This window comes from Scyliorhinus torazame, chromosome 18 (genome assembly GCF_047496885.1).
Source record: "Scyliorhinus torazame isolate Kashiwa2021f chromosome 18, sScyTor2.1, whole genome shotgun sequence".
Classification (NCBI taxonomy): domain Eukaryota; kingdom Metazoa; phylum Chordata; class Chondrichthyes; order Carcharhiniformes; family Scyliorhinidae; genus Scyliorhinus; species Scyliorhinus torazame.
Genome location: NC_092724.1, coordinates 90,221,628 through 90,293,716, shown reverse-complemented (window position 1 = coordinate 90,293,716; position 72,089 = coordinate 90,221,628).

The window sequence follows — 72,089 nt, the reverse complement described above, 5'->3', positions numbered from 1 at the left end:
TCCCCTCCGCCCTGATCATCATGGGCGAACCTGCCAGGAACTTAGGAGTCCCGACGGCATTGCAATCAATGGAATGTTCAAGTCGCTCCAGCACTGCATGGTGGGAATCCAAGGAAAGGTATCAATCTAGTAAACCTCCTCTGAGCTGCCTCCGATGCATTTACATTAGGCTTTTGCAGAAGCTTCCTGCCCAAGGCAAATTATTGTTTTGGAATCAAAGCATTACCTCCAAGGAAGACAATTTCTGGGTTAATCCCAGAGAACAGTCCTTTCTGGCCCCCACATTATCCGTCAACAAGAGCGGAAATTTCCAGAGGCTCAAAGACAAAAGTTTAAGGAAGATTTCTAATCTCCTTCTGAGTCGTGAGTCACACTTTAACAGACTCCGATGTGAATGAATCTTCAAGACTCATTCAATTATGTGCTCTGAGGAACGCATCATTCAAATCACAGCCAGTCAGTTGGGTGGGTGAGTCACTACAAGAATGTGTTGTTTGTCAGATGACAAGTAAAATGGTTTTGCTTTGATAGAAATGTGGGGACTATCATTCACACATCTGCTGGATATGGCATCGGGTCAGCCTTGAAGCTGAAAGAAATGGCTGTGGGAGAGCTCAGGGTTTTTGAACTCAGGCATTTTGAACCCAAATGGATCAATTCTCCTGAAGTGAATCCCTACAGTGCGGAAGGAGCCTATTCTGCCCATCGAGTCTGCACAGACCCTCTGAAAGAGAATCCCACCCACATCCTGCACAGACCTGCTGAAAGACAACCCCACCCACATCCTGCACAGACCCTCTGAAAGAGAACCTCACCCACATCCTGCACAGACCCTCTGAAAGAGAACCTCACATCCTGCACAGACCCTCTGAAAGAGAACCTCACATCCTGCACAGACCCTCTGAAAGAGAACCTCACATCCTGCACAGACCCTCTGAAAGAGAACCTCACATCCTGCACAGACCCTCTGAAAGACAACCCCACCCACATCCTGCACAGACTCTCTGAAAGAGAACCTCACATCCTGCACATGCCCTCTGAAAGACAACCCCACCCACATCCTGCACAGACCCTCTGAAAGAGAACCTCACATCCTGCACAGACCCTCTGAAAGACAACCTCACATCCTGCACAGACCCTCTGAAAGAGAACCTCACATCCTGCACAGACCCTCTGAAAGACAACCTCACATCCTGCACAGACGCTCTGAAAGAGAACCTCACATCCTGCACAGACCCTCTGAAAGAGAACCTCACCCACATCCTGCACAGACCCTCTGAAAGAGAACCCCACCCACATCCTGCACAGACCCTCTGAAAGAGAACCTCACATCCTGCACAGACCCTCTGAAAGAGAACCTCACATCCTGCACAGACCCTCTGAAAGAGAACCTCACATCCTGCACAGACCCTCTGAAAGAGAACCCCACCCACATCCTGCACAGACCCTCTGAAAGAGAACCCCACCCACATCCTGCAGAGACCCTCTGAAAGAGAACCTCACCCACATCCTGCACAGACCCTCTGAAAGAGAACCTCACATCCAGCACAGACCCTCTGAAAGAGAACCTCACATCCTGCACAGACCCTCTGAAAGACAACCCCACCCACATCCTGCACAGACCCTCTGAAAGAGAACCTCACATCCTGCACAGACCCTCTGAAAGAGAACCCCACCCACATCCTGCACAGACCCTCTGAAAGAGAACCTCACATCCTGCACAGACCCTCTGAAAGAGAACCTCACATCCTGCACAGACCCTCTGAAAGAGAACCTCACCCACATCCTGCACAGACCCTCTGAAAGAGAACCTCACATCCTGCACAGACCCTCTGAAAGAGAACCTCACATCCTGCACAGACCCTCTGAAAGAGAACCTCACATCCTGCACAGACCCTCTGAAAGAGAACCTCACATCCTGCACAGACCCTCTGAAAGAGAACCTCACCCACATCCTGCACAGACCCTCTGAAAGAGAATCCCACCCACATCCTGCACAGACCCTCAGAAAGATAACCCCACACACATCCTGCACAGACCCTCTGAAAGAGAACCTCACATCCTGCACAGACCCTCTGAAAGAGAACCTCACATCCTGCACAGACCCTCTGAAAGAGAACCTCACATCCTGCACAGACCCTCTGAAAGAGAACCTCACCCACATCCTGCAGAGACCCTCTGAAAGAGAACCTCACATCCTGCACAGACCCTCTGAAAGAGAACCCCACCCACATCCTGCACAGACCCTCTGAAAGAGAACCCCACCCACATCCTGCACAGACCCTCTGAAAGAGAACCTCACATCCTGCACAGACCCTCTGAAAGAGAACCTCACATCCTGCACAGACCCTCTGAAAGAGAACCCCACCCACATCCTGCACAGACCCTCTGAAAGAGAACCCCACCCACATCCAGCACAGACCCTCTGAAAGAGAACCTCACATCCTGCACAGACCCTCTGAAAGAGAACCTCACATCCTGCACAGACCCTCTGAAAGAGAACCTCACATCCTGCACAGACCCTCTGAAAGAGAACCTCACCCACATCCTGCAGAGACCCTCTGAAAGAGAACCTCACCCAAATCCTGCACAGACCCTCTGAAAGAGAACCCCACCCACATCCAGCACAGACCCTCTGAAAGAGAACCCCACCCACATCCTGCACAGACCCTCTGAAAGAGAACCCCACCCACATCCTGCACAGACCCTCTGAAAGAGAACCTCACCCACATCCTGCACAGACCCTCTGAAAGAGAACCTCACATCCTGCACAGACCCTCTGAAAGAGAACCTCACATCCTGCACAGACCCTCTGAAAGAGAACCCCACCCACATCCAGCACAGACCCTCTGAAAGAGAACCCCACCCACATCCTGCACAGACCCTCTGAAAGAGAACCTCACATCCTGCACAGACCCTCTGAAAGAGAACCTCACCCACATCCTGCACAGACCCTCTGAAAGAGAACCTCACATCCTGCACAGACCCTCTGAAAGAGAACCTCACATCCTGCACAGACCCTCTGAAAGAGAACCTCACATCCTGCACAGACCCTCTGAAAGAGAACCTCACATCCTGCACAGACCCTCTGAAAGAGAACCTCGCCCACATCCTGCACAGACCCTCTGAAAGAGAACCCCACCCACATCCTGCACAGACCCTCTGAAAGAGAACCTCACATCCTGCACAGACCCTCTGAAAGAGAACCTCACACACTGCACAGACCCTCTGAAAGAGAACCCCACCCACATCCTGCACAGACCCTCTGAAAGAGAACCTCACACACATCCTGCACAGACCCTCTGAAAGAGAACCTCACATCCTGCACAGACCCTCTGAAAGAGAACCCCACCCACATCCTGCACAGACCCTCTGAAAGAGAACCTCACCCACATCCTGCACAGACCCTCTGAAAGACAACCCCACCCACATCCTGCACAGACCCTCTGAAAGAGAACCTCACACACATCCTGCACAGACCCTCTGAAAGACAACCCCACCCACATCCTGCACAGACCCTCTGAAAGAGAACCTCAGCCACATCCTGCAGAGACCCTCTGAAAGAGAACCTCACCCACATCCTGCACAGACCCTCTGAAAGACAACCCCACCCACATCCTGCACAGACTCTCTGAAAGAGAACCTCACATCCTGCACAGACCCTCTGAAAGAGAACCCCACCCACATCCTGCACAGACCCTCTGAAAGAGAACCTCACATCCTGCACAGACCCTCTGAAAGAGAACCTCGCCCACATCCTGCACAGACCCTCTGAAAGAGAACCCCACCCACATCCTGCACAGACCCTCTGAAAGAGAACCCCACCCACATCCTGCACAGACCCTCTGAAAGAGAACCTCACATCCTGCACAGACCCTCTGAAAGAGAACCCCACCCACATCCTGCACAGACCCTCTGAAAGAGAACCCCACCCACATCCTGCACAGACCCTCTGAAAGAGAACCTCACATCCTGCACAGACCCTCTGAAAGAGAACCCCACCCACATCCTGCACAGACCCTCTGAAAGAGTACCTCACATCCTGCACAGACCCTCTGAAAGAGAACCTCACATCCTGCACAGACCCTCTGAAAGAGAACCCCACCCACATCCTGCACAGACCCTCTGAAAGAGAACCTCACATCCTGCACAGACCCTCTGAAAGAGAACCTCACATCCTGCACAGACCCTCTGAAAGAGAACCTCGCCCACATCCTGCACAGACCCTCTGAAAGAGAACCCCACCCACATCCTGGACAGACCCTCTGAAAGAGAACCCCACCCACATCCTGCAGAGACCCTCTGAAAGAGAACCTCACATCCTGCACAGACCCTCTGAAAGAGAACCCCACCCACATCCTGCACAGACCCTCTGAAAGAGAACCTCACATCCTGCACAGACCCTCTGAAAGAGAATCCCACCCACATCCTGCACAGACCCTCTGAAAGAGAACCTCACATCCTGCACAGACCCTCTGAAAGAGAACCTCACATCCTGCACAGACCCTCTGAAACAGAACCTCACATCCTGCACAGACCCTCTGAAAGAGAACCTCACATCCTGCACAGACCCTCTGAAAGAGGACCCCACCCACATCCTGCACAGACCCTCTGAAAGAGAACCTCACATCCTGCACAGACCCTCTGAAAGAGAACCTCACTCACATCCTGCACAGACCCTCTGAAAGAGAACCTCACATCCTGCACAGACCCTCTGAAAGAGAACCTCACTCACATCCTGCACAGACCCTCTGAAAGAGAACCTCACTCACATCCTGCACAGACCCTCTGAAAGAGAACCTCACATCCTGCACAGTCCCTCTGAAACAGAACCTCACATCCTGCACAGACCCTCTGAAAGAGAACCCCACCCACATCCTGCACAGACCCTCTGAAAGAGAACCTCACATCCTGCACAGACCCTCTGAAAGAGAACCTCACATCCTGCACAGGCCCTCTGAAAGAGAACCCCACCCACATCCTGCACAGACCCTCTGAAAGAGAACCTCACCCACATCCTGCACAGACCCTGTGAAAGAGAACCTCACCCACATCCTGCAGAGACCCTCTGAAAGAGAACCTCACCCACATCCTGCACAGACCCTCTGAAAGAGAACCCCACCCACATCCTGCACAGACCCTCTGAAAGAGAACCTCACATCCTGCACAGACCCTCTGAAAGAGAACCTCACATCCTGCACAGACCCTCTGAAAGAGAACCTCACCCACATCCTGCACAGACCCTCTGAAAGAGAACCTCACATCCTGCACAGACCCTCTGAAAGAGAACCTCACATCCTGCACAGACCCTCTGAAAGAGAACCCCACCCACATCCTGCACAGACCCTCTGAAAGAGAACCCAACCCACATCCTGCACAGACCCTCTGAAAGAGAACCTCACATCCTGCACAGACCCTCTGAAAGAGAACCTCACATCCTGCACAGACCCTCTGAAAGAGAACCTCACATCCTGCACAGACCCTCTGAAAGAGAACCCCACCCACATCCTGCACAGACCCTCTGAAAGAGAACCCCACCCACATCCTGCACAGACCCTCTGAAAGAGAACCTCACATCCTGCACAGACCCTCTGAAAGAGAACCTCACATCCTGCACAGACCCTCTGAAAGAGAACCCCACCCACATCCTGCACAGACCCTCTGAAAGAGAACCCCACCCACATCCTGCACAGACCCTCTGAAAGAGAACCTCACATCCTGCACAGACCCTCTGAAAGAGAACCTCACATCCTGCACAGACCCTCTGAAAGAGAACCTCACATCCTGCACAGACCCTCTGAAAGAGAACCCCACCCACATCCTGCACAGACCCTCTGAAAGAGAACCTCACATCCTGCACAGACCCTCTGAAAGAGACCCTCACATCCTGCACAGACCCTCTGAAAGAGAACCTCACATCCTGCACAGACCCTCTGAAAGAGAACCTCACATCCTGCACAGACCCTCTGAAAGAGAACCTCACATCCAGCACAGACCCTCTGAAAGAGAACCTCACATCCTGCACAGACCCTCTGAAAGAGAACCTCACATCCTGCACAGACCCTCTGAAAGAGAACCCCACCCACATCCTGCACAGAGCCTCTGAAAGAGATCCTCACATCCTGCACAGACCCTCTGAAAGAGAACCTCACATCCTGCACAGACCCTCTGAAACAGAACCTCACATCCTGCACAGACCCTCTGAAAGAGAACCCCACCCACATCCTGCACAGACCCTCTGAAAGAGAACCTCACATCCTGCACAGACCCTCTGAAAGAGAACCCCACCCACATCCTGCACAGACCCTCTGAAAGAGAACCTCACATCCTGCACAGAACCTCTGAAAGAGAACCCCACCCACATCCTGCACAGACCCTCTGAAAGAGAACCTCACATCCTGCACAGACCCTCTGAAAGAGAACCTCACATCCTGCACAGACCCTCTGAAAGAGAACCCCACCCACATCCTGCACAGACCCTCTGAAAGAGAACCTCACATCCTGCACAGACCCTCTGAAAGAGAACCCCACCCACATCCTGCACAGAGCCTCTGAAAGAGATCCTCACATCCTGCACAGACCCTCTGAAAGAGAACCTCACATCCTGCACAGACCCTCTGAAACAGAACCTCACATCCTGCACAGACCCTCTGAAAGAGAACCCCACCCACATCCTGCACAGACCCTCTGAAAGAGAACCTCACATCCTGCACAGACCCTCTGAAAGAGAACCTCACATCCTGCACAGACCCTCTGAAAGAGAACCCCACCCACATCCTGCAGAGACCCTCTGAAAGAGAACCTCACATCCTGCACAGACCCTCTGAAAGAGAACCCCACCTACATCCTGCACAGACCCTCTGAAAGAGAACCCCACCCACATCCTGCACAGACCCGCTGAAAGAGAACCCCACCCACATCCTGCACAGACCCTCTGAAAGAGAACCTCACATCCTGCACAGACCCTCTGAAAGAGAACCTCACATCCTGCACAGACCCCCTGAAAGAGAACCTCACATCCTGCACAGACCCTCTGAAAGAGAACCCCACCCACATCCTGCACAGACCCTCTGAAAGAGAACCTCACATCCTGCACAGACCCTGTGAAAGAGAACCTCACCCACATCCTGCACAGACCCTCTGAAAGAGAACCCCACCCACATCCTGCACAGACCCTCTGAAAGAGAACCCCACCCACATCCTGCACAGACCCTCTGAAAGAGAACCCCACCCACATCCTGCACAGACCCTCTGAAAGAGAACCTCACATCCTGCACAGACCCTCTGAAAGAGAACCTCACATCCTGCACAGACCCTCTGAAAGAGAACCTCACATCCTGCACACACCCTCTGAAAGAGAACCTCACATCCTGCACAGACCCTCTGAAAGAGAACCCCACCCACATCCTGCACAGACCCCCTGAAAGAGAACCTCACATCCTGCACAGACCCTCTGAAAGAGAACCCCACCCACATCCTGCACAGACCCTCTGAAAGAGAACCTCACATCCTGCACAGACCCTCTGAAAGAGAACCCCACCCACATCCTGCACAGACCCTCTGAAAGAGAACCTCACATCCTGCACAGACCCTCTGAAAGAGAACCCCACCCACATCCTGCACAGACCCTCTGAAAGAGAACCCCACCCACATCCTGCACAGACCCTCTGAAAGAGAACCTCACATCCTGCACAGACCCTCTGAAAGAGAACCTCACATCCTGCACAGACCCTCTGAAAGAGAACCCCACCCACATCCTGCACAGACCCTCTGAAAGAGAACCCCACCCACATCCTGCACAGACCCTCTGAAAGAGAACCTAACATCCTGCACAGACCCTCTGAAAGAGAACCTCACATCCTGCACAGACCCTCTGAAAGAGAACCCCACCCACATCCTGCACAGACCCTCTGAAAGAGAACCCCACCCACATCCTGCACAGACCCTCTGAAAGAGAACCTCACATCCTGCACAGACCCTCTGAAAGAGAACCTCACATCCTGCACAGACCCTCTGAAAGAGAACCTCACATCCTGCACAGACCCTCTGAAAGAGAACCCCACCCACATCCTGCACAGACCCTCTGAAAGAGAACCTCACATCCTGCACAGACCCTCTGAAAGAGAACCTCACATCCTGCACAGACCCTCTGAAAGAGAACCTCACATCCTGCACAGACCCTCTGAAAGAGAACCTCACATCCTGCACAGACCCTCTGAAAGAGAACCTCACATCCAGCACAGACCCTCTGAAAGAGAACCTCACATCCTGCACAGACCCTCTGAAAGAGAACCTCACATCCTGCACAGACCGTCTGAAAGAGAACCCCATCCACATTCTGCACAGACCCTCTGAAAGACAACCCCACCCACATCCTGCACAGACCCTCTGAAAGAGAACCCCACCCACATCCTGCACAGACCCTCTGAAAGAGAACCTCACATCCTGCACAGACCCTCTGAAAGAGAACCCCACCCACATCCTGCACAGACCCTCTGAAAGAGAACCTCACATCCTGCACAGACCCTCTGAAAGAGAACCTCACATCCTGCACAGACCCTCTGAAAGAGAACCCCACCCACATCCTGCACAGACCCTCTGAAAGAAACCTCACATCCTGCACAGACCCTCTGAAAGAGAACCCCACCCACATCCTGCACAGAGCCTCTGAAAGAGATCCTCACATCCTGCACAGACCCTCTGAAAGAGAACCTCACATCCTGCACAGACCCTCTGAAACAGAACCTCACATCCTGCACAGACCCTCTGAAAGAGAACCCCACCCACATCCTGCACAGACCCTCTGAAAGAGAACCTCACATCCTGCACAGACCCTCTGAAAGAGAACCTCACATCCTGCACAGACCCTCTGAAAGAGAACCCCACCCACATCCTGCAGAGACCCTCTGAAAGAGAACCTCACATCCTGCACAGACCCTCTGAAAGAGAACCCCACCTACATCCTGCACAGACCCTCTGAAAGAGAACCCCACCCACATCCTGCACAGACCCTCTGAAAGAGAACCCCACCCACATCCTGCACAGACCCTCTGAAAGAGAACCTCACATCCTGCACAGACCCTCTGAAAGAGAACCTCACATCCTGCACAGACCCCCTGAAAGAGAACCTCACATCCTGCACAGACCCTCTGAAAGAGAACCCCACCCACATCCTGCACAGACCCTCTGAAAGAGAACCTCACATCCTGCACAGACCCTGTGAAAGAGAACCTCACCCACATCCTGCACAGATCCTCTGAAAGAGAACCCCACCCACATCCTGCACAGACCCTCTGAAAGAGAACCCCACCCACATCCTGCACAGACCCTCTGAAAGAGAACCCCACCCACATCCTGCACAGACCCTCTGAAAGAGAACCTCACATCCTGCACAGACCCTCTGAAAGAGAACCTCACATCCTGCACAGACCCTCTGAAAGAGAACCTCACATCCTGCACACACCCTCTGAAAGAGAACCTCACATCCTGCACAGACCCTCTGAAAGAGAACCCCACCCACATCCTGCACAGACCCCCTGAAAGAGAACCTCACATTCTGCACAGACCCTCTGAAAGAGAACCCCACCCACATCCTGCACAGACCCTCTGAAAGAGAACCTCACATCCTGCACAGACCCTCTGAAAGAGAACCTCACCCACATCCTGCACAGACCCTCTGAAAGAGAACCTCACATCCTGCACAGACCCTCTGAAAGAGAACCCCACCCACATCCTGCACAGACCCTCTGAAAGAGAACCCCACCCACATCCTGCACAGACCCTCTGAGAGAGAACCTCACATCCTGCACAGACCCTCTGAAAGAGAACCTCACATCCTGCACAGACTCTCTGAAAGAGAACCTCACATCCTGCACAGACCCTCTGAAAGAGAACCCCATCCACATCCTGCACAGACCCTCTGAAAGAGAACCTCACATCCTGCACAGACCCTGTGAAAGAGAACCCCACCCACATCCTGCACAGACCCTCTGAAAGAGAACCCCACCCACATCCTGCACAGACCCCCTGAAAGAGAACCTCACATCCTGCACAGACCCTCTGAAAGAGAACCTCACATCCTGCACAGACCCTCTGAAAGAGAACCTCACATCCTGCACAGACCCTCTGAAAGAGAACCTCACATCCTGCACAGACCCTCTGAAAGAGAACCCCACCCACATCCTGCACAGACCCTGTGAAAGAGAAACCCACCCACACACTGCACAGACCCTCTGAAAGAGAACCTCACCCACATCCTACACAGACCCTCTGAAAGAAAACCTCACATCCTGCACAGACCCTCTGAAAGAGAACCCCACTCACATCCTGCACAGACCCTCTGAAAGAGAACCTCACATCCTGCACAGACCCTCTGAAAGAGAACCTCACATCCTGCACAGACCCTCTGAAAGAGAACCTCACATCCTGCACAGACCCTCTGAAAGAGAACCTCACATCCTGCACAGACCCTCAGAAAGAGAACCTCACCCACATCCTGCACAGACCCTCTGAAAGAGAACCTCACCCACATCCTACACAGACCCTCTGAAAGAGAACCTCACATCCTGCACAGACCCTCTGAAAGAGAACCCCACTCACATCCTGCACCGACCCTCTGAAAGAGAACCTCACATCCTGCACAGACCCTCTGAAAGAGAACCTCACATCCTGCACAGACCCTCTGAAAGAGAACCTCACATCCTGCACAGACCCTCTGAAAGAGAACCCCACTCACATCCTGCACAGACCCTCTGAAAGAGAACCCCACCCACATCCTGCACAGACCCTCTGAAAGAGAACCTCACATCCTGCACAGACCCTCTGAAAGAGAACCTCACATCCTGCACAGACCCTCTGAAAGAGAACCTCACATCCTGCACAGACCCTCTGAAAGAGAACCTCACCCACATCCTGCACAGACCCTCTGAAAGAGAACCCCACCCACATCCTGCACAGACCCTCTGAAAGAGAACCCCACCCACATCCTGCACAGACCCTCTGAAAGAGAACCTCACCCACATCCTGCACAGACCCTCTGAAAGAGAACCTCACATCCTGCACAGACCCTCTGAAAGAGAACCTCACATCCTGCACAGACCCTCTGAAAGAGAACCCCACCCACATCCTGCACAGACCCTCTGAAAGAGAACCCCACCCACATCCTGCACAGACCCTCTGAAAGAGAACCTCACATCCTGCACAGACACTCTGAAAGAGAATCCCACCCACATCCTGCACAGACCCTCTGAAAGAGAACCTCACATCCTGCACAGACCCTCTGAAAGAGAACCTCACATCCTGCACAGACCCTCTGAAACAGAACCTCACATCCTGCACAGACCCTCTGAAAGAGAACCTGACATCCTGCACAGACCCTCTGAAAGAGAACCCCACCCACATCCTGCACAGACCCTCTGAAAGAGAACCTCACATCCTGCACAGACCCTCTGAAAGAGAACCTCACTCACATCCTGCACAGACCCTCTGAAAGAGAACCTCACATCCTGCACAGACCCTCTGAAAGAGAACCTCACTCACATCCTGCACAGACCCTCTGAAAGAGAACCTCACTCACATCCTGCACAGACCCTCTGAAAGAGAACCTCACATCCTGCACAGTCCCTCTGAAACAGAACCTCACATCCTGCACAGACCCTCTGAAAGAGAACCCCACCCACATCCTGCACAGACCCTCTGAAAGAGAACCTCACATCCTGCACAGACCCTCTGAAAGAGAACCCCACCCACATCCTGCACAGACCCTCTGAAAGAGAACCTCACCCACATCCTGCACAGACCCTGTGAAAGAGAACCTCACCCACATCCTGCAGAGACCCTCTGAAAGAGAACCTCACCCACATCCTGCACAGACCCTCTGAAAGAGAACCCCACCCACATCCTGCACAGACCCTCTGAAAGAGAACCTCACATCCTGCACAGACCCTCTGAAAGAGAACCTCACATCCTGCACAGACCCTCTGAAAGAGAACCTCACCCACATCCTGCACAGACCCTCTGAAAGAGAACCTCACATCCTGCACAGACCCTCTGAAAGAGAACCTCACATCCTGCACAGACCCTCTGAAAGAGAACCCCACCCACATCCTGCACAGACCCTCTGAAAGAGAACCTCACATCCTGCACAGACCCTCTGAAAGAGAACCTCACATCCTGCACAGACCCTCTGAAAGAGAACCTCACATCCTGCACAGACCCTCTGAAAGAGAACCCCACCCACATCCTGCACAGACCCTCTCAAAGAGAAGCCCACCCACATCCTGCACAGACCCTCTGAAAGAGAACCTCACATCCTGCACAGACCCTCTGAAAGAGAACCTCACATCCTGCACAGACCCTCTGAAAGAGAACCCCACCCACATCCTGCACAGACCCTCTGAAAGAGAACCTCACATCCTGCACAGACCCTCTGAAAGAGAACCTCACATCCTGCACAGACCCTCTGAAAGAGAACCCCACCCACATCCTGCACAGACCCTCTGAAAGAGAACCTCACCCACATCCTGCACAGACCCTGTGAAAGAGAACCTCACCCACATCCTGCAGAGACCCTCTGAAAGAGAACCTCACCCACATCCTGCACAGACCCTCTGAAAGAGAACCCCACCCACATCCTGCACAGACCCTCTGAAAGAGAACCTCACATCCTGCACAGACCCTCTGAAAGAGAACCTCACATCCTGCACAGACCCTCTGAAAGAGAACCTCACCCACATCCTGCACAGACCCTCTGAAAGAGAATCTCACATCCTGCACAGACCCTCTGAAAGAGAACCTCACATCCTGCACAGACCCTCTGAAAGAGAACCCCACCCACATCCTGCACAGACCCTCTGAAAGCGAACCCCACCCACATCCTGCACAGACCCTCTGAAAGAGAACCTCACATCCTGCACAGACCCTCTGAAAGAGAACCTCACATCCTGCGCAGACCCTCTGAAAGAGAACCTCACACCCTGCACAGACCCTCTGAAAGAGAACCCCACCCACATCCTGCACAGACCCTCTGAAAGAGAACCCCACCCACATCCTGCACAGACCCTCTGAAAGAGAACCTCACATCCTGCACAGACCCTCTGAAAGAGAACCTCACATCCTGCACAGACCCTCTGAAAGAGAACCCCACCCACATCCTGCACAGACCCTCTGAAAGAGAACCCCACCCACATCCTGCACAGACCCTCTGAAAGAGAACCTCACATCCTGCACAGACCCTCTGAAAGAGAACCTCACATCCTGCACAGACCCTCTGAAAGAGAACCTCACATCCTGCACAGACCCTCTGAAAGAGAACCCCACCCACATCCTGCACAGACCCTCTGAAAGAGAACCTCACATCCTGCACAGACCCTCTGAAAGAGAACCTCACATCCTGCACAGACCCTCTGAAAGAGAACCTCACATCCTGCACAGACCCTCTGAAAGAGAACGTCACATCCTGCACAGACCGTCTGAAAGAGAACCTCACATCCAGCACAGACCCTCTGAAAGAGAACCTCACATCCTGCACAGACCCTCTGAAAGAGAACCTCACATCCTGCACAGACCCTCTGAAAGAGAACCCCATCCACATTCTGCACAGACCCTCTGAAAGACAACCCCACCCACATCCTGCACAGACCCTCTGAAAGAGAACCCCACCCACATCCTGCACAGACCCTCTGAAAGAGAACCTCACATCCTGCACAGACCCTCTGAAAGAGAACCCCACCCACATCCTGCACAGACCCTCTGAAAGAGAACCTCACATCCTGCACAGACCCTCTGAAAGAGAACCTCACATCCTGCACAGACCCTCTGAAAGAGAACCCCACCCACATCCTGCACAGACCCTCTGAAAGAGAACCTCACATCCTGCACAGACCCTCTGAAAGAGAACCCCACCCACATCCTGCACAGAGCCTCTGAAAGAGATCCTCACATCCTGCACAGACCCTCTGAAAGAGAACCTCACCCACATCCTGCACAGACCCTCTGAAAGAGAACCTCACATCCTGCACAGACCCTCTGAAACAGAACCTCACATCCTGCACAGACCCTCTGAAAGAGCACCCCACCCACATCCTGCACAGACCCTCTGAAAGAGAACCTCACATCCTGCACAGACCCTCTGAAAGAGAACCTCACATCCTGCACAGACCCTCTGAAAGAGAACCCCACCCACATCCTGCAGAGACCCTCTGAAAGAGAACCTCACATCCTGCACAGACCCTCTGAAAGAGAACCCCACCCACATCCTGCACAGACCCTCTGAAAGAGAACCCCACCCACATCCTGCACAGACCCTCTGAAAGAGAACCCCACCCACATCCTGCACAGACCCTCTGAAAGAGAACCTCACATCCTGCACAGACCCTCTGAAAGAGAACCTCACATCCTGCACAGACCCCATGAAAGAGAACCTCACATCCTGCACAGACCCTCTAAAAGAGAACCCCACCCACATCCTGCACAGACCCTCTGAAAGAGAACCTCACATCGTGCACAGACCCTGTGAAAGAGAACCTCACCCACATCCTGCACAGACCCTCTGAAAGAGAACCCCACCCACATCCTGCACAGACCCTCTGAAAGAGAACCCCACCCACATCCTGCACAGACCCTCTGAAAGAGAACCCCACCCACATCCTGCACAGACCCTCTGAAAGAGAACCTCACATCCTGCACAGACCCTCTGAAAGAGAACCTCACATCCTGCACAGACCCTCTGAAAGAGAACCTCACATCCTGCACAGACCCTCTGAAAGAGAACCTCACATCCTGCACAGACCCTCTGAAAGAGAACCCCACCCACATCCTGCACAGACCCCCTGAAAGAGAACCTCACATCCTGCACAGACCCTCTGAAAGAGAACCCCACCCACATCCTGCACAGACCCTCTGAAAGAGAACCTCACATCCTGCACAGACCCTCTGAAAGAGAACCCCACCCACATCCTGCACAGACCCTTAGAAAGAGAACCTCACATCCTGCACAGACCCTCTGAAAGAGAACCCCACCCACATCCTGCACAGACCCTCTGAAAGAGAACCCCACCCACATCCTGCACAGACCCTCTGAAAGAGAACCTCACATCCTGCATAGACCCTCTGAAAGAGAACCTCACATCCTGCACAGACTCTCTGAAAGAGAACCTCACATCCTGCACAGACCCTCTGAAAGAGAACCCCATCCACATCCTGCACAGACCCTCTGAAAGAGAACCTCACATCCTGCACAGACCCTGTGAAAGAGAACCCCACCCACATCCTGCACAGACCCTCTGAAAGAGAACCCCACCCACATCCTGCACAGACCCTCTGAAAGAGAACCTCACATCCTGCACAGACCCTCTGAAAGAGAACCTCACATCCTGCACAGACCCTCTGAAAGAGAACCTCACATCCTGCACAGACCCTCTGAAAGAGAACCTCACATCCTGCACAGACCCTCTGAAAGAGAACCCCACCCACATCCTGCACAGACCCTGTGAAAGAGAAACCCACCCACACACTGCACAGACCCTCTGAAAGAGAACCTCACCCACATCCTACACAGACCCTCTGAAAGAGAACCTCACATCCTGCACAGACCCTCTGAAAGAGAACCCCACTCACATCCTGCACAGACCCTCTGAAAGAGAACCTCACATCCTGCACAGACCCTCTGAAAGAGAACCTCACATCCTGCACAGACCCTCTGAAAGAGAACCTCACATCCTGCACAGACCCTCTGAAAAGAACCTCACATCCTGCACAGACCCTCTGAAAGAGAACCTCACCCACATCCTGCACAGACCCTCTGAAAGAGAACCTCACCCACATCCTACACAGACCCTCTGAAAGAGAACCTCACATCCTGCACAGACCCTCTGAAAGAGAACCCCACTCACATCCTGCACAGACCCTCTGAAAGAGAACCTCACATCCTGCACAGACCCTCTGAAAGAGAACCTCACATCCTGCACAGACCCTCTGAAAGAGAACCTCACATCCTGCACAGACCCTCTGAAAGAGAACCCCACTCACATCCTGCACAGACCCTCTGAAAGAGAACCCCACCCACATCCTGCACAGACCCTCTGAAAGAGAACCTCACATCCTGCACAGACCCTCTGAAAGAGAACCTCACATCCTGCACAGACCCTCTGAAAGAGAACCTCACATCCTGCACAGACCCTCTGAAAGAGAACCTCACCCACATCCTGCACAGACCATCTGAAAGAGAACCCCACCCACATCCTGCACAGACCCTCTGAAAGAGAACCCCACCCACATCCTGCACAGACCCTCTGAAAGAGAACCTCACCCATATCCTGCACAGACCCTCTGAAAGAGAACCTCACATCCTGCACAGACCCTCTGAAAGAGAACCTCACATCCTGCACAGACCCTCTGAAAGAGAACCCCACCCACATCCTGCACAGACCCTCTGAAAGAGAACCCCACCCACATCCTGCACAGACCCTCTGAAAGAGAACCTCACCCACATCCTGCACAGACCCTCTGAAAGAGAACCTCACATCCTGCACAGACCCTCTGAAAGAGAACCTCACATCCTGCACAGACTCTCTGAAAGAGAACCTCACATCCTGCACAGACCCTCTGAAAGAGAACCTCACATCCTGCACAGACCCTCTGAAAGAGAACCCCACCCACATCCTGCACAGACCCTCTGAAAGAGAACCTCACATCCTGCACAGACCCTCTGAAAGAGAACCTCACATCCTGCACAGACTCTCTGAAAGAGAACCTCACATCCTGCACAGACCCTCTGAAAGAGAACCTCACATCCTGCACAGACTCTCTGAAAGAGAACCTCACATCCTGCACAGACCCTCTGAAAGAGAACCTCACATCCTGCACAGAGCCTCTGAAAGAGATCCTCACATCCTGCACAGACCCTCTGAAAGCGAACCTCACATCCTGCACAGACCCTCTGAAAGAGAACCCCACCCACATCCTGCACAGACCCTCTGAAAGAGAACCTCACATCCTGCAGAGACCCTCTGAAAGAGAACCTCACCCACATCCTGCACAGACACTCTGAAAGAGAACCTCACATCCTGCACAGAGCCTCTGAAAGAGATCCTCACATCCTGCACAGACCCTCTGAAAGAGAACCTCACCCACATCCTGCACAGACCCTCTGAAAGAGAACCTCACATCCTGCACAGACCCTCTGAAAGAGAACCCCACCCACATCCTGCACAGACCCTCTGAAAGAGAACCTCACATCCTGCACAGACCCTCTGAAAGAGAACCTCACATCCTGCACAGACTCTCTGAAAGAGAACCTCACCCACATCCTGCACAGACCCTCTGAAAGAGAACCTCACATCCTGCACAGACCCTCTGAAAGACAACCTCACATCCTGCACAGACCCTCTGAAAGAGAACCTCACCCACATCCTGCACAGACCCTCTGAAAGAGAACCTCACATCCTGCACAGACCCTCTGAAAGAGAACCCCACCCACATCCTGCACAGACTCTCTGAAAGAGAACCTCACATCCTGCACAGACCCTCTGAAAGAGAACCTCACCCACATCCTGCACAGACCCTCTGAAAGAGAACCTCACCCACATCCTGCACAGACTCTCTGAAAGAGAACCTCACATCCTGCACAGACCCTCTGAAAGAGAACCTCACCCACATCCTGCACAGACCCTCTGAAAGAGAACCTCACATCCTGCACAGACCCTCTGAAAGAGAACCCCACCCACATCCTGCACAGACCCTCTGAAAGAGAACCCCACCCACATCCTGCACAGACCCTCTGAAACAGAACCTCACATCCTGCACAGACCCTCTGAAAGAGAACCTCACCCACATCCTGCACAGACCCTCTGAAAGAGAACCCCACCCACATCCTGCACAGACCCTCTGAAAGAGAACCTCACATCCTGCACAGACCCTCTGAAAGAGAACCCCACCCACATCCTGCACAGACCCTCTGAAAGAGAACCCCACCCACATCCTGCACAGACCCTCTGAAAGAGAACCTCACCCACATCCTGCACAGACCCTCTGAAAGAGAACCTCACATCCTGCACAGACCCTCTGAAAGAGATCCTCACATCCTGCACAGACCCTCTGAAAGAGAACCTCACATCCTGCACAGACCCTCTGAAAGAGAACCTCACTCACATCCTGCACAGACCCTCTGAAAGAGAACCTCACATCCTGCACAGACCCTCTGAAAGAGAACCTCACATCCTGCACAGAGCCTCTGAAAGAGAACCCCACCCACATCCTGCACAGACCCTCTGAAAGAGAACCCCACCCACATCCTGCACAGACCCTCTGAAAGAGAACCTCACATCCTGCACAGACCCTCTGAAAGAGAACCCCACCTACATCCTGCACAGACCCTCTGAAAGAGAACCTCAGCCACATCCTGCACAGACCCTCTGAAAGAGAACCTCACCCACATCCTGCACAGACCCTCTGAAAGAGAACCTCACATCCTGCACAGAGCCTCTGAAAGAGAACCCCACCCACATCCTGCACAGACCCTCTGAAAGAGAACCTCACCCACATCCTGCACAGACCCTCTGAAAGAGAACCTCACATCCTGCATAGACCCTCTGAAAGAGAACCTCACATCCTGCACAGACCCTCTGAAAGAGAACCCCACCCACATCCTGCAGAGACCCTCTGAAAGAGAACCTCACATCCTGCACAGACCCTCTGAAAGAGAACCCCACCCACATCCTGCACAGACCCTCTGAAAGAGAACCCCACCCACATCCTGCACAGACCCTCTGAAAGAGAACCTCACCCACATCCTGCACAGACCCTCTGAAAGAGAACCTCACATCCTGCACAGACCCTCTGAAAGAGAACCTCACATCCTGCACAGACCTTCTGAAAGAGAACCTCACATCCTGCACAGACTCTCTGAAAGAGAACCTCACATCCTGCACAGACCCTCTGAAAGAGAACCTCACATCCTGCACAGAGCCTCTGAAAGAGATCCTCACATCCTGCACAGACCCTCTGAAAACGAACCTCACATCCTGCACAGACCCTCTGAAAGAGAACCCCACCCACATCCTGCACCGACCCTCTGAAAGAGAACCTCACATCCTGCAGAGACCCTCTGAAAGAGAACCTCACCCACATCCTGCACAGACCCTCTGAAAGAGAACCTCACATCCTGCACAGAGCCTCTGAAAGAGATCCTCACATCCTGCACAGACCCTCTGAAAGAGAACCTCACCCACATCCTGCACAGACCCTCTGAAAGAGAACCTCACATCCTGCACAGACCCTCTGAAAGAGAACCCCACCCACATCCTGCACAGACCCTCTGAAAGAGAACCTCACATCCTGCACAGACCCTCTGAAAGAGAACCTCACATCCTGCACAGACTCTCTGAAAGAGAACCTCACCCACATCCTGCACAGACCCTCTGAAAGAGAACCTCACATCCTGCACAGACCCTCTGAAAGACAACCTCACATCCTGCACAGACCCTCTGAAAGAGAACCTCACCCACATCCTGCACAGACCCTCTGAAAGAGAACCTCACATCCTGCACAGACCATCTGAAAGAGAACCTCACATCCTGCACAGACTCTCTGAAAGAGAACCTCACCCACATCCTGCACAGACCCTCTGAAAGAGAACCTCACATCCTGCACAGACCCTCTGAAAGAGAACCTCACATCCTGCACAGACCCTCTGAAAGAGAACCTCACATCCTGCACAGACCCTCTGAAAGAGAACCCCACCCACATCCTGCAGAGACCCTCTGAAAGAGAACCTCACATCCTGCACAGACCCTCTGAAAGAGAACCCCACTCACATCCTGCACAGACCCTCTGAAAGAGAACCCCACCCACATCCTGCACAGACCCTCTGAAAGAGAACCTCACCCACATCCTGCACAGACCCTCTGAAAGAGAACCTCACATCCTGCACAGACCCTCTGAAAGAGAACCTCACATCCTGCACAGACTCGCTGAAAGAGAACCTCACATCCTGCACAGACCCTCTGAAAGAGAACCTCACATCCTGCACAGACCCTCTGAAAGAGAACCCCACCCACATCCTGCACAGACCCTCTGAAAGAGAACCTCACATCCTGCACAGACCCTCTGAAAGAGAACCTCACATCCTGCACAGACTCTCTGAAAGAGAACCTCACATCCTGCACAGACCCTCTGAAAGAGAACCTCACATCCTGCACAGAGCCTCTGAAAGAGATCCTCACATCCTGCACAGACCCTCTGAAAGCGAACCTCACATCCTGCACAGACCCTCTGAAAGAGAACCCCACCCACATCCTGCACCGACCCTCTGAAAGAGAACCTCACATCCTGCAGAGACCCTCTGAAAGAGAACCTCACATCCTGCAGAGACCCTCTGAAAGAGAACCTCACCCACATCCTGCACAGACCCTCTGAAAGAGAACCTCACATCCTGCACAGAGCCTCTGAAAGAGATCCTCACATCCTGCACAGACCCTCTGAAAGAGAACCTCACCCACATCCTGCACAGACCCTCTGAAAGAGAACCTCACATCCTGCACAGACCCTCTGAAAGAGAACCCCACCCACATCCTGCACAGACCCTCTGAAAGAGAACCTCACATCCTGCACAGACCCTCTGAAAGAGAACCTCACATCCTGCACAGACTCTCTGAAAGAGAACCTCACATCCTGCACAGACCCTCTGAAAGACAACCTCACATCCTGCACAGACCCTCTGAAAGAGAACCTCACCCACATCCTGCACAGACCCTCTGAAAGAGAACCTCACATCCTGCACAGACCCTCTGAAAGAGAACCCCACCCACATCCTGCACAGACCCTCTGAAAGAGAACCCCACCCACATCCTGCACAGACCCTCTGAAACAGAACCTCACATCCTGCACAGACCCTCTGAAAGAGAACCTCACCCACATCCTGCACAGACCCTCTGAAAGAGAACCTCACATCCTGCACAGACCCTCTGAAAGAGAACCCCACCCACATCCTGCACAGACCCTCTGAAAGAGAACCCCACCCACATCCTGCACAGACCCTCTGAAACAGAACCTCACATCCTGCACAGACCCTTTGAAAGAGAACCTCACCCACATCCTGCACAGACCCTCTGAAAGAGAACCCCACCCACATCCTGCACAGACCCTCTGAAAGAGAACCTCACATCCTGCACAGACCCTCTGAAAGAGAACCCCACCCACATCCTGCACAGACCCTCTGAAAGAGAACCCCACCCACATCCTGCACAGACCCTCTGAAAGAGAACCTCACCCACATCCTGCACAGACCCTCTGAAAGAGAACCTCACATCCTGCACAGACCCTCTGAAAGAGATCCTCACATCCTGCACAGACCCTCTGAAAGAGAACCTCACATCCTGCACAGACCCTCTGAAAGAGAACCTCACTCACATCCTGCACCGACCCTCTGAAAGAGAACCTCACATCCTGCACAGACCCTCTGAAAGAGAACCTCACATCCTGCACAGAGCCTCTGAAAGAGAACCCCACCCACACCCTGCACAGACCCTCTGAAAGAGAACCCCACCCACATCCTGCACAGACCCTCTGAAAGAGAACCTCACATCCTGCACAGACCCTCTGAAACAGAACCCCACCTACATCCTGCACAGACCCTCTGAAAGAGAACCTCAGCCACATCCTGCACAGACCCTCTGAAAGAGAACCTCACCCACATCCTGCACAGACCCTCTGAAAGAGAACCTCACATCCTGCACAGAGCCTCTGAAAGAGAACCCCACCCACATCCTGCACAGACCCTCTGAAAGAGAACCTCACCCACATCCTGCACAGACCCTCTGAAAGAGAACCTCACATCCTGCACAGACCCTCTGAAAGAGAACCTCACATCCTGCACAGACCCTCTGAAAGAGAACCCCACCCACATCCTGCAGAGACCCTCTGAAAGAGAACCTCACATCCTGCACAGACCCTCTGAAAGAGATCCTCACATCCTGCACAGACCCTCTGAAAGAGAACCTCACATCCTGCACAGACCCTCTGAAAGAGAACCCCACCCACATCCTGCAGAGACCCTCTGAAAGAGAACCTCACATCCTGCACAGACCCTCTGAAAGAGATCCTCACATCCTGCACAGACCCTCTGAAAGAGAACCTCACATCCTGCACAGACCCTCTGAAAGAGAACCCCACCTACATCCTGCACAGACCCTCTGAAAGAGAACCTCACATCCTGCACAGACCCTCTGAAAGAGAACCTCACCCACATCCTGCACAGACCCTCTGAAAGAGAACCTCACCCACATCCTGCACAGACCCTCTGAAAGAGAACCTCACATCCTGCACAGTGCCTCTGAAAGAGAACCCCACCCACATCCTGCACAGACCCTCTGAAAGAGAACCCCACCCACATCCAGCACAGACCCTCTGAAAGAGAACCCCACCCACATCCAGCATCCTCTTTTTACACAAATTTTCAACAGATTTTCAACCCGCCACCCCTTCAGAAAAAAGAAACAAGAACATCAGAACACAACCCGCAAGAATTATGCACAGAATTTCCCCAAACTACAATAACCCCCCATAAAGCAATAAAAATGGAAATAGGGAAACACCCCACCCTAACTCAAACGCCACCCCAAAAGAACCCCCCCCCCCCCCACCCCTGGGCTGCTGCCGCTGCTGACCTCCTCCTAACGCTCCGTGAGAAAGTCTTGGAACGGTTGCCACCGCCTGAGGAACCCTTGCAAGGCAAACTTTATCCTCTCCAGCTTGATGAACCCTGCCATGTCATTAATCCAGGCTTCCACGCTAGGGGGCTTCGCATCCTTCCACAGTAACAAAATCCTCCGCCGGGCTACTAGGGACGCAAAGGCCAGAATACCAGCCTCTTTCGTCTCCTGCACTCCTGGCTCGTCCGATACCCCAAATAATGCCAATCCCCAGCTCGTCTTGATCCGGGCGTTGACCACCTTGGACATTGTGATGGTATGTATTAGGGGTAATACGGTACACCACGTGTCGACAGGCTATTGGTGGAGGGATGCCAGGTCCTGATAGGATCTGCCACCTACTGGACTCCACCCAGAAATGCCGGTATAAGAACCCAGTTTTTCCCTCCATTTCCCTCAGCAGCTGCATTCTGTAACCACGCTGCTGGGGATAAAGTTCTGCTTAATAAAGCCTTCAATTGACATTACCTCAACCTGCCTCGCGTCATATTGACGGTGCTACAATTTATTAAGCAGAATTTAAATTGAAGAAAACGACGTGGGAACATGGAGCTCCGAATCACCCCGGAGTGCCTGCGCATCGCACCCCAAGCAGCTAACTCGGCCTCTATCTTCAAACACTGGATGGCATGCTTTGAGGGCTACCTCCGAACGGCCCCCGGCACACCGACTGACGAACAAAAGATGCAGGTCCTCTATTCCAGGGTGAGTCCTGACGTCTACTCCCTTATCGAGGACGAGGACGGTTTCACCGGTGCCATCGCCGCGCTGAAGGATATCTACATCCGGCCCGCCAACCAGGTTTTTGCTCACTACCAGCTCGCCACACGACGGCAATTTCCGGGGGAATTGCTGGACGAGTTTTATAATGCCCTGCAGATCCCGGGTCGAAACTGCAACTGCCCGGCGGTAACAGCGAGTGAACACACAGAGCTCCTGGTCCGCGATGTGTATGTGGCAGGTTTGGCCTCTTCCCAGATCCGCCAGAGGCTTCTGGAGAAAGAATCTCTGGGACTTACAGAAGCTCGGGCCCTGGCGGCATCCATCAATGTGGCCTCGCGTAACGCCCGCGCCTACGCCCCCCGATCGCACTACAGCCCCTTGGGCTCCGTGGACCCCTGCTGCGGTCGACTCTCCGACACCCCCTCCACCCCCGCAAACCTGCGCGGCCAAAACACCAGACCAACCTGGGGGGCCCCGCTGCTATTTTTGCGGCCAGCCGAAACACCCTCGGCAGCAATGCCCGGCCCGCGCGGCTACCTGCAAAAGCTGCGGGAAGAAGGGCCACTACGCGACGGTGTGCAAGTCCCGCGGGGTCGCCGCTATCTCCGGGGAAGAAACGGGACCACAGACCCAGCCCCCCCAGCGATCCACGTGTGACCAACGGATGCCGCCATTTTGGACCCCGGACGCCACGAGGGAGAGATGGGCGCCACCATTTTGTCCACCCCCGACCGCGTTCAATCCTTGGCCGCCGCCATCTTGGCTGAAGGACCCCGACACAGATGGCCACATACTGCCTGATTACGATGCTCAACTTCAACAACCACGTCTGCCTTCGACGACCCTCGACCAGTCGCGACCCCGGACGCTCCAGACTGCAACCACTACAGTCCTAGTGAATGGCTACGAGACGCCGTGTCTTATCGACTCTGGGAGCACGGAGAGCTTCATTCATCCGGACACGGTAAGGCGCTGTTCCCTCGTAATTCGGCCAAGCACCCAGAAAATTTTCCTGCCGGCGGGATCCCACTCCGTTCAGATCACGGAGTTCTGCATCGCTAACCTAACGGTGCAGGGGAGGGAGTTCCGAAATTACCGGCTGTCTGTCCTCCCCCATCTCTGTGCGCCCAAACTCCTAGGGTTGGACTTCCAATGCAACCTCCAGAGTTTAACATTTAAATTTGGCGACCCTATACCCCCACTGACTGTCTGCGGCCTCGCAACCCTCAAGGTTGAACCGCCTTCGTTGTTTGCGAACCTCACCCCGGATTGCAAACCCGTCGCCACAAGGAGCAGACGGTACAGCGCCCAGGACCGAGCATTTATCCGGTCCGAAGTCCAGAGGCTGCTGAAGGAAGGCATCATCTAGGCTAGCAACAGTCCCTGGAGAGCCCAGGTGGTAGTTGTTAAGAGCGGGGAGAAACAGAGGATGGTCATCGACTATAGTCAGACCAACAGGTACACTCAGCTAGATGCGTACACTCTCCCCCGCATATCCGACATGGTCAATCGGATTGCACTGTACAAGGACTTTTCCACCGTGGACCTCAAGTCCGCCTACCACCAGCTCCCCATCCGTCCCGGTGACCGCAACTATACTGCCTTCGAAGCAGACGGGCGGTTATACCACTTTTTAAGGGTTCCATTCGGCGTCACGAACGGCGTCTCAGTCTTCCAACGAGAGATGGACCGAATGGTTGACCAGCACGGTTTACGGGCCACGTTCCCGTATCTCGACAATGTCACCATCTGCGGCCATGACCAGCAGGACCACAACGCCAATCTCCAAAAATTCCTCCAGACCGCTCACGCTCTGAACCTCACTTGCAACAAAGAAAAATGCGTGTTCCGCACCGATCGTCTATCCATCCTGGGCTACGTAGTGCGTAATGGAGTGATAGGCCCCGACCCTGAACGCATGCGCCCCGTCATGGAGTTCCCTCTCCCCCACTGTGCCAAAGCCCTGAAACGTTGCCTGGGCTTCTTTTCTTATTACGCCCCGTGGGTCCCCCAGTACGCAGACAAGGCCCATGCACTAATCCAGTCCACTACTTTTCCCCTGATGACAGAGGCATGCCAGGCCTTTAGCCGCATCAAAACGGATATCGCAAAGGCCACGATGCGCGCCATCGATGAGTCCCTCCCCTTCCAGGTCGAGAGCGACGCATAGGATGTATCTCTGGCGGCCACCCTCAACCAAGCAGGCAGACCTGTGGCCTTCTTCTCCCGAACCCTCCACGCTTCAGAAATCCGCCACTCCTTAGTGGAAAAGGAGGCACAAGCAATAGTGGAAGCTGTGCGACACTGGAGGCATTACCTGGCCGGGAGGAGATTCACTCTCCTCACTGACCAACGGTCGGTTGCCTTCATGTTCGATAATGCACAGCGGGGCAAGATCAAGAACGACAAGATCTTGCGGTGGAGGATCGAACACTCCACCTTCAATTATGAGATCTTGTATCGTCCCGGAAAGCTGAACGAGCCATCCGATGCCCTATCTCGCGGCACATGTGCCAATGTACAAGCGGACCGTCTACAAGCCCTCCACGAGGACCTCTGCCACCTGGGGGTCACTCGTTTCTGCCACTTCCTTAAGGCCCGCAACCTCCCTTACTCCGTCGAGGACGTCCGAACAGTCACCAGAAACTGCCAGATCTGCGCTGAGTGCAAACCGCACTTTTTCAGGCCAGATAGAGCGCACCTGGTTCAGGCCTCTCGACCCTTTGAACGCCTCAGTTTGGATTTCAAAGGCCCCCTCCCCTCCACCGATCGCAACGCGTACTTCCTGAACGTCGTTGACGAATACTCCCGTTTCCCTTTCGCCATCCCCTGCCCCGACATGACCGCGTCCACGGTCATTAAAGCCCTCGGTACCATTTTTACACTGTTCGGTTTCCCCGACTATATCCATAGCGACAGGGGGTCCTCCTTTATGAGTGACGAACTGCGTCAATTCCTGCTCAGCAGGGGCATAGCCTCGAGCAGGACGACCAGTTACAACCCCCGGGGGAACGGGCAGGTAGAAATGGAGAATGGAATGGTCTGGAAGGCCGTCCTGCTGGCCCTCCGGTCTAGGAGCCTCCCAATTTCCCGCTGGCAGGAAGTCCTCCCGGATGCCCTTCACTCTATCCGTTCCCTGCTGTGCACCACCACGAATCAAACGCCTCACGAGCGCCTCCTCCTCTTTCCTAGGAAGTCCTCCTCTGGAACGCCACTTCCGACCTGGCTAGCAGCTCCAGGACCCATTCTGCTCCGGAAACATGTGCTGGCGCACAAGTCAGATCCGTTGGTGGAACGGGTGCATCTCCTTCACGCCAACCCGCAATACGCCTATTTGGAGTACCCCGATGGCCGACAGGACACGGTCTCCCTGCGAGATCTGGCGCCCGCCGGAGCTACCCACACCCCCCCAACGCCAATCACCACCTCCTCACTCCCGCCGGTTCATCCCGCAGCCATCCCCTTCCTGGGGGGTTCGGTTCTCCTCCCAGACTCGCCCAGGAGTAAGGACACAGGGGACAGCGCTATGCTCCCAGAGTCAACGGGACTCGAGCCAGCGCCATCACCACCATGCTCGAGACGATCGGAAAGGACGACCAGGGCGCCCATCCGGCTCATCGAATCACTTTAACTCTCAACGTTTTCAGTTATTGTGTCTTGTTATAGTTATGGCATAATGCCGACCCTGTTTGGCCCGTTGGCCCAGTTGAAGCGATAATTTTGTGTTTTGTTCAAAGTTACGGCACAGTACCGACTCTGTAAACCCCTACCACCATGCGAACCACCATCCCGCCGTTTTTTTTTCAACAAGCGGTGAATGTGGTGGTATGTATTAGGGGTAATACGGTACACCACGTGTCGACAGGCTATTGGTGGAGGGATGCCAGGTCCTGATAGGATCTGCCACCTACTGGACTCCACCCAGAAATGCCGGTATAAGAACCCAGTTTTTCCCTCCATTTCCCTCAGCAGCTGCATTCTGTAACCACGCTGCTGGGGATAAAGTTCTGCTTAATAAAGCCTTCAATTGACATTACCTCAACCTGCCTCGCGTCATATTGACGGTGCTACAGACATAGACCTCGCAAAGCCCCACCAAAACCCATCAAGCGCTGGGCACGTCCAGAACATATGGGCGTGATTTGCTGGGCTCCCCAAGCACCTCACACATCTGTCCTCCACCCCAAAGAACCTACTCAACCTCGCCCCTGTCACATGAGCTCTGTGAACAACTTTAAACTGTATCAGGATCAGCCTGGCGCAAGAGGAGGAAGAATTAACCCTACTCAGGGCATCAGCCCACAGACCCTCATCTATCTCCTCCCCGAGCCCCTCCTCCCATTTGCCCTTTAGCTCGTCCACCGAGGTCTCCTCCTCTTCTTGCAGCTCCTGGTAAATCGCCGAGACCTTGCCTTCTCCAACCCATACCCCCGAGATCACCCTGTCCTGAATCCTGCGTGCTGGAAGCAGCGGGAATTCCCTCACCTGCTGCCTCACGATCGCTCTCACTTGCATGTACCTGAAAGCGTTTCCCGGGGGTAGCCCAAACTTCTCGTCCAGCGCCCCTAGGCTCGCAAACGTCCCATCGATGAACAGGTCCCCCATTCTTCTAATCCCTGCCCGATGGCAGCTCAGAAACCCCCCATCCATCCTTCCCGGGACGAACCGATGGTTCTCTCGAATCGGGGACCAAACCGAGGCCCCCACCTCGCCCCTATGACGCCTCCACTGCCACCAAATCTTCAGAGTTGCTGCCACCACTGGACTCATGGTGTACCTTGTCGGCGGGAGCGGCAACGGTGCCGTCACCAGCACCCTCTGACTCGTGCCCACACAGGACGCCATCTCTAGCATCTTCCACGTTGCCCCCTCCCCTTCCATTACCCACTTATGGATCATTGCCACATTAGCTGCCCAGTAGTAGCCACATAGATTCGGCAGCGCCATCTCCCCCCCCTGTCCCTGCTGCGCTCCAGGAAAACCCTTTTTACCCTCGGGCTGTTATTCGCCCACACAAATCCCATGATGCTCCTGCTTACGTGTTTAAAAAAGGCCTTGGGGATCAGAATGGGAAGGCGCTGAAATACAAAGCGAAACCTCGGAAGGACAGTCATTTTAACCGACTACACCCTACCCGCCAGTTAGGGTAGCAACGTATCCCATCTTTTAAAATCCTCCTCCATCTGCTCCACCAACCGCGTCAAATTGAGCTTGTGCAGGGCCCCCCAACTCCTAGCTACCTGGATCCCCAGGTACCGAAAGCTCCTTTCCGCCCCCTTCAGCGGAAGCTCGTCTATCCCCCTTCCCTGGTCTCCTGGGTGCACCACAAAGAGATCACTCTTCCCCATGTCAAGTCTATACGCCGAAAAGTCCCCAAACTCCCTAAGGATCCGCATGACCTCCGCCATCCCCTCCACTGGGTCTGTTACATACAATAACAGGTCATCGGCATACAGCGACACCGGTGTTCCTCCTCCCCCCCGAACCAACCCCCTACAGTTCCCGGACTCCCTCAATGCCCTGGCCAGCGGCTCAATTGCCATACTCATATGCCGCCTCCTGCGCTTTCCTCCACTGCGCCTCTGCTTTCCCAGTAGTCAGCAACAAGGGGGATAGGGGACACCCCTGCCTCGTTCCCCGGTACAGCCAAAAGTACTCCGACCTCCGCCGGTTCGTAGTCACACTCGCCACCGGGGCTTTATATAGTAGCCTAACCCAACTGATGAACCCCTCCCCGAACCCAAACCTCCGCAGCACCTCCCAAAGATACTCACACTCCACCCTATCGAAGGCCTTCTCCATAGCCGCCACTACCTCCGCTTCCCCTTCCACCGAAGGCATCATAATTACATTAAGGAGCCTCAGCATATTGGTGTTCAGCTGCCTACCCTTCACAAATCCCGTCTGGTCCTCATGAGTCACCCCCGGGACACAGTCCTCAATTCTCGTGGCCAGAACCTTCGCCAGCAACTTCGTGTCGACATTGAGGAGCGAGATCGGCCTGTACGATCCACACTGTAATGGGTCCTTGTCCCGCTTCAAGATCAAAGAGATCAGCGCCCTGGACATTGTCAGGGGCAAGGTCCCCCCCCTCCCTCGCCTCATTGAAAGTCCTCACTAGCAGCGGGCCCAGAGAACCCTTCCCTGTCTGCACGCTCCCAAGTCCCTTAACCAGCTCCTCCAGCCCAATCGGTGTCCCCAGCTCAACCACCTGCTCCTCCTCCACCCTCGGCAACCTCAGCCGCTCTAGAAATTGGCGCATCCCCCCCTCCCGCGTCGGGGGCTCCGACCTATACAGCTCCTCATAGAAATCCCTGAATGCCTCGTTTATTCCCACCGCACTCCGCATCGTGTTCCCCCTTTATCCCGAACTCCACCTATCTCCCTCACTGCCTCCCTCTTCCGAAGCTGATGTGCCAGCATCCGACTCGCCTTCTCCCCATACTCATACGCCGCCCCCTGCGCTTTCCTCCACTGCGCCTCTGCTTTCCCAGTAGTCTGCAAGTCTAATTCCGTTTGGAGGTTCCGTCGCTCCCGAAGTAGTCCCTCTTCGGGGGCCTCTGCATAGCTCCTGTCCACCCTTAATATATCCCCCACCCGTCTCTCCCTCTCTCTCCTCGCTCTTCTCCCTATGGGCCCTAATGGAGATTAGCTCTCCCCTGACCTCTGCCTTCAACGCCTCCCAGACTACCCCCACCTGCACCTCCCCATTGTCATTGGCCTCTAAGTATTTATCGATACACCCCCGAATCCATCCACACACGTCCTCATCTGCCAACAGTCCCACGTCAAGGCGCCACAGTGGGCGCTGGTCCCTCTCTTCCCCCAACTCCAGCTCCACCCAATGCGGGGCATGATCTGAGCTAACTATGGCCGAATATTCCGTACCCTCCACTCTTGGGATTAGCGCTCTACTCACGATGAAAAAATCTTTCCGAGAGTAGGCTTTATGGACGTGGGGAAAAAAGGAAAATTCCTGGCCACCGACCTGGCAAACCTCCATGGGTCCACTCCCCCCATCTGGTCCATCAACCCCCTAAGCACCTTGGCCACAGCCGGCCTCTTACCCGTCCTGGACCTAGAACGGTCCAGTGCTCGGTCCAGCACCGTGTTGAAGTCCCCCCCCCCATTATCAGGCTCTCTGCCTCCAAATCCGGAATCCGACCCAACATGCGCTTCATAAATCCGGCATCGCCCAATTTGGGGCAAATACGTTCACCAATACCACCAGCACCCTCTACAACCTACCACTCACCATCATGCACCGACCTTCATTATCCGCCACAATGTTCAGCGCCTCCAAACGACACCCCCTTCCCCACCAGAATCACCACCTCGCTATTCTTCGCATCCAACCCCGAGTGAAAGACCTGCCCTACCCACCCCTTTCTCAGCCTAACCTAATCTGCCACCTTCAAATGCGTCTCCTGGAGCATAACCACATCTGCTTTCAGTCCCTTCAGGTGCGCGAATACCCGGGCCCTCCTGACCGGCCCGTTCAGGCCCCTCACATTCCAAGTTATCAGCCGGATCAGGGGGCTTCCCGCCATTTCCCTTTTTAGGCCAGCCACCTGCCCGCGTCTCCCGCACCCTCCATTCCCCCAGGTGGCGGACCCCCGCCCCGACTCCCTCTCCTAGCTCCAGCTCCCCTTTGGCCAATGCAGCAGCAACCCAGTACCCCCCCCCGCCCCCCGCCAGATCCTCCTCCAGCCGCTTTGCTCCCCCCATGGCACTCCCATAAGTCTGCTGACCAAGGCCTCTCCCGCCACTCCATCGACCCCCTGTGTGAGAATCCCTCCATCTCCCCCTGGCAATCAGTGTGTGCTCCTCTCCAGTACCGCCCTTCCCCCCAGACCTGCCCCCTTCCTTCCCTAGCACGGGAAAAAGCCCGCACTTTCCATCCAAGCCGGCCCCGCCCCCTCTGGCGCAGCTCCCTTTTTGCGGCCTTGTCTCAACTCCCCATCCCTGGGCCTCCAAACTCCCCCCCGCGGGGCCCTGTCCTTCCAACACCGACGCCCACATCACACAGCCCCCACATCGAACCATTTCGCCCAACCCCACCCAGCACCAAAGAAAACAGAACAGAACATCCCCCAAAACATAGTAACCCCGAGGCACCCCCTCCCATCAAACCCTCAGTTCGAGTCCAACTTTTCAGTTTGGAAAAAGGTCCTACGGCGTCTCGAAGTAGTGGTGCCGATCCTGAAATGTGACCCACAATCGCGCTGGCTGCAGCATCCCGAACTTCACCCCCTTCCGATGTAGAGCCGCCTTAGCCCGGTTGAAGCCGGCTCTCTTCTTGGCCACCTCCGCGCTCCAGTCCTGGTATATTCGGATCTCTGTGTTCTCCCACCTGCTGCTCCATTCTTTTTTGGCCCATCTCAGGACACACTCCCTGTCCACAAAGCGGTGGAACCACACCACTACCACCCACGGCGGCTCGTTGGCCTTGGGCCTCCTCACCAGGACTTGATGAGCCTCGTCCAGCTCCAGGGGCCTCGAGAAAGCTCCGTGCCCATCAGCGCGTCGAGCATCGTGACCACATATGCCCCGGCATCAGACCCCTCCACTCCTTCCGGGAGACCCAGAATCCGGAGATTCTTCCTCCTCGACCGATTCTCCATGTCCTCAAATTTTTCTTGCCACTTCTTGTGCAGCGCCTCGTGCGCCTCCACCTTCACCGGCAGGCCCCAGATCTCATCCTTGTCCTCCGAGGCTTTTTGCTGCACCTCCCGGATCGCCGCACCTTGGGCCTTCTGGGTCTCCACCAACTTGTCGATCGACGCCTTCATCAGCTCCAGCAGCTCTGCCTTCAGCTCCGCAAAGGAACTCCTGCTGCTCCTGCGACCATAGCGCCCACGTTGCTTGGTCTCCACCCGCCGCCATCTTGCTTCTCCTCCCACGCACTTTTCGCTGCACTAGAATCACTTTCTTGACCACTCCACTCCTGGTCCAATCCATACAGTGCCGGGGGAACCGTACTGTCATCTTCCCACGCTGGTAACCGTCGAACATTTGCCGTTGGGGCCCCTCAAAAGAGCCCAAAAGTCCATTTCTGGCAGGAGCTGCCGAACGTGCGACTTAGCTCAGCATAGCCGCACCCGGAAGTGGCATCCTGCATCCTCAATGACTTGAGGTCTAATATTTTCAACTGCAGGAGTCGGGGTGGGGGTGGGCAGCTGAGAAGCAGGGGAAGGGATTCACATTTCTGGATGCCCCTGGAATGCAACACAATCTTCAAAGGAAGGACAGGGTGTGTTAAATATTTGCTTCCAATAAATGGCCTCATTAAGCTCCTTGAGGTGCCTGCTAATGAGCTGGTGAGGGCCATAAGGTGATTTCCAAAGCACAGATTATTAAAACCAAATAGCCTGACACACATTAAGGTATAACTATCAGGTTTATTGTGGGGAGCTACAAAGCTTTTTCAAAACCAGACAATCTTTGCCACCAGAGGTTTAACTGTGAGATCTAATGCAGTACTGTGAGGCTGGCCGCCTGGCCAAATTCTCTTAGCATTGAGGTTCTGATCTTCCAAATTCCTGCCTCCTCTCCCATGCAGGATTGTGGCAGGTCCTATCATGGCTCCCATCTGCCTTTAATGCCCCTATTCAAACAGACATCTCTGCAAATCCTTGACGACCTCAATGCCACTAGTTGGCTGCTGAGCTCATCCGCAGACCAGTTACAGCATTAACATTTGAAGATAACCATCAGGTTAGCGGTTTCCCAACCATGATTTAAGAGTTAAACCCACACAATTTCAGTCCTTACGGGCACGATCCAGCGGTCACGCTGCGCCTGAAAAGCAGCTCGCCACAGCGATCCAACCGACTCGTAACGCCTCGCAAGATCTAATGCAATCTCCCGAGACGTTGCGATGTAAATCCCACCCACTGTCAGCAGAATCACTTTTGAGCAAATCTGCACATTGAGCCAGACAGCGAACCTCACTGTAATATGCAGTTTCATGAGGTCCCCGAAGCATTGGAATCCATCCCCTTCGGCTCCGAGACCTCGGGCAAGTGCTGCTCAGTACTGGTCCCCACAAACGGGGACCAGCCGGAACAGGGTTCTCCCAGGGGATTGGAGGCCCTGCATGCCCTTTCGAAGGGTGGTACCCTGGCACTGCTGGGGCTACCCAGGCACCCTGGCTGTGCCAGCCTTGCACCTTGGGCACTGCCAACGTGCCAATCAGTTATTTTTTATGTGCTGGCGATACGGCTGGGAGTGCCGTGCGTGGGTGTTGGAGGAGAGTGCCGTAGACCCTCCCATATGCGTTGGGGTTTTGGGGGGGCGCGTCGGGGGCCACGGAGATCACAGCCACAGTTATTGTGCATACCCTCTGTGTGATGATGGTGTGTGCACAGTTAATGTGCATATCCTCTGTGTGATGATGGTGTGTTCACAGTTAATGTGTATATCCTCTGTGTGATGATGGTGTGTGCACAGTTAATGTGCATATCCTCCGTGTGATGATAGCGTGTGCTCTGTTAATGTGTATATCCTCTGTGTGATGATGGTGTGTGCACAGTTAATGTGTATATCCTCTGTGCGATGATGGTGTGTGCACAGGTAATGTGTATATCCTCTGTGTGATGATGGTGTGTTCACAGTGAATGTGTATATCCTCTGTGTGATGATGGTGTATGCACAGTTAATGTGTATATCCTCTGTGTGATGATGGTGTATGCACAGTTAATGTGTATATCGTCTGTGTGATGATGGTGTGTGCACAGTTAATGTGCATATCCTCTGTGTGATGATGGTGTGTGCACAGGTAATGTGTATATCCTCTGTGTGATGATGATGTGTTCACAGTGAATGTGTATATCCTCTGTGTGATGATGGTGTATGCACAGTTAATGTGTATATCCTGTGTGTGATGATGGTGTATGCACAGTTAATGTGTATATTCTCTGTGTGATGATGGTGTGTTCACAGTTAATGTGTATATCCTCTGTGTGATGATGGTGTGTGCACAGTTAATGTGCATATCCTCCGTGTGATGATAGCGTGTGCTCTGTTAATGTGTATATCCTCTGTGTGATGATGGTGTGTGCACAGTTAATGTGTATATCCTCTGTGCGATGATGGTGTGTGCACAGTTAATGTGTATATCCTCTGTGTGATGATGGTGTGTGCACAGTTAATGTGTATATCCTCTGTGTGATGATGGTGTGTGCACAGTTAATGTGCATATCCTCCGTGTGATGATAGCGTGTGCTCTGTTAATGTGTATATCCTCTGTGTGATGATGGTGTGTGCACAGTTAATGTGTATATCCTCTGTGCGATGATGGTGTGTGCACAGTTAATGTGTATATCCTCTGTGTGATGATGGTGTGTGCACAGTTAATGTGTATATCCTCTGTGCGATGATGGTGTGTGCACAGTTAATGTGTATATCCTCTGTGTGATGATGGTGTGTGCACAGTTAATGTGTATATCCTCTGTGCGATGATGGTGTGTGCACAGTTAATGTGTATATCCTCTGTGCGATGATGGTGTGTGCACAGTTAATGTGTATATCCTCTGTGTGATGATGGTGTGTTCACAGTTAATGTGTATATCCTCTGTGCGATGATGGTGTGTGCACAGTTAATGTGTATATCCTCTGTGTGATGATGGTGTGTGCACAGTTAATGTGTATATCCTCTGTGTGATGATGGTGTGTGCACAGTTAATGTGCATATCCTCCGTGTGATGATAGCGTGTGCTCTGTTAATGTGTATATCCTCTGTGTGATGATGGTGTGTGCACAGTTAATGTGTATATCCTCTGTGCGATGATGGTGTGTGCACAGTTAATGTGTATATCCTCTGTGTGATGATGGTGTGTGCACAGTTAATGTGTATATCCTCTGTGCGATGATGGTGTGTGCACAGTTAATGTGTATATCCTCTGTGTGATGATGGTGTGTGCACAGTTAATGTGTATATCCTCTGTGCGATGATGGTGTGTGCACAGTTAATGTGTATATCCTCTGTGCGATGATGGTGTGTGCACAGTTAATGTGTATATCCTCTGTGTGATGATGGTGTGTTCACAGTTAATGTGTATATCCTCTGTGCGATGATGGTGTGTGCACAGTTAATGTGTATATCCTCTGTGTGATGATGGTGTGTTCACAGTTAATGTGTATATCCTCTGTGTGATGATGGTGTGTGCACAGTTAATGTGTATATCCTCTGTGTGATGATGGTGTGTGCACAGGTAATGTGTATATCCTCTGTGTGATGATACCGTGTGCAATGTTAATGTGTATATCCTCTGTGATGATGGTGTGTGCACTGTTAATGTGTATAACCTCTGTGTGATGATGGTGTGTTCACAGTTAATGTGTATATCCTCTGTGCGATGATGGTGTGTGCACAGTTAATGTGTATATCCTCTGTGTGATGATGGTGTGTTCACAGTTAATGTGTATATCCTCTGTGTGATGATGGTGTGTGCACAGTTAATGTGTATATCCTCTGTGTGATGATGGTGTGTGCACAGTTAATGTGTATATCCTCTGTGCGATGATGGTGTGTGCACAGTTAATGTGTATATCCTCTGTGTGATGATGGTGTGTTCACAGTTAATGTGTATATCCTCTGTGCGATGATGGTGTGTGCACAGTTAATGTGTATATCCTCTGTGTGATGATGGTGTGTTCACAGTTAATGTGTATATCCTCTGTGTGATGATGGTGTGTGCACAGTTAATGTGTATATCCTCTGTGTGATGATGGTGTGTGCACAGGTAATGTGTATATCCTCCGTGTGATGATACCGTGTGCAATGTTAATGTGTATATCCTCTGTGATGATGGTGTGTGCACTGTTAATGTGTATAACCTCTGTGTGATGATGGTGTGTTCACAGTTAATGTGTATATCCTCTGTACGATGATGGTGTGTGCACAGTTAATGTGTATATGCTCTGTGTGATGATGGTGTGTGCACAGTTAATGTGCATATCCTCTGTGTGATGATGGTGTGTGCACTGTTAATGTGTATATCCTCTGTGTGATGATGGTGTGATCACAGTTAATGTGTATATCCTCTGTGCGATGATGGTGTGTGCACAGTTAATGTGTATATCCTCTGTGTGATGATGGTGTGTTCACAGTTAATGTGTATATTCTCTGTGTGATGATGGTGTGTGCACAGTTAATGTGCATATCCTCCGTGTGATGATAGCGTGTGCACTGTTAATGTGTATATCCACTGTGTGATGATGGTGTGTGCACTGTTAATGTGTATATCCTCTGTGTGATGATGGTGTGTTCACAGTTAATGTGTATATCCTCTGTGTGATGATGGTGTATGCACAGTTAATGTGTATATCCTCTTTGTGACAATGGTGTGTGCACAGTTAATATGTATATCCTCTGTGTGATGATGGTGCGTGCACAGTTAATGTGTATATCCTCTGTCTGATGATGGTGTGTTCACAGTTAATGTGTATATCCTCTGTGTGATGATACCGTGTGCAATGTTAATGTGTATATCCTCTGTGAGATGATGGTGTGTGCACAGTTAATGTGTATATCCTCTGTGTGATGATGGTGTGTTCACAGTTAATGTGTATATCCTCTGTGTGATGATGGTGTGTGCACTGTTAATGTGTATATTCTCTGTGTGATGATGGTGTGTGCACAGTTAATGTGTATATCCTCTGTGTGATGATGGTGTGTTCACAGTTAATGTGTATATCCTCTGTGTGATGATGGTGTGTGCACTGTTAATGTGTATATTCTCTGTGTGATGATGGTGTGTGCACAGTTAATGTGTATATCCTCTGTGTGATGATGGTGTATGCACAGTTAATGTGTATATCCTCTTTGTGATGATGGTGTGTGCACAGTTAATGTGTATATCCTCTGTGTGATGATGGTGTGTGCACAGTTAATGTGTATATCCTCTGTGTGATGATGGTGTGTGCACAGTTAATGTGTATATCCTCTCTGTGATGATGGTGTGTGCACAGTTAATGTGTATATCCTCTGTGTGATGATGGTGTGTGCACAGTTAATGTGTATATCCTCTGTGTGATGATGGTGTGTGCACAGTTAATGTGTATATCCTCTTTGTGATGATGGTGTGTTCACAGTTAATGTGTATATCCTCTGTGTGATGATGGTGTGTGCACAGTTAATGTGTATATTCTCTGTGTGATGGTGTATGCACTGTTAATGTGTATATCCTCTGTGTGATGATGGTGTGTTCACAGTTAATGTGTATATCCTCTGTGTGATGATGGTGTGTGCACAGTTAATGTGTATATCCTCTGTGTGACGATGGTGTGTGCACAGTTAATGTGTATATCCTCTTTGTGATGATGGTGTGTGCACAGGTAATGTGTATATCCTCTGTGTGATGATGGTGTGTGCACAGTTAATGTGTATATCCTCTGTGTGATGATGGTGTGTGCACAGTTAATGTGTATATCCTCTGTGTGATGATGGTGTGTGCACAGTTAATGTGTCTATCCTCTGTGTGATGATGGTGTGTGCACAGTTAATGTGTGATGATGGTGTGTTCACAGTTAATGTGTATATCCTCTGTGTGATGATAGTGTGTGCGCAGTTAATGTGCATATCCTCCGTGTGATGATAGTGTGTGCACAGTTAATGTGTATATCCTCTGTGTGATGATGGTGTGTACAGTTAATGTGTATATCCTCTGTGTGATGATGGTGTGTGCACAGTTAACGTGTATATCCTCTTTATGATGATGGTGTGTTCACAGTTAATGTGTATATCCTCTGTGTGATGATGGTGAGTGCACAGTTAATGTGTATATCCTCTGTGTGATGATGGTGTGTGCACAGTTAATGTGTATATCCTCTGTGTGATGATAGTGTGTGCGCAGTTAATGTGCATATCCTCCGTGTGATGATAGTGTGTGCACAGTTAATGTGTATATCCTCTGTGTGATGATGGTGTGTTCACAGTTAATGTGTATATCCTCTGTGTGATGATGGTGTATGCACAGTTAATGTGTATATCCTCTTTGTGACAATGGTGTGTGCACAGTTAATATGTATATCCTCTGTGTGATGATGGTGCGTGCACAGTTAATGTGTATATCCTCTGTGTGATGATGGTGTGTTCACAGTTAAAGTGTATATCCTCTGTGTGATGATACCGTGTGCAATGTTAATGTGTATATCCTCTGTGAGATGATGGTGTGTGCACAGTTAATGTGTATATCCTCTGTGTGATGATGGTGTGTTCACAGTTAATGTGTATATCCTCTGTGTGATGATGGTGTGTGCACTGTTAATGTGTATATTCTCTGTGTGATGATGGTGTGTGCACAGGTAATGTGTATATCCTCTGTGTGATGATGGTGTGTTCACAGTTAAGGTGTATATCCTCTGTGTGATGATGGTGTATGCACAGTTAATGTGTATATCCTCTGTGTGATGATGGTGTGTGCACAGTTAATGTGTATATCCTCTGTGTGATGATGGTGTGTGCACAGTTAATGTGTATATCCTCTTTGTGATGATGGTGTGTGCACAGGTAATGTGTATATCCTCTGTGTGATGATGGTGTGTGCACAGTTAATGTGTATATCCTCTTTATGATGATGGTGTGTTCACAGTTAATGTGTATATCCTCTGTGTGATGATGCTGTGTGCACAGTTAATGTGTATATCCTCTGTGTGACGATGGTGTGTGCACAGTTAATGTGTATATCCTCTGTGTGATGATGGTGTGTTCACAGTTAATGTGCATATTCTCTGTGTGATGATGGTGTGTGCACAGTTAATGTGTATATCCTCCTTGTGATGATAGCGTGTGCACTGTTAATGTGTATATCCACTGTGTGATGATGGTGTGTGCACTGTTAATGTGTATATCCTCTATTTGATGATTGTGTGTTCACAGTTAATGTGTATATCCTCTGTGTGATGATGGTGTGTGCACAGTTAATGTGTATATTCTCTGTGTGATGGTGTATGCACTGTTAATGTGTATATCCTCTGTGTGATGATGGTGTGTTCACAGTTAATGTGTATATCCTCTGTGTGATGATGGTGTATGCACAGTTAATGTGTATATCCTCTGTATGATGATGGTGTGTGCACAGTTAATGTGTATATCCTCTGTGTGATGATGGTGTGTGCACAGTTAATGTGTATATCCTCTGTGTGATGATGGTGTGTGCACAGTTAATGTGTATATCCTCTTTGTGATGATGGTGTGTGCACAGGTAATGTGTATTACCTCTGTGTGATGATGGTGTGTGCACAGTTAATGTGTATATCCTCTTTGTGATGATGGTGCGTGCACAGTTAATGTGTATATCCTCTGTGTGATGATGGTGTGTGCACAGTTAATGTGTATATCCTCTGTGTGATGATGGTGTGTGCACAGTTAATGTGTATATCCTCTGTGTGATGATGGTGTGTGCACAGTTAATGTGTCTATGCTCTGTGTGATGATGGTGTGTGCTCAGTTAATGTGTGATGATGGTGTGTTCACAGTTAATGTGTATATCCTCTTTGTGATGATGGTGTGTGCGCAGTTAATGTGCATATCCTCCGTGTGATGATAGTGTGTGCACAGTTAATGTGTATATCCTCTGTGTGATGATGGTGTGTGCACAATGTGTCTATCCTCTGTGTGATGATGGTGTGTGCACAGTTAATGTGTGATGATGGTGTGTTCACAGTTAATGTGTATATCCTCTGTGTGATGATGGTGTGTGCGCAGTTAATGTGCATATCCTCCGTGTGATGATAGTGTGTGCACAGTTAATGTGTATATCCTCTGTGTGATGATGGTGTGTGCACAGTTAATGTGTATATCCTCTGTGTAATGATGGTGTGTGCACAGTTAATGTGTATATCCTCTGAGTGATGATGGTGCATGCACAGTTAATGTGGATATCCTCTGGGTGATGATGGTGTGTGCACAGTTAATGTGCATATCCTCTTTGTGATGATGGTGTGTGCACAGGTAATGTGTATATCCTCCGTATGGTGATAGTGTGTGCGCAGTTAATGTGCATATCCTCCGTGTGATGATAGTGTGTGCACAGTTAATGTGTATATCCTCTGTGTGATGATGGTGTGTGCACAGTTAATGTGTATATCCTCTGTGTGATGATGGTGTGTGCACAGTTAATGTGTATATCCTCTGTGTGATGAAGATGTGTGCACAGTTAATGTGTGATGATGTTGTGTTCACAGTTAATGTGTATATCCTCTGTGCGATGATGGTGTGTGCACAGTTAATGTGTATATCCTCTGTGTGATGATGGTGTGTTCACAGTTAATGTGTATATCCTCTGTGTGATGATGGTGTGTGCACAGTTAATGTGTATATCCTCTGTGTGATGATGGTGTGTGCACAGGTAATGTGTATATCCTCTGTGTGATGATACCGTGTGCAATGTTAATGTGTATATCCTCTGTGATGATGGTGTGTGCACTGTTAATGTGTATAACCTCTGTGTGATGATGGTGTGTTCACAGTTAATGTGTATATCCTCTGTGCGATGATGGTGTGTGCACAGTTAATGTGTATATCCTCTGTGTGATGATGGTGTGTTCACAGTTAATGTGTATATCCTCTGTGTGATGATGGTGTGTGCACAGTTAATGTGTATATCCTCTGTGTGATGATGGTGTGTGCACAGTTAATGTGTATATCCTCTGTGCGATGATGGTGTGTGCACAGTTAATGTGTATATCCTCTGTGTGATGATGGTGTGTTCACAGTTAATGTGTATATCCTCTGTGCGATGATGGTGTGTGCACAGTTAATGTGTATATCCTCTGTGTGATGATGGTGTGTTCACAGTTAATGTGTATATCCTCTGTGTGATGATGGTGTGTGCACAGTTAATGTGTATATCCTCTGTGTGATGATGGTGTGTGCACAGGTAATGTGTATATCCTCCGTGTGATGATACCGTGTGCAATGTTAATGTGTATATCCTCTGTGATGATGGTGTGTGCACTGTTAATGTGTATAACCTCTGTGTGATGATGGTGTGTTCACAGTTAATGTGTATATCCTCTGTACGATGATGGTGTGTGCACAGTTAATGTGTATATGCTCTGTGTGATGATGGTGTGTGCACAGTTAATGTGCATATCCTCTGTGTGATGATGGTGTGTGCACTGTTAATGTGTATATCCTCTGTGTGATGATGGTGTGATCACAGTTAATGTGTATATCCTCTGTGCGATGATGGTGTGTGCACAGTTAATGTGTATATCCTCTGTGTGATGATGGTGTGTTCACAGTTAATGTGTATATTCTCTGTGTGATGATGGTGTGTGCACAGTTAATGTGCATATCCTCCGTGTGATGATAGCGTGTGCACTGTTAATGTGTATATCCACTGTGTGATGATGGTGTGTGCACTGTTAATGTGTATATCCTCTGTGTGATGATGGTGTGTTCACAGTTAATGTGTATATCCTCTGTGTGATGATGGTGTATGCACAGTTAATGTGTATATCCTCTTTGTGACAATGGTGTGTGCACAGTTAATATGTATATCCTCTGTGTGATGATGGTGCGTGCACAGTTAATGTGTATATCCTCTGTCTGATGATGGTGTGTTCACAGTTAATGTGTATATCCTCTGTGTGATGATACCGTGTGCAATGTTAATGTGTATATCCTCTGTGAGATGATGGTGTGTGCACAGTTAATGTGTATATCCTCTGTGTGATGATGGTGTGTTCACAGTTAATGTGTATATCCTCTGTGTGATGATGGTGTGTGCACTGTTAATGTGTATATTCTCTGTGTGATGATGGTGTGTGCACAGTTAATGTGTATATCCTCTGTGTGATGATGGTGTGTTCACAGTTAATGTGTATATCCTCTGTGTGATGATGGTGTGTGCACTGTTAATGTGTATATTCTCTGTGTGATGATGGTGTGTGCACAGTTAATGTGTATATCCTCTGTGTGATGATGGTGTATGCACAGTTAATGTGTATATCCTCTTTGTGATGATGGTGTGTGCACAGTTAATGTGTATATCCTCTGTGTGATGATGGTGTGTGCACAGTTAATGTGTATATCCTCTGTGTGATGATGGTGTGTGCACAGTTAATGTGTATATCCTCTCTGTGATGATGGTGTGTGCACAGTTAATGTGTATATCCTCTGTGTGATGATGGTGTGTGCACAGTTAATGTGTATATCCTCTGTGTGATGATGGTGTGTGCACAGTTAATGTGTATATCCTCTTTGTGATGATGGTGTGTTCACAGTTAATGTGTATATCCTCTGTGTGATGATGGTGTGTGCACAGTTAATGTGTATATTCTCTGTGTGATGGTGTATGCACTGTTAATGTGTATATCCTCTGTGTGATGATGGTGTGTTCACAGTTAATGTGTATATCCTCTGTGTGATGATGGTGTGTGCACAGTTAATGTGTATATCCTCTGTGTGACGATGGTGTGTGCACAGTTAATGTGTATATCCTCTTTGTGATGATGGTGTGTGCACAGGTAATGTGTATATCCTCTGTGTGATGATGGTGTGTGCACAGTTAATGTGTATATCCTCTGTGTGATGATGGTGTGTGCACAGTTAATGTGTATATCCTCTGTGTGATGATGGTGTGTGCACAGTTAATGTGTCTATCCTCTGTGTGATGATGGTGTGTGCACAGTTAATATGTGATGATGGTGTGTTCACAGTTAATGTGTATATCCTCTGTGTGATGATAGTGTGTGCGCAGTTAATGTGCATATCCTCCGTGTGATGATAGTGTGTGCACAGTTAATGTGTATATCCTCTGTGTGATGATGGTGTGTACAGTTAATGTGTATATCCTCTGTGTGATGATGGTGTGTGCACAGTTAACGTGTATATCCTCTTTATGATGATGGTGTGTTCACAGTTAATGTGTATATCCTCTGTGTGATGATGGTGAGTGCACAGTTAATGTGTATATCCTCTGTGTGATGATGGTGTGTGCACAGTTAATGTGTATATCCTCTGTGTGATGATAGTGTGTGCGCAGTTAATGTGCATATCCTCCGTGTGATGATAGTGTGTGCACAGTTAATGTGTATATCCTCTGTGTGATGATGGTGTGTTCACAGTTAATGTGTATATCCTCTGTGTGATGATGGTGTATGCACAGTTAATGTGTATATCCTCTTTGTGACAATGGTGTGTGCACAGTTAATATGTATATCCTCTGTGTGATGATGGTGCGTGCACAGTTAATGTGTATATCCTCTGTGTGATGATGGTGTGTTCACAGTTAAAGTGTATATCCTCTGTGTGATGATACCGTGTGCAATGTTAATGTGTATATCCTCTGTGAGATGATGGTGTGTGCACAGTTAATGTGTATATCCTCTGTGTGATGATGGTGTGTTCACAGTTAATGTGTATATCCTCTGTGTGATGATGGTGTGTGCACTGTTAATGTGTATATTCTCTGTGTGATGATGGTGTGTGCACAGGTAATGTGTATATCCTCTGTGTGATGATGGTGTGTTCACAGTTAAGGTGTATATCCTCTGTGTGATGATGGTGTATGCACAGTTAATGTGTATATCCTCTGTGTGATGATGGTGTGTGCACAGTTAATGTGTATATCCTCTGTGTGATGATGGTGTGTGCACAGTTAATGTGTATATCCTCTTTGTGATGATGGTGTGTGCACAGATAATGTGTATATCCTCTGTGTGATGATGGTGTGTGCACAGTTAATGTGTATATCCTCTTTATGATGATGGTGTGTTCACAGTTAATGTGTATATCCTCTGTGTGATGATGCTGTGTGCACAGTTAATGTGTATATCCTCTGTGTGACGATGGTGTGTGCACAGTTAATGTGTATATCCTCTGTGTGATGATGGTGTGTTCACAGTTAATGTGCATATTCTCTGTGTGATGATGGTGTGTGCACAGTTAATGTGTATATCCTCCTTGTGATGATAGCGTGTGCACTGTTAATGTGTATATCCACTGTGTGATGATGGTGTGTGCACTGTTAATGTGTATATCCTCTATTTGATGATTGTGTGTTCACAGTTAATGTGTATATCCTCTGTGTGATGATGGTGTGTGCACAGTTAATGTGTATATTCTCTGTGTGATGGTGTATGCACTGTTAATGTGTATATCCTCTGTGTGATGATGGTGTGTTCACAGTTAATGTGTATATCCTCTGTGTGATGATGGTGTATGCACAGTTAATGTGTATATCCTCTGTATGATGATGGTGTGTGCACAGTTAATGTGTATATCCTCTGTGTGATGATGGTGTGTGCACAGTTAATGTGTATATCCTCTGTGTGATGATGGTGTGTGCACAGTTAATGTGTATATCCTCTTTGTGATGATGGTGTGTGCACAGGTAATGTGTATTACCTCTGTGTGATGATGGTGTGTGCACAGTTAATGTGTATATCCTCTTTGTGATGATGGTGCGTGCACAGTTAATGTGTATATCCTCTGTGTGATGATGGTGTGTGCACAGTTAATGTGTATATCCTCTGTGTGATGATGGTGTGTGCACAGTTAATGTGTATATCCTCTGTGTGATGATGGTGTGTGCACAGTTAATGTGTCTATGCTCTGTGTGATGATGGTGTGTGCTCAGTTAATGTGTGATGATGGTGTGTTCACAGTTAATGTGTATATCCTCTTTGTGATGATGGTGTGTGCGCAGTTAATGTGCATATCCTCCGTGTGATGATAGTGTGTGCACAGTTAATGTGTATATCCTCTGTGTGATGATGGTGTGTGCACAATGTGTCTATCCTCTGTGTGATGATGGTGTGTGCACAGTTAATGTGTGATGATGGTGTGTTCACAGTTAATGTGTATATCCTCTGTGTGATGATGGTGTGTGCGCAGTTAATGTGCATATCCTCCGTGTGATGATAGTGTGTGCACAGTTAATGTGTATATCCTCTGTGTGATGATGGTGTGTGCACAGTTAATGTGTATATCCTCTGTGTAATGATGGTGTGTGCACAGTTAATGTGTATATCCTCTGAGTGATGATGGTGCATGCACAGTTAATGTGGATATCCTCTGGGTGATGATGGTGTGTGCACAGTTAATGTGCATATCCTCTTTGTGATGATGGTGTGTGCACAGGTAATGTGTATATCCTCCGTATGGTGATAGTGTGTGCGCAGTTAATGTGCATATCCTCCGTGTGATGATAGTGTGTGCACAGTTAATGTGTATATCCTCTGTGTGATGATGGTGTGTGCACAGTTAATGTGTATATCCTCTGTGTGATGATGGTGTGTGCACAGTTAATTTGTATATCCTCTGTGTGATGATGGTGTGTACAGTTAATGTGTATATCCTCTGTGTGATGATGGTGTGTGCACAGTTAATGTGTTTATCCTCCTGAGTGATGATGGTGCATGCACAGTTAATGTGTATATCCTCTGTGTGATGATGGTGTGTGCACAGTTAATGTGTATATCCTCTGTGTGATGAAGATGTGTGCACAGTTAATGTGTGATGATGTTGTGTTCACAGTTAATGTGTATATCCTCTGTGTGATGATGGTGTGTGCGCAGTTAATGTGCATATCCTCCGTGTGATGATAGTGTGTGTACAGTTAATGTGTATATCCTCTGTGTGATGATGGTGTGTGCACAGTTAATGAATATTCCTGGAATTGTGCATGCACATTAGTATCCCAGATCCTTAGCCGGCTAACCTAGGTTAGAGATGTTCCAATTGAAAATAAATGCTTTAACCAATGACTTAAGCAAGCTGAGAGTGCAATTACAATTCAATTTGTTATCTGATAGAGCAATTTTAATACATTTGAGATATGTTGAAGGCACATAATAAAGTTAATAATAGAAGTTTTATCATTGGATTTTCATGCTTAATTCATCTAAGATTGCCACCATTGATGCAAAATATTAATTTGAGAATTGATTTATTTTTGCTTTTCAACTGTCAGATTGAAGATGCACATGACATAAAATTACATCAACATCTCAAATTATATAATTTACAATTGTAGTCTAATTATTCTAATATCTTTACAATTAAGTTGTGTTTAATTATAATTGAACACGGTACCACCTAATTAATGTGTAATGAAGATGGAATGTTGGCAGTTATTAAAGAGTGGCATGCAACAAATTCACCCAATTACTTTCTGAATCATTGGTGTAATAACACAATCAGAGACATGTACTTGGTTTATATTTGCACTACTGTTAGCTGCACAGAGAGATCCTTCAGTATGTACACTAACTTTGGGCACGCACTACTGGGTTCAGAACCTGAGCCACTTACATAAATGGATCTTATACCTCATTAAATCTGAAGGGAACCTTTACTGACCAACATCTCATTACAAGGGTGGTACGGCGGCACAGTGGTTAACTGTGCACACACTATCATCACACGGAGGATGTACACATTAACGGTGCACACACCATTATCACACAGAGGATATACACATTAACTGCCTCACAGCACTACGGACCTGGGTTCAATTCAACATCTGTGTGGAGTTTGCACGTTCTCCCTGTGCCTACGTAGGTTTCCTCCGGGTGCTCCGATTTTCTCCCACAGTCCAAAGAAGTGCAGGTTAGGTGGATTGGACATGCTAAATTGTGCCTCAGTGTCCAGGTTAGGTGGGGTTGTGGGAATGAGGATGGGGTGGGGTGTGGGACTAGATAGGGTGCTCTTTTAGACAATCGGTGCAGACTCGATGGGCCAAATGGCCTCCTTCTGCACTGTGGGAATTCTATAGTTCCATGGTTCTATATGATACTTTGACCCAGGGGCTGGAAAAATAAGGCCCTTTGTTTTGGGTATTGGGTGGGTAATTGTTAAACTTTCAGCCTGGGCTGTAACCGAGCGGAATGGATTGCCTGCCCATTGTAGAAACCGTGGAGGTTTTTTTTTAACCATTCTTTTTGACAAAGTTTTAAAGTTACAAGCCCATAACCTTGCACTTTGCCTCACATGCATTTGTCTCTAGGACCACATGATTACATCACAGAGGAGGCCATTCATCCCATGCTGGCTCCCCGCGGAGCAATCCAGCCTGTGCCATTGGCCCCACTCTATTTCTTTGGCCTGCAAGTTTATTTCACTCAAGTCCCTGTGTGGAGTCTGCACGTTCTCCCTGTGTGTGCATGCGTTTCCTCCGGGTGCTCCGGTTTCCTCCCACAGTCCAACGACGTGCATGTTAGGTGGGTTGGCCATGATAAATTGCCCTTAGTGACCAAAAAGGTTAGATAGGGTTATTGGGTTGCAGGAATAGGGTGGAAGTGAGGGCTTAGGTGGGTCAGTGCAGAATCAATGGGCCGAATGGCCTTCTTCTGCACTGTATGTTCTATGTTCTATGTACATACCAAACTTCCTTTTGAAATCAATGATCACCTCCACTTCCACAACTTTCAGGGGCAGTGAGTTCCAGATCATAAACACTTGCTGCATAAAAATGTTCTTCCTCAAACCGCACCCGCCGAACCCCACTACCCCCATCCCACCGCTGCCTGAATCTCTTGCTCAAATCCTTAAATTTGTGCTCCCAAGTCCTTGTCCCATGGCATCTTCCCATTTTTTATTATCCGGCAGGTGGTAAGTGCCATGTGAACCAAATCGCCAAAAGGGAAACGTGATAAGCAATCACAACTCTTTTCTATTTGTATTTTACCCATGAGAAAATACATGCACTGAAGTCAGGAGTCACAAATTTCAGTTACACTTTTGGATGTTTTGAATATTAAATTAAAATACATATTAACACAAGTAAAGAACATTTAAACACACAAGATTACATTTATAGAGTTAAAATTAATCATACAAAACATTCCTCCCGAATATTCTTACTTGGTCAGACTCATAAATAAACCCTTGTTTAGGCAAGAGTCCTTATAGATGCTTCATCTATAAAAAATTCATTAATATTGCCACAAGACACAACCCACTGTTGCCATAGTATTTCACAGGGTTTCTCTCTCACGCTCGGCTGCGAAAATTCAAAACTTTACCACCAAAACCCTGTTTTCTCAAACAACCAGACACTTCCCTGCAGTGGCTGAAGGTTGTTCACTTCACTTCTTCCCAGTTATGGCCTAGTGCAGAGCACTTTGCTCAGGAAACCTTACATGGCCACCCACCAACATAGCTCTGAACCACCCTTTTCATGTATTTTTTCCCTTTCATTTCTTCCCATAGTCCTTATCCTTCATTGAAATTGACCTTTCCCAGGATATATAAATCTTTCATGGCCACCATTTATGAGTAAAATAACATTTAACAACAATGCCTGATTTACTTATGAACTTTTCTAAGTTGTGAACTCCTTACCTTCCATTGAAATTTAACAGTTAAAGACTTCCGGGTGCGGCTATGCAGAGCTAGGTCGCATATTCGGTAGCTCCCGCTTGGAACGGACTTTTGGTCTCTTTTACAGGGCCCCCACGGCATTTGTTTGACATTTCCCGGTGTGGGAAGAAGACGGCAGCATTCCCCTGACAGTGTCCCCCAGGAATGTTATGTCTTTTGGCTACCAGACCCGGCAGAAACAGTAAAAGATTTGGCTGCAACAGGATAAACAGGGCCTCTTCCAGCATGCAGGCGGGGGAAGGGCAAGCTTAAAGCTGCAATCTGACTTGACTCTGCCAAAGGTGAATTCTAGCAGCAGAGGGAACAACTGTGAAAAGATCTACCAAGGCCATTGAAGAAGCAGGGACGAGGCTTCCAGTGGCGGCCATGGAGGAGTAGGTCGCGCATTCGGCAGCTCCCGTCTGGAACAGACTCCCAGAACTTTTTCAGGAGTTTCCATAGACTTTTTGGGGCAGACTGGTGAAGCGAACACTGCCAAAAGGATTCCCTCTCGACTTCCGGTTGCGGCTATGCGGAGCTAAGCTGCACGATTCGGCAGCTCCCGCTACCACGGACTTTCGGGCTCGTTAGAAAAGCCCCAACGGAACTTTTTAAAAAAAATTTTATTTGACGCAGCCCGTGGGGAAGGGAAGAGAGAGGTCCCCCTCCAACTTCTATGAAACGGACCAGAAGTGCAACGGCCAAAGGAGCGGCACTGGAGCAACGGGAGAAGCGAGGGGAAGAAAACAAAATGGCGACGGCCAGGGACAAAGGGGAGCTGCAGGAGTTCATTAAGCGCTGCTTCGAGGAGCAGCGTGAGGAGATGCGCAAGGAGATGTTGGCGCCTATGCTTTCGGCAATTGAAGGACTCGGGATCACCCAGAAGGCCCACGAAGCTAAGATCCAGGAGGTACAGAAAAGAGTCAGTCAGAACGAGGACGAGCTCGTGGGCCTGGCGGTGAGAGTGGAGCAGAACGAGGCGCTACACAAGAGGTGGGCGGGAAGACTCGAAGACCTGGAGAACAGGTCGAGGAGAAAGAATCTGCGAATCCTGGGTCGCCCTGAGGGAGTGGAGGGGGCTGATGCCGGGGCATACGCGAGCACGATGCTCGAGGCGATGATGGGCACGAAGGCCCCTTCGAGGCCGCGGGAGTTGGACGGGGCACATCGGGTGCTGGCGAAGAAGCCACAGGCAAATGAGCCGCCAAGAGCGATGGTGGTCAGGTTCCACCGGTTCACGGACAGAGAGTGGGTCCTGAGATGGGTCAAGAAGAAGCGGAGCAGTAAGTGGGACAATGCAGAGATCTGAATATACCCGGACTGGAGCACGGAGGTTGCGAAGCGGAGAGTGGGTTTCAACCGGGCCAAAGCGCCGTTGTACCGGAAAGAAGTGAAATTCGGAATGGTGCAGCCAGCGCGACTGTGGGTCACATACAAGGGCCAACACTATTACTTCAAAACGCCTGAAGAGGCGTGGACCTTTGTACAAGCCGAAAAGTTGGACTCTAACTGAGGGTTTGTGAGGGTGGGGGGGATGTTTTGGGGTTTGATGTGTGATGGTTGTTGTATATCGGGGGCCAATCACGCGCAGGAAATGTTACATGGGCTGGGGGAGAGAGACAAAGCTGCGACAGGAGCTGCGCTAGAGGGGGCGGAGCGGGCTTTGGAAAGGCGGGAAGGGGAACGAAGGAATGCATATGGATTGGGGGACTCCCACGCGGGGAGGTCAATGGGATGGCGGGGGAAGCCGGGGTCAGCAGGCGTCAGCTGACTTACGGGAGTGACATGGGGGGAGCAAAAAATCTAGATAGGGGTCTAGCGGGAGGGAGGGGAGGGGGGGAAGGGGGGGGGAAGGGTTGCTGCTGCACTGGCCGAAAGGGAATGGGACACAGAAGAGGTGGCCGGGACGGGGGTCCCCCCTCTGGGGGACTGGAGGGTGAGGGAGGCGTGGACACGGGACTGGCCCAGAAAAGGAGATGGCTAGTCGGCGGGGCATGGGGGGGGGGGGTGAGAGCGCCTCCAATCCGGCTGATAACGTGGAATGTGAGGGGCCTGAATGGGCCGGTGAAGAGGGCTCGAGTGTTCGCGCACTTAAAGGGACTGAAGGCGGACGTGGCCATGCTCCAAGAGACACACCTGAAGGTGGCGGACCAGGTCAGGCTATGAAAGGGATGGGTAGTGTCATGATATTCAAACACACACATCATGATGTACACACCAACAGGCAAATCAGAGCACACAACACCACAACCAATCACAGACAAGAACACCAACCACATAAAAAGCACGAGCACGACACCTGGTGGTCAGTAGGTCTGGGGACAAAGAAACAAGAAAGAGCTGTTAAAACATCACAAGCAGGGAACCCCCACGTGCAGAGTGCAAAGACAAAACTGTACATAGTAAGTTTAAATAAAATAGCGTTGTACCATATACAACCGTGTTGGCTCATCTGTGTGTCAGAACACCCAACACCACAGGTAGGACAGGTATTCCACTCAGGACTGGACGCGAAGAATAGAGGGGTGGCAATATTGGTGGGAAAGCGGGTGTCATTTGAGGCCAAGACTATTGTAGCGGACAATGGAGGGCGATATGTAATGGTGAGCGGTAGGCTGCAAGGGACGTGGGTGGTGTTGGTAAATGTATACGCCCCGAACTGGGATGATGCAGGATTCATGAAGCGCATGTTGGGGCACATTCCGGACCTGGAGATAGGAGGCCTGATAATGGGAGGGGACTTCAATACAGTGTTGGATCCAGCACTGGACCGCTCCAAATCAAGGACTGGAAAGAGGCCGGCGGCGGCCAAGGTGCTTAGGGGTTTATGGATCAGATGGGGGGAGTGGACCCATGGCGGTTAGCAAGGCCGCAGGCCAGGGAAATTTCTTTCTTCTCCCATGTACACAAAGCCTACTCCCGGATAGATTTCTTTGCTCTGGGTAGGGCGCTCATCCCGAGGGTGGAGGGGACGGAGTATTCGGCTATAGCCGTTTCGGACCATGCCCTGCACTGGGTGGAACTGGAGCTGGGAGAGGAGAGGGACCAACGCCCGTTGTGGCGGCTGGATGTGGGACTGCTGGCGGACGAGGTGGTGTGTGGGAAGGTGAGGGGGTGTATCGAAAGGTACTTGGAGGCCAACGACAACGGGGAGGTGCGGGTGGGGGTGGTATGGGAGGCGTTGAAGGTGGTGATCAGGGGAGAGCTAATTTCCATTAGGGCTCATAGGGAGAAGACAGAGGGTATGGAAAGGGAGAGGTTAATGGGGGCGATTTTGAGAGTGGACAGGAGATACGCAGAGGCCCCGGAGGAAAGATTACTTGGGGAAAGACGACGGCTCCAGACGGAGTTTGACCTGTTGACCACAGGGAAGGCGGAGGCACAGTGGAGGAAAGCGCAGGGGGCGACCTACGAGTATGGGGAAAAGGCTAGTCAGATGCTGGCACACCAGCTCCGTAAGAGGATGGCAGCGAGGGAAATAGGGGGAGTCAAAGATGGAAGGGGAGCCACGGTTCGGAGTGCGACGAAAATAAACGAGGTATTCAAGGCCTTTTATGAAGAGCTGTACAGATCCCAGCCCCCAGCGGGGGAAGAGGGGATGAGACGATTCCTAGATCAGCTGAGATTCCCGAGGGTGGAGGAGCAAGAAGTTTGGGGGCACCAATTGGGTTGGAGGAGCTGAGCAAGGGTTTGGGGAGCATGCAGGCGGGGAAGGCCCCGGGACCAGACGGATTCCCGGTGGAGTTCGACAGGAAGTACGCAGACCTGTTGGCCCCGCTACTGGTGAGGACCTTTAATGAGGCAAGAGAGGATGGGACCCGACCGCCGACAATGTCGGAAGCGACAATTTCTTTGATCCTAAAGCGGGACAAGGACCCACTGCAATGTGGATCGTACAGGCCGATCTCGCTCCTCAATGTGGATGCAAAGTTGCTGGCAAAAGTGCTGGCCACGAGGATTGAGGACTGTGTCCCGGGGTAATCCACGAGGACCAGACGGGATTTGTAAAGGGCAGGCAACTAAACACCAATGTGCGGCGGCTCTTAAACGTGATAATGATGCCATTGGAGGAGGGAGAGGCGGAGATAGTGGCAGCTATGGACGCGGAGAAGGCCTTTGACTGAGTAGAGTGGGAGTACCTCTGGGAGGTGCTGCGTAGGTTTGGGTTCAGGGTAGGGTTTATCAATTGGGTTAAGCTCCTTTACAGAGCCCTGATGGCGAGTGTAGTGACGTACCGGCGGAGGTCGGAGTACTTTCGACTGTACCGAGGGACGAGGCAGGGGTGCCCCCTGTCCCCCCTGTTGTTTGCATTGGCGATCGAACCATTGGCCATGTCATTGAGGGAGGCTAATAAATGGAGGGGGGTGGTCCGAGGGGGAGAAGAGCATCGGGTGTCGCTATATGCGGATGACCTGTTGCTGTACGTGGCGGATCCAATGGAGGGGATGGTGGAGGTCATGCAGACTCTAAGGGAGTTTGGGGAGTTTTCGGGCTATAAGCTCAATGTAGGGAAGAGTGAGCTCTTTGTATTACAGGCGGGGGACCAAGAAAGAGGGATAGGGGACCTACCGCTGAGGAGGGCGGAGGGGGGCTTTCGATATCTGGGGATCCAGATAGCCAGGAGTTGGGGGACCCTACATAAACTGAATCTGACGAGGTTGGTGGAGCAAATGGAGGAGGATTTCAAAAGATGGGACATGTTACCGCTCTCGCTGACGGGTAGAGTGCAGTCGGTCAAAATGGTGGTCTTTTCGAGGTTTCTGTTTGTGTTTCAGTGCCTTCTCATCGTGATCACTAAGGCCTTTTTTAAGAGAGTAGGCAGGAGTATTATCGGGTTTGTGTGGGCGAATAAGACCCCGAGAGTAAGGAGAGGGTTCCTGGAACGCAGTAGGGACCGAGGAGGGTTGGCGCTGCCAAACCTGGGGAGCTACTACTGGGCAGCAAATGTGGCTATTATCCGCAAGTGGGTTATGGAGGAAGAGGGGGCGGCATGCAAGAGGATGAAGATGGCGTCCTGTAAAGGAACGAGCCTGGGGGCGTTGGTGACGGCACCGCTGCCGCTCTCGCCGACAAAGTATACCACGAGCCCGGTGGTGGCGGCAACGCTAAGGATCTGGGGCCAGTGGAGACGGCACCGGGGTGCAATGGGAGCATCGGTGTGGTCCCCGATCAGGGGTAACCACCGGTTTGTCCCGGGGAAGATGGACGGGGGGTTCCAGAGCTGGCATCGGGCGGGGATTGGAAGAATGGGAGACATGTTCATCGACGGGACGTTTGCGAGCCTAGGGGCACTGGAGGAGAAGTTCGAGTTACCCCCGGGAAATGCCTTTAGATATATGCAGGTGAGGGCTTTTGTGAGGCGACAGGTGAGGGAATTCCCGTTGCTCCCGGCACAAGAAGTTCAAGATAGGGTGATCTCGGGTGTATGGGTCGGGGAGGGCAAGGTGTCGGAAATACACCAGGAGTTGAAAGAAGAGGGGGAAGCGCTAGCAGAAGAGTTGAAGGGTAAATGGGAGGAGGAGCTGGGGGAGGAGATCGAGGAAGGTCTGTGGGCTGATGCCCTAGGTAGGGTTAATTCCTCCTCGTGTGCCAGGCTCAGCCTGATACAATTTAAGGTGGTCCACAGAGCGCACTTGACGGGGGCGAGGTTGAGTAGGTTCTTTGGGGTAGAGGACAGATGTGGAAAGTGCTCAGGGAGCCCGGCGAACCATGTCCATATGTTTTGGTCATGCCCGGCACTGGAGGGGTTCTGGAGAGGAGTGGCGGGAGCAATATCTCAGGTGGTGAAAGTCCGGGAGTGGGGGCTGGCAATATTTGGAGTAGTGGACGAACCGGGAGTGCAGGAGGCGAAAGAGGCCGGCATTCTGGCCTTTGCGTCCCTAGTAGCCCGGCGAAGGATCTTGCTAATGTGGAAGGAGGCGAAGCCCCCGAGCCTGGCGGCCTGGATAAATGATATGGCTGGGTTCATAACGTTGGAGAGGATTAAGTTCGCCTTGAGAGGGTCTGCGCAGGGGTTCTACAGGTGGTGGCAACCGTTCCTAGAATATCTCGCGGAGCGTTAGAGGAAGGTCGGTCAGCAGCAGCAACCTTGGGGGGAGGGGGGGGCGCATGGAGGGGACGTCCTGGGAGGGGGGGGGGAGGGGGGGAAAGGGGGGACTGCCTGGGAGGGTGGATGAGCAAGAGATAACATGAAGGGTTGGGGAAACTGGCACGTACGGGTGAGGGCCAGTGTACAAAGCTGTGTAAATATATCATTTTGCCATGTATATATCTTGCTCTGCGCGATTTCTCATTTTTGTTTGTTATGAGGGGGGGGTTATTGTTTGTAAGGGAGAAAAATTGTGTTAAAAAACTTTAATAAATATATTTTTTAAAAAAAAAGAAATTTAACAGCTTAAAAAAAAGGCAAAATCGAACCCAGGTCCCATTCACCATCAGGCAGCAGTGTTAACCATTGTGCCACTTTGTCATCTTGCTGCTAGGTGGATCTGCGGAAGGTGGTGCGGAAACCATAAGCGGAAAAAAACTGCTTGTCTTCTCTTCCTCCCCAATTTACCTGTCAGTGATGCACCCCTCTGTGACATTCGGACTGACAACCACATAGTCCTTGTTGAGACGAAGACCCATCTTCATATTGTGAATACCCTGCATCGTGCTGTATGCCACTATCACCATGATGGAGTAGATTTCGAACAGATGTAGCAGCTCCAAACTGAGCATGGAGGCGATGTGGGCCATAATTGGAGCAGGATTGTAGTCAACCACAATTTGTAGCCTTATGACCCTGAATACATCCCTCTCTACCATTGTCATCAAGCCAGGGGATCAATCCTGGTTCAATGAAGAGTGCATGAGGGCATAACAGGAGCAGCATCAGGCATACTGAAAAATGAGGTGCCAACCTGATGAAGCTACAACACAGGACTACTTGCGTGTCAAAAAGCATAAGCAGCAAGTCATAGATGGAGCTACGGGATTCCAACCAACACATCATATCTAAGCTCTGACGTCCTGCCACATCCAGTTGTGAATGGTGGTAGACAATTAAACAACTCACTGGAGGAGGAGGCTCCACAAATATCCCAGCATCATAGATCCCAGTCTTCAGCCAATTCATTCCACATGACATCAAGGAACAACTGAAGGCACTAGATACTGCAAAGGCTATGGGCTCTGACAATATTCTGGAATTAGTACTGAAGACTTGTGCTCCAGAACATGCCGTGCCCCTAGCCAAGCTGTTCCAGTACAGCTACCACACTGGCATCTACTCGGCAATGTGAAAATTGCTCAGGTGTGTCCTGTACACAAAAAGCAGAACAAATCCAACCCAGCTAATTGCCGCCCGATCAGTCTACTCTCAATCATCAGTAAAGTAATGGAAGGAATCTAGCAGCACTTACACAGCAATAACCTGCTCGCAGACGCTCAGTTTGGGTTTCACCATGGTCACTCAGTTCCTGACCTCACTGTGGCCTTAGTTCAAACATGGGCGAAAGAGCGCAACTGAAGAGGTGAGGTGAGAGTGACTGTCCTTGACATCAAGGCAGCATTTGACCAAGTGTGGCATCAAGGATCCCTAGCTAAACTGGAGTCAATGGGAATCAGGGGGGAAACTTTCTGCTGGTTGGAGTCATACCTGGCACAAAGGGGTGTGCTTGTTGGAGATCAATCAACTCTAGTCCCTGGATGTCACTGCAGGAATTCCTTGTCTTGTATGCTCTAGGTGTAGCATAAGTGGCTTTCTTGTGGTGCACTTGACAAGGAAGGTTCAAATGTAGAGATAACTTTAAAACGTTTATTAAACTATTTACACTTCTATTACTCGGGTTCGACACTACTGCTAATCCTACTATAGCTCCCCAGACTGACTAACCAGCTGCTGCAATCCACGTGGTGGGTGTAATATTGAATCAACCCTGTGACTGTACTCACTGACTGTCTCCACTGGAAAGAGGCAGATCATGTGTGTGGTGTCCTTTATATATGGGTTGGTGTAATGCCACCCTGTGGTCATGTCACCTCTGTGTGTATCATGAATGTCCATTGGTCGTGTCCTATCTAACTGATCTATTGGTTGAGTGTGTGTGTGTGTGTGATGTTTCTGGTGCTCCCTCTAGTGTCTAGCTAGTTTACATGTATTTACATTAACCTCTTGTGTATTTACAGTGATGCACATCACCACGTACCCCCTTTTTTATATGTTACATATTTTCTGTACACTTTAAGAAAATTGAACAAAAACAGGTAGATAAGTTAAGGTATACACAAGTCATGGGAACAGTGATTAAACAATAAGTCCAAATCATTCGTGTGAGTCCAAAAACCATCAATCATCATGGTCAAATGTCTCTCTTGGTTATGAATGCCATCAACGTCCCTGTGCCACAGGAACCAAGAAGTGGTCAAATCACTTTGCTGTCTGATTTGGAGTCCCTTTCTTTTCCTATGTTTGTGATGGTGCTGTCGGATGGCATCTTGTAGCTGATAAGGTGTTGACGTTGAAGAGGTACCATCAACAGTATCATTCGAGGTCACGGATGTGCCATATGCTGAAGCTGGATAAGACTGTGCATGCTGGTTCTGGCCACATGCTGTGCTGGAAGGGTGATCCTGCTGAGAACCGTTGGAGCTTGTCAAATTGGAAACAGAATTGCTGCTCGCATAAATACCTGGTGATGGTGTGAAACTAGATCCTTGCATCTGATAGGAATATGCCGTCTGGCCAGGCTGGGGTGCAGCAAATCCTGGGCTGTAACTAAGGCATCCAGTCTGTAGTGCAGATTGCGCTTGCGGTAGTCCTCCTTCGGTCTTGATTCCATTAGTGGGCAATCCGTAGTGCTGGCTTGTTTGGGAATATGCTGCATAGACTGCTGGCTGCTGCATGCCTGAATCCTGGGTTTGTCCAGCATGAGCTGTCATTGGCTGCACTGCTGGCGTGGAAAAAATGTGTGGATATAGCTGTGATGAATATTGGTGTATTCCTCTTGGACTGTAGCCGCTGCTTGTTATTACTGACCCAGTGTAATTGTTAAGTGATCCATCTCCTGTCATTGTGGCATCTGCTGTCACCCTGAGCGTGCCATCACTGGGGTTGCGGCACTCCCTGTCTGGAGTAAAGTCCGGCTTACGTGAATCAGAGTCGGTGTTTGGTCGTTCCCCATCTGGAGTCTGGTCTGTTTTAACTGAGTCAGTGTTGGTTTGTTGATGCTCCCCGGCCGGAGTCAGCTGAGATTTCTTGAAGCTGCACGTCTGGAGTCGGAACAAGCAGGAATGCATTGACTTGTGGAGAGGTTCGAGCGAATGAGGGTGGAAGTATCGTGGTGTCACCGGAGTCACTAGTGGTCTCACAGTGATCACCGAGTGCCTCTGTACACACTAGCTGAGGTCTGTCACTTTGCACACCTTGCATGGGAAGTGGGAAGCTGTCGTCACTCGTGTCACATACCGTGGGTAGAGCCTCAGTAGCTGCTTGTTGTTCACTTGGGTTGGGTAAATTGTCAGAGTCTTCATCTGGTGGTGCAAACAATGTGGGTGGACTGTCATTGTCTTGCTGTTGTCCTTCATTTGGGTTTGGACTGTCATCGTCGCTTTGTTCTTCACTGTAGCATGATCGACCGTCATGGTCGTCCTGCTGTGCACTAGAGCGTGGTAGACTGCCATAGTCTTCTTGCTGTTTACTTTTGCATGGCAGACTTGCATCGTCTGCTGCTAGTTGGTCAGAGGAGGTTGCTAGACCCTCATGGTCATGTTCCTGCAAGGACTGCGCTTTGGAGTCTTGCGTTGCTTCTGTCGTGGAGGCTGTACACAAGCTCGCTGTGGAGGCTTGTGACACTGGAGTCACTTCTTGTTCGTGCAAGGACTGCGGTGTGGAGTCTTGCATGTCTTCTATCGTGGAGTCGGGAACCCTGAGCGGTGTGTGGACCACTCTCTGTGTGGCAGCAGGCCGCTCTCTGTGGGCTTGTACCGCTCTCTGTCTCTTGGTGTCAGGCCGCAGCATAATCCTGCACTCACGACTTCCGGTTGCGGCTATGCGGAGCTAAGTCGCACGTTCGGCAGCTCCCGCAAAAAACTGACTTTTGGGCTCTTTTCAGGGCCCCCAACAGCATTATTTCGACGTTTCCCGCTGTGGGAAGGAGAGTACAATAGTTCCCCAATAGTATATGGCTTTTACCAGGAGCGGGGCAACTAAAAATGTGGTGGTGGACCCGAAGAAGGTGCGAGGGAAGAAGAACAAAATGGCGGCGGATGGGGACCAGGCAGCATGGATACAGTGGGCGCAGGAGCAACAGGAGGGTATCCAGCGCTGCTTTAGGGAGATTAAAGCGGACCTGCTTGAGCAGATGAAGGCTTCTATCGATAAGCTTCTGGAGACCCAAACGGCCCAGGGGGTGGCGATCCGCGAGGCCCGACAAAAGATCTCCGACAATGAGGACGTGATCCTAGGACTGGCGGTAAAGGTGGAGCAGCACGAGGCGCTCCACAAGAAATGGCAGGAGCGGTTCGAGGAGATGGAGAATTGGTCGAGGCGGAAGAACTTGCGGATTCTGGGCCTCCTGGAGGGGCCGGACGTGGGGGCCTATGTGGTCACCATGTTGAACTCGCTGATGGGAGCGGGGTCCTTCCAGGGGCCCCTGGAGCTGAAAGGGGCCCATAGAGTGCTGGCGAGGACGCCCAAGGCTAACGAACCTCCGCGGGCAGTGCTGGTGCGGTTTCATCAGTTTGCTGATCGGGAGTGTGTGCTCAGGTGGGCCAAGAACGAGAGGAGCAGCAGGTGGGAGAACGTGAAGGTTCGAATATACCAGGACTGGAGGGCGGAGGTGGCGAAGAGGAGGGCCGGGTACAACCGGGTGAAGGCGGTACTGCACAGGAAGGGGGTGAAGTTTGGCATGTTGCAGCCGGCGCGACTGTGGGTCACCTACAAGGACCGGCACCATTATTTTGAGTCTCCGGAGGAGGCTTGGACCTTTGTTCAGGCCGAGAAGTTGGACACAGATTGAGGGTCGGGATGGGTGTTTGGGGATTGCGGTTGATATGTTACTTTTTGAAGAGGGGTCCTTCGCTCTTGGGTTTTTTTTCTTTCTGGTTTGGTGAGGGTGGTTAGGGCGGGTTGGCCACTGTTTTGGTTGGGGACTCTTGGAGGGGGGTAAGCAAATGGAACAGGGGTGGATGGCCGGCGATGAGATGGGGCCCCGCGGGAGGGGGGCGAAGGCCCGAGTCGTGGGTGAGGGGACTGGGCCTGTAAAAGGAGCTGCGTCAGAGGTGGCGGGGCCGGGTAGGTGGTAAGCGCAGACTTTTTCCCGTACTGAAGACTGGAGGGGGCGGGGCCGGGGCGGGGAAGCGAGGGTTGTTTCCTGCGCTTAGGATGGAAGGGGGAGGGGGAGAGCCTGTGGACGGGGAACGGAAGAGGAGGGTGTGTCACACAATGGGAGGAGTCGAAGGAGAGGCGGGAGTGGCCGGGGTCAGCAGGAGTCAGCTGACTTGCGGAAGTGCAATGGGGGGAGTAAAGCAGCTAGGAGGGGTCCTAGCCCGGGGGGGGGGTGGAATCGAGTTGCTGCTGCTATGGTCAAGGGGGAGCTGGAGGGAGTGGGGGGAGTCGAGACGGGGGTCTGCCGCCGTGGGGAATGGGCCGAGCATGAGGTGTGGGCGCGTGGCTGGCCGAGGAGGGGTTATGGCTAGTCGGTGGGGAGGGGGGGCGGGTAGCCCCCTGATCCGGCTGATAACCTGGAATGTGAGGGGACTGAACCGGCCGGTCAAGCGGGCCCATGTGTTTGCACAGCTGAAGGGGCTGAAGGCGGATGTGATCATGCTCCAGGAGACACACCTGAAGGTGGCAGACCAGGTAAGATTGAGGAAAGGGTGGGTAGGTCAGGTGTTTCATTCGGGGCTGGATGCCAAAAATCGAGGGGTGGCAATCTTGGTGGGAAAGAAGGTGTCATTCGAGGCGTCGAGCATTGTGGCAGACAATGGCGGTAGGTACGCAATGGTTAGTGGTAAGCTGCAGGGAGAGAGGGTGGTACTGGTTAATGTGTATGCCCCTAACTGGGACGATGCGAGATTTATGCGGCGCATGGTGGGCCGGATCCCAGATATGGAAGTGGGGGGCCTGATAATGGGGGGAGACTTTAACACGGTGTTGGATCCGACACCGGGTCGCTCTAGGTCTAGGACGGGGAGGAAGCCGGCAGCGGCTAAGGTGCTGAGGGGGTTTATGGACCAGATGGGAGGGGTGGACCCTTGGAGATTTGCAAGGCCGGGGGCTCGGGAATTCTCATTCCTCTCACATGTCCATAAGGCCTACTCCCGGATCGACTTTTTTATTTTGAGCAGGGCGCTGATAATGAGAGTAGAGGATACTGAGTACTCGGCGATAGCCATTTTGGATCACGCCCCGCATTGGGTGGACGTAGAGCTGGGGGAGGAGAGGGACCAGCGCCCGTTGTGGCGTTTGGAGGTGGGGCTGCTAGCGGACGAGGAGGTGAGTGAGCGGATCCGAGGAAGCATAGAGAGGTACCTGGAGGCCAACGATAACGGGGAGGTCCGAGTGGGGATGCTATGGGAGGCGTTGAAGGCGGTGGTTAGGGGAGAGCTGATCTCCATTAGGGCCCACAAGGAGAGAAGGGAGCAAAGGGAGAGGGCGAGGCTGGTGGCGGAGATGGTGAGGGTAGACAGGAGGTATGCGGAGGTGCCTGAGGAAGGACTGTTGATGAAGAGGCGCAGCCTCTAGGCCGAATTCGACCTGGTGACCACCAGGAAGGCGGAGGCGCAATGGAGGAAGGCCCAGGGGGCGATTTACGAGTATGGGGAAAAGGCAAGCCGGATGCTGGCGCATCAGCTCCGGAAACGGGACGCAGCGAGGGAGATCGGGGGAGGTAAGGATAGGGGAGGGAGTGGGGTTGGCATCAATGGGGTCGTCAGGGACTCTTACGAGAAATTGTATCGGTCCGAGCCCCCACTGGAGGAGGGAGGGATGGGCAGCTTTCTGGACCAATTGAGGTTTACGAAGGTGGAGGAGGGACTGGTGGCGGGACTGGGGGCCCCAATTGGGCTGGAGGAGCTGACCAAAGGGATAGGAAGCATGCAGGCGGGGAAGGCACTGGGGCCGGATGGTTTCCCGGTCGAATTATAAAAAATATATGGACCTGTTGGGCCCGTTGCTGGTTAGGACCTTTAATGAGGCAAGGGAAGGGGTGGCCTTGCCCCCGACAATGTCCCGGGCACTGACCTCCTTGAAGCGGGACAAGGATCCCCTGCAGTGTGGGTCTTACAGGCCAATTTCGCTGTTGAACGTAGATGCCAAGGTGCTGGCGAAGGTCTTAGCCACGAGGATTGAGGATTGTGTGCCGCAGGTCATCCACGAAGACCAGGCGAGGGAGGGGGAGGCGAGGATAGTGGTGGCGATGGACACTGAGAAAGCCTTCGATAGGGTAGAGTGGGGGTACCTGTGGGAGGTGCTGAAGAGGTTTGGGTTTGGGGAGGGGTTTGTCAGGTGGGTTAGGCTGTTGTATGAGATCCCGATGGCGAGTATGGCCACAAACAGGAGGAGGTCCGAGTACTTTCGGTTGCACCGAGGGACGAGGCTGGGGTGTCCCCTGTACCCCCTGCACTGGCGATTGAACCCCTGGCTATGGCACTGAGGGAGTCGAGGAACTGGAGGGGGTTGGTGCGGGGTGGGGAGGAGCATAGGGTGTCGCTCTATGCGGACGACTTGCTGTTATATGTGGCAGATTTGGTGGGGGGAATACTGGAGGTAATGAGGATCCTCAGGGAATTCGGGGATTTCTCGGGGTACAAGCTAAACATGGGGAAGAGCGAGCTGTTCGTGGTTCACCCAGGGGACCAGGAGAGGGGGATTGGCGAGCTCCCGCTAAAAAGGGCGGAGAGGAGCTTCAGGTATTTGGGGATCCAGGTGGCCAGGAGCTGGGGGGCTCTGCATAGGCTTAATTTCTCAAGGCTGGTGGAGCAAATGGAGGAGGAGTTGAACAGGTGGGACGCGTTGCCGCTGTCCTTGGCGGGTAGGGTGCAGTCAGTTAAAATGATGGTGCTCCCAAGGTTTTTGTTCCTGTTCCAGTGCCTCCCCGTGTTTATCCCGAAGGCCTTTTTGAGGCGGGTCAACAGGAGCATCATGGGGTTTGTGTGGGCGCGAGGGACTCCAAGGGTGAGAAGGGTGTTCCTGGAGCGGAGTAGAGATGGGGGGGGGCTGGCGCTGCCCAACCTCTGTGGGTACTACTGGGCCGCCAATGCGATGATAGTGCGTAAGTGGGTGATGGAGGAAAGGGGGCTGCATGGAAGAGGCTGGAGACGGCGTCCTGTGTGGATACGAGTCTGGGGGCGTTGGAAACAGCGCCGCTGCCGCTCCCTCCAAGGAGGTATACCACGAGTCCGGTGGTGGTGGCTGCCCTCAAAATCTGGGGGCAGTGGAGGCGGCAGAGGGGGGAAGTTGGGGCCTCGGTGTGGACCCAATATGGGGGAACTACCGGTTTGTCCCAGGGAGGACAGATGGAGGGTTTTCAGGGTGGCACAGGGCAGGGATACGAAGGTTGGGAGACCTGTTTGTGGACGGGAAGTTCGCAAACCTGGGTGAGCTGGAGGAGAAGTTCGGGCTCCCCCCCCCGGGGAACACCTTCAGGTACTTACAGGTAATGGCGTTTGCCAGGCGGAAGGTGGTGGAATTCCGGCGGCTGCTGCCATGCACAGTACAGGACAGGGTGCTCTCGGGGGGGGGGTGGGTGGGTGGGAGTGGGGAAGATCTCGGAAACTTACCAGGTGATGCAGGAGGAGGAGGAGGCCTCAGTGGTGGAGGTGAAAGGTAAGTGGGAGGAGGAGTTGGGAGAGGAGATCGAGGAAGGGACGTGGGCAGATGCCCTAGGGAGGGTGAACTCTTCATCTTCGTGCGCGAGGCTCAGCCTCATATAGTTTAAGGTGCTACACAGGGCACACATGACCGGGACAAGGATGAGCCGGTTTTTTTGGGGTGAGGACAGGTGTGTTAGGTGCACAGGGAGCCCAGCAAACCACACCCATATGTTCTGGGCATGCCCAGCGCTGGAGGAATTTTGGAAGGGCGGAGCGAGGACGGTGTCGAGGGTGGGAGGATCCAGGGTCAAACCGGGCTGGGGCTCGCAATATTTTGGGTGGCAGAGGAGCAGGATGCTAAAGAGGCCGGTACTTTGCGTCCCTGGTAGCCCGGCGGAGGATTCTTCTTCAGTGGAAGGACGCGAGGCCCCCAAGCGTGGAATCCTGGATCAACGATATGGCGGGATTTATTAAGTTAGAGAGGGTGAAATTCGCCTTGAGAGGGTCGGTACAAGGGTTCTTCAGGTGGTGGCAACCGTCCTTAGACTTCCTGGCAGAACGGTAGACATTGGTCAATGGCAGCAGCAACTTGGAGGGGGTGGGGGGGGGGTGGGGGGGTGTTTACTTTATTTATGTTTAATTGCATTGGGAGATCTGACGGGGTGTATATATTTGCTATGTTGGCTCTGTGTTAAGTTGGGGTGTTAATTTATTATTTTTGTACAGGGGGGAGGGGGATATGGAGGGTTATTTTTTGACTGTGTTTTGTATTTAACCCTGTTGGGTTCCTTTTTCATTTTGTTATTGATATTCTGTGAAAACCTTAATAAAAATTCTTTAAAAAAAATAAAAATCCTGCACTCACGAGTCGGGATGTCGTTTATGCTGGGCTGAAGATCCTCAAATCCGAAGAACGAATCCGCGTCTGTGTCGGATTCAGTACGGGGGTCGCCATTTCTAATGAAAAAACCTTTGTCCGAGTCGTAGTCCTCTCGGACCATCTCATCACTGTTTGCGTCGGAGCTGGCATTGGGCTCGCGAGGTCCAGAGAAAATGTAACGCTCGGTTTCGAAGTATTCAAGGTCGGAATCATCGGTTTGGGCGTAGGTAATTGCTTGTTGCAGGGTTCTTCGGAGGTTAATTTCATTTCCTGGTTCAATTTGAGGCATTGTGCTGTCATTCCAGGTGAAAGAAGGTTGTTTTACGGCTTTAAAAGATTTTTTCTTTGATTTGGGACGTTTCCCCTTAAATGGGCATAGTCCGGGGCCTCTGACGTCATGACGCATGTGACATCACACAGAGGAAGCGTTTGCGCATGTGGAAATCGCTGTTCCTGGCCCGGGGCTGTTTTTGCGACTGCGCATGCGCAGCGTATCGCGCATGCGCAAATGGACCTTCCCGTTCTGTGTGCTTCTCGCGCAACCGCGCAAGTGCAGTCCCTTTAGAAAGAGGGCCGCCGATCAAAATTGTTCTCTGCTCCGGGATCTCGGCCTCCTGGTGAGTGAATACTGGCGCTCAAGAACATAGAACATAGAAAAATACAGCACAGAACAGGCCCTTCGGCCCACGATGTTGTGCCGAACCTTTGTCCTAGATTAATCATTGATCATCATAGAATTTACAGTGCAGAAGGAGGCCATTCGGCCCATCGAGTCTGCATCAGCTCTTGGAAAGAGCACCCTACCCAAGGTCAACACCTCCACCCTATCCCCATAACCCAGTAACCCCACCCAACACTAAGGGCAATTTTGGACACTAAGGGCAATTTATCATTGCCAATCCACCAACCTGCACATCTTTGGACTGTGGGAGGAAACCAGAGCGCCCGGAGGAAACCCACGCACACACGGGGAGGACGTGCAGACTCCGCACAGACAGTGACCCAAGCCGGAATCGAACCTGGGACTCTGGAGCTGTGAAGCAATTGTGCTATCCACAATGCTACCGTGCTGCCCTTAAGAACAAATTAATCTACACTATATCATTCCACCGTAACCCATGTACATATCCAATAGCTGCTTGAAGGTCCCTAATGTTTCCGACTCAACTCTTCCACAGGCAGTGCATTCCATGCCCCCACTACTCTCTGGGTAAAGAACCTACCTCTGACATCCCCCCTATATCTTCCACCATTCACCTTAAATTTTGTCCCCTTGTAATCGTTTGTTCCACCCAGGGAAAAAGTCTCTGACTGTCTACTCTATCTATTCCCCTGATCATCTTATAACCCTCTATCAAGTTGCCCCTCATCCTTCTCCGTTCTAATGAGAAAAGGCCTAGCACCCTCAACCTTTCCTCGTAACACATACTCTCCATTCCAGGCAACATCCTGGTAAATCTCCTTTGCACCTTTTCCAAAGCTTCCACATCCTTCCTAAAATGAGGCGACCAGAACTGTACACAGTACTACAAATGTGGCCTTACCAAGGTTTTGTACAGCTGTATCATCACCTCACGGCTCTTAAATTCAATCCCTCTGTTAATGAACGCTAGCACACCATAGGCCTTCTTCACAGCTCTATCCACTTGAGTGGCAACTTTCAAAGATGTATGACCATAGACCCCAAGATCTCTCTGCTCCTCCACATTACCAAGAACTCTACCGTTAATCCTGTATTTCGCATTCATATTTGTCCTTCCAAAATGGACAACCTCACACTTTTCAGGGTTAAACTCCATCTGCCACTTCTCAGCCCAGCTCTGCATCCTATCTATGTCTCTTTGCAGCCGACAACAGCCCTCCTCACTATCCACAACTCCGCCAATCTTCGTATCGTCTGCAAATTTACTGACCCACCCTTCAACTCCCTCATCCAAGTCATTAATGAAAATCACAAACAGCAGAGGACCCAGAACTGATACCTGCGGTACGCCACTGGTAACTGGGATCCAGGCTGAATATTTGCCATCCACCACCACTCTGACTTCTATCAGTTAGCCAGTTTGTTATCCAATTGGCCAAATGTCCCACTATCCCATGCCTCCTTACTTTCTGCAGAAGCCTACCATGGGGAACCTTATCAAATGCCTTACTAAAATCCATGCACACTACATCCACTGCTTTACCTTCATTCACATGCTTGGTCACCTCCTCAAAGAATTCAATAAGACTTGTAAGGCAAGACCTACCCCTCACAAATCCGTGCTGACTATCTCTAATCAAGCAGTGTCTTTCCAGATACTCAGAAATCCTATCCCTCAGTACCCTTTCCATTACTTTGCCTACCACCAAAGTAAGGCTAACTGGCCTGTAATCCCCAGGGTTATCCCTATTCCCTTTTTTGAACAGGGGCACGACATTCGCCACTCTCCAATCCCCTGGTACCCCCCCTGTTGACAGTGAGGACGAAAAGATCATTGCCAACGGCTCTGCAATTTCATCTCTTGCTTCCCATAGAATCCTTGGATATATCCCGTAAGGCCCGGGGGACTTGTCTATCCTCACATTTTTCAAAATGCCCAACACATCTTCCTTCCTAACAAGTATTTCCTCGAGCTTACCAATCTGTTTCACACTGTCCTCTCCAACAATATGGCCCCTCTCATTTGTAAATACTGAAGAAAAGTACTCGTTCAAGACCTCTCCTATCTCTTCAGACTCAACACACAATCTCCCACTACTGTCCTTGATCGAATCTACCCTCACTCTAGTCATTCTCATATTTCTCACATATGTGTAAAAGGCCTTGGAGTTTTCCTTGATCCTACCCGCCAAAGATTTTTCATGCCCTCTCTTAGCTCTCCTAATCCCTTTCTTCAGTTCCCTCCTGGCTATCTTGTATCCCTCCAGCGCCCTGTCTGAAACTTGTGACCTCAGCCTTACATAAGTCTCCTTCTTCTTCTGAACAAGACATACAACCTCTCTTGTCAACCATGGTTCCTATCTCTTCACTGCCTGACAAGGACATACATATCAAGGACACGTGGTACCTGTTCCTTGAACAAGTTCCACATTTCACTTGTGTCCTTCCCTGACAGCCTATGTTCCCAATTTATGCACTTCGATTCTTGTCTGACAACATCGTATTTGCCCTTCCCCCAATTGTAAACCTTGCCCTGTTGCACGCACCTATCCCTCTCCATTACTAAAGTGAAAGTCATAAAATTGTGGTCACTATCTCCAAAATGCTCCCCCACTAACAAATCTATCACTTGCCCTGGTTCATTACCAAGTACCAAATCCAATATGGCCTCCCCTCTGGTCAGACAATCTACATACTGTGTTAGAAAAGCTTCTTGGACACAGTTCACAAACACCATCCCACCCAAACTATTTGATCTAAAGAGTTTCCACTCAATGTTTGGGAAGTTGAAGTCACCCATGACTACTACCCTGTGACTTCTGCACCTCTCCAAAATCTGTTTCCCAATCTGTTCCTCCACATCTCTGCTGCTTTTGGGGGGCCTATAGGAAACTCCCAACAAGGTGACTGCTCCTTTCCTATTTCTGACTTCAACCCATACTACCTCAGTATGCTGATACTCCGCGAACTGCCTTTCTGCAGCTGTTATACTATCTCTAATTAAAAATGCCCCCCCCCCCCCACCTCTTTTACCACCCTCCCTAATCTTATTGAAACATCTATAACCAGGGACCTCCAACAACCATTTCTGCCCCTCTTCTATCCAAGTTTCCGTGATGGCCACCACATTGTAGTCCCAAGTACCGATCCATGCCTTAAGTTCACCCGCCTTATTCCTGATGCTTCTTGCGTTGAAGTATACACACTTCAACCCATCTCCGTGCCTGCAAGTACTCTCCTTTGTCAGTGTTCCCTTCCCCACTGCCTCACTGCATGCTTTGACGTTCTGAACATCGGCTACCTTAGTTACTGGACTATAAATCTGGTTCCCATTCCCCTGCCAAATTAGTTTAAACCCTCCCGAAGCGTACTAGAAAACCTCCCCCCCAGGATATTGGTGCCCCTCTGGTTCAGATGCAACCCGTCCTGCTTGTACAGGTCTCACCTTCCCCAGAAAGCGCTCCAATTATCCAAATACCTGAAGCCCTCCCTCCTACACCATTCCTGTAGCCACAAGCTACTCTTGTCCTGTACCTTGGGTGTGGTTACCTCCCTGTAACTCTTCTCTATAACCTCCTCTGCCTCTCGGATGATCCGAAGTTCATCCAGCTCCAGCTCCAGTTCCCTAACACGTTCAACTGCACTCTCTCCCTATTCCTAGCCTCGCTATCACGTGGCACCAGCAACAAACCAGAGATGACAACTCTGTCTGTCCTGGCTTATAACGTCCAGCCTAACTCCCTAAACTCATTTATTACATCCACACCCCTTTTCCTACCTACGTCGTTGGTACCAATGTGCACCACGACTTCTGGCTGCTCCCCCTCCCCCTTAAGGATCCTGAAGACACGATCCGAGACATCCCTGGCCCTGGCACCCGGGAGGCAACATACCTTCCTGGAGTCTCACTCGCGACCACAGAATCTCCTATCTATTCCCCTAACCATTGAATCTCCTATTCCTATTGCTTTTCTATTCTCCCCCTTCCCTTCTGAGCCCCAGAGCCAGACTCAGTGCCAGAGACCTGGCCGCTAGGATCTTCCCCCAGTAGGTCATCCCCCGGTAGTCATCTGCAGCATCCAAAATGGTATACTTGTTTTGAAGGGGAACGGCCACGAGGGATCCCTGCACTGTCTGCCTGTTTGTTTTCTTTCCCCTGACTGTAACCCAGCTACTCTTGCCCTGTACCTTGGGTGTGGTTACCGCCCTGAACTCTTCTCTATAACCGCCTCTGCCTTCCGGATGATCCGAAGTTCATCCAGCTCCAGCTCCAGTTCCCTAACACGGTCTCTGAGGAGCTGGAATTGGGTGCACTTCCTGCAGGTATAGTCAGCGGGGACACCGGTGGTATCCCTCACCACCCACATCCTACAGGAGGAGCGTGCAACTGGCTTAGCCTCCATTCCCTCTTACCTTACAGAATATAGCTGCCCTGTGGACCAACTGGACCTCCACCCTCCGACTCTGCTCCCAGTCAGCTGCACTCTCTGTAAATTCCTGGCTCCCTTCTCGCTCTTTGCGGAAATGTGGGAAACGAAATGAAAGGAGAGCCTTACTCCCTCCTCACCTAACTCCCTCAGTCACCAAACTCTCACTATAGCACTCAAATGCACCACATTCAGCACTCAGTGCAAACAAAGTCTGCACTGTAGGGGATCACTTTGTTTACTGTGAATCTAGCCTCTGAAAACTGGCTAATCCAATTAACTAATTAACAAGCTCCAGCTGCAAGTACCTACAAGTAGAACCTTTGTTTAAAGCTGATTGAAAATTCACCTTCTTCTAAACCAAACAGCAATTTTTAAGTTAATTAACTAAGTAAAAGAAATACTGGACTTCAGAAAAAAATGAACCCTTATACCCCCTCAGTCACCAAACTCTCACTATGGCACTCAAATGCGCCAAATTCAGCACTCAGTGCAAACAAAGTCTGCCCTGTAGGTGGATCACTTTTATACTGTGAATCCAGCCTCTGAAAACTGGCCTAATCCAATTAACTAATTAACAAGCTCCAGCTGCAAGTACCGACAAGTAGAACCTTTGTTTAAAGCTGATTGAAAAGTCACCTTCTTCTAAAGCAAACAACTTGAAGGTGAATGCTGCACAGTCTCCTGCCTAATCCCCACCCTTTACTTGCCCTACCTTCTGTCCTCCCAGCCCTGTGCCTGTGGTGGGAGTGGGACTACCTGAGGCCTGGTGCTGTAGGCCCCCTCCAGGGTTGAAGACCCTGCTGCCTGCCTCAGTCCTCCCACCCCTCTGCCTGAGGTGGGAGTGGGACCACCTGGGACTACAGGCGTAGCCTTCTGTCCCCCCACACCTCTGCCTGAGGTGGGAGTGGGACCATCCAGGGCTGCAGGCCCAGCCTTCTGTCCTCCCACCCCTTTGCCTGGCGTGGGAGTGGGACCACCTGGGGCCTGGTGCTGTGCCCCCCTGCTGGGGTGAAGACCCTGCTGCCAGCCTTCTGTCCTCCCACCCCGCTGCCTGAGGTCAGAGTGGGACCACCTGGGGCTGCGGCAATAGACTTTATTTCGGGCCCCTGCAGGGCTGAAGAGCCTGCCTTTCTACCACCTGTGGCGAGAGTGGGGCAGCTTTGGGCATTATCTTGGGCCCCTCCAGGGCTGAAGAATGCTGCCCCACTGTTCTGCAGCACATTCCCTTGTGGCACCTGTGCTTAAGGTGTGACGTTCCTACCTCCTTTCCCCTTTCATTGTTTTATGCACAGCCAGGCCGTACCAGGGGTGGTCATGGCCAGCACCTCTGGGGCATCCTCCACTCTGCCAGGGGCAGGGTGGCCAAGCAGTTATGCGGGGGCGGCAGCCCCTCGACCTTCCATTGCCTCCGCGGCCCCCACGCCCTTCCGCCTACTAACGCGGCAACTGGGGGTAAAGTGCAATGCCCACCCCACCATGACCATCGAGGCGTGCACCCGTGCGATGGCCGGGGTTGTCGGCCCCTCGGCCATCGTAGCCGCCTCCTGGATGTACGGCAAGGCCGTGTTTTTCCTGCGGGCCGAGCAGGCGGTCCATCGGGCCCTGGAAAGGGGGCTCATGGTGGGCGGGACACACGTGGCGGTGGACCCGCTGGAGGCCACCGCCGAGCGTGTCGTTCTTTCAAACATCCCGCCCTACCTTCCCACTGAGCTCCTCCTCCCCCACCTCAACCTACTGGGGGAGGTCAGGTCCGGGGTGGCGCCGCTGACGCTCGGCCTTCGGGACCTCTCCCTCCGCCATGTATACTCCTTCCGGCGGCAGGTTTTTACCCCCCTGACCCGGGAGGAGGTCACCGAGGGAGGTTTTGTGGTCACCCACCAAGGGGAGAACCACAAGGTATTTTGGTCGGCGGACGGCATGCGGTGCCATGCCTGCAGAGGGCTGGGGCATATTCGCCGGAACTGCCCCACCCTAACGGCCGCCGTCAACACCACCTCCACGGCGGCTGCGGCTGGCGCTGCCCCCCTCTCCTCTACCACCTCATCATCGGCCCAGCAGCCGGCCCCCGATAACACGGTTGGCGGGGGGGGGGGGGGGGGGGGGGAGAGGGAGCCTCTGCTAGACCAAAGGCAGCCCAAAAAGGCAAAAAAGAAGATGGACGGCGGTCGGAAAGGACCCATTCACACCTTGGCCCCATCACGGGTACTGACCCCTTGCCTATTTCAATCAATTCCAAGGCCACAGCCTCACCTCGGATTACCGCCGTCTCACAAAAACATCAGGGGCCTGAAGAGACCACCACACGGTCTCCGGGGAGCGGTGGGGAGCCTGTGTTTGGCCCTGAGCTGGAGGCTGCACCGGCCTCGCCACGGCCCCAGGAACTGGCCGATGCGGAGGGGGGGCGATGCTGCCGAGGGCCCTCCAGCGGTGGAGGCCCTGCAGCAAGATGGGACTGTCCCCCGCAAGCGTCACCTGTCTGAGCCGGAGGAGGGGGTGGGTCTCGCTGCCCCCTCCCCGGGCGAGCGGGGCTGGGTGTCTCCAGTGTTTATTCTCATCACCCTGATGCCCAGCCCCGTTAGAAAGAAAGCCAGGG